We start from the raw sequence: 72,089 nt of genomic DNA, 5'->3' as shown, positions 1-72,089 counted from the left end.
TAAAATTTATGTATTTACCCTTGTGTATTAGCTAAAATTTCTTTTTCAATCAGGTATTGAAAATGTTAAAATGTCAAATTAGTCCTCCGAAAATAATTTTAAAAAAATCAATTAAGCTCCTCGTAAAAAAAGTGTACCTAATTAAGCTATTTGAGTTCATTTTTCCGCCAAAACTCTTGACGGATCGTTAAGTATTGACGCGGTATCCTACGTATAAAGAGTATTGATACTTATTTGTCAAAGAATGACACTTTTAAAGGTATCAATAAATATGTATTGTTTTCAAAATTCCAAATTGGCAAAACGCCAAAACGAATTCAATAAGTATTGATACCTATTTCTAAAGTTTTGAAAAAAATATATTTTGGTCCTTAATCATGCTCGAATCTATTCTATTGTATCTAAAAGCTCGATTTAGTTCTAGTTATATTCATAAATACTAATGTGCATGTGATTGTAATGGTTTAATGTTTTTATTTTTAAATCTAATTGAATGATATAATTTGTGTGTGATTGTTCTGGTGATTGTGGTAGCATTCTGTAGTTCGGGTTCGGCGACTGGATCGGGTTAGGGGTGTTACATAAGTCCTTGAAGAATTTCCTTGAATAAATATGATATTTATCTCTAAAAAGTAGTACTTCAATCACCAAAAGATAATAAGACTTTCATGTTTATCAAGCTTGTAACGACCCGAAAGTCAGTGGTGTCAAAAAGTGCAGTTTTAGAACCTCGTTTATGCAAATCAGACTCGCAAATATTGTTATTAAATATTTACGGAGTTACGTTAGAAGTGAATTGAATTTCAGACAAGTAATTTGGTCAAAATAGTGATTAATAAGGGTATAGGGACTAAATTGTAAAAGTGTCATATTACTATATATTTATAATAATTAGAAGTGAATTAAGGAATAAAATGATCATTATACCCACTTATAGGTTAGTGGACAGTAGCTTGGTTTATATTTATAAGAGAAATGTTATAAAATTTTAATAAAATAATAACAATTAATAAAATAAAAATAAAACACTTAATGGAAGAGAAAGCCAATGTTCTTTTCTTTTTTTTTTTCAACACTGAAATATAAAAGGACGAAGGAAGAACCCACGGCCTTAGGGTTCTCAAGTTTCAAGCTTAATTTGATTAGTTCAATTTAGTTATTTTTATTGTAATTTTTATGTTTCCTGTATCTCGATAGCTTAAGCTAGCTAATTCATAACTTATTTTTTTGGTGCTGTTAAAGATTGAGAATGTTTCCATGGATGACTAGTTGAAGCTTTATGTGTTAATTTGATAGATTTTAAGTTTAGAGTTGAAAAAGGATTAAATTGTAAAGTCAATTAATGGTTCTGTTCAATAAGGAGTAAAGTGCATAAATTTCTAAATTTGTGGTAGAAATGAAAAATAGGATGTTTAATTAGGACTATAGTGAAATTGGCATAAAAATTGGAGGCTAAATTTGAAAGTTATGCTAATATCCGTTTTAGGGGCTAAATTGAATAAAATACAAAATTTACATAAATTAGCAATTGAATGTGAAACTGGTTGTATATTGATAATTGTGTATGTTTTCTTTAATCTGTAGCTAACATTGACTCGAATCCCTCAAAAAAGAAAGGAAAAGATAGTCGTCTACGAATAGCTTGGAGTTTACAGTTTGTGTTTCTATAATCCGAACCATCTCAATTGTAGCTTTTTTATGTTAAATTGTATGGTAAGTTCATAAGGTGAGTGATAATTGATTCAGTGGGTTGAAATGATGTGATTGAATTGGCTATTTGTAATAAAGCCTGAATTGAATAGACTCATAAATATTGGATATTATTTAAAATGTGAAGTTGTGCTAAGTTGTGATGAACTATGTTGTTATAAATGAGAATTATGGATTTGTTATTGTGATTATGATATTGGAACGAAGAATTGATTATAAATGAATGTGAGAAATTGTTACCTTATTAACTATTCGGGCAAGGTCGGGTATAATTGACATGCCATAAGACAGGAAGAGTTCAGGGTTTTATGACTACATGTTAGGGAGTGCTAAGCACCCAATTTTTTGATTATACCGACTAATGCTGGGCAAATCTATTTGTTGTTTTTTACCGACCAGCGCAGGATGCCACTTATTATTGCGGATTTATCTAATAGACACTAGGTGCCAAATTGGTGTGTTGGTTGGATCCTTGTATCCATCTGAGTCCGAGTCATATTAATAGGGAAATAAAAATGGGAATCGAAATTATGATATGTGAAACAAATTGAAAGAAAGATGATTATGATTTTTGAATGCATATGATGGAAATTGAAATGGAATGGGATATTAATGCTTGATATCTCAATGAATATGAAATGGAATGTGATGTTTCATATTAGTATGTTTGTAAGGCTGGTTAATGAAGTTATGAACAAGTGAAAGTTACATGTTGGTTTGCATATCATCTATTATTTTAACTCATGCATTTGAATGTATTATATATTGTTTAAATGTTTAGATTATAGAAATACCACTGAGTTATATACCTAGCGTATGATTTTGTTTTTTGTGCGCAGGTTAGGTACTTTTTGATTGATCGTCAACTTCAACATCCAACGGTAATCCTAGACTCAGGGGTTGGTGATAATTTTGGTTTGGTCATGGCATGTACCTAAGAAAGTTATGTTGTGACACCTCTAACCCGTATCCGTCAGATTAGGTTTACGAAGCATTACCGTACAAACAAAAATTTAAACATACATTTCATATACTATCATAAACATATTATAAACCAATCATCACAAACATATTGTCCCTAAATCAAACCCTCGAGGCCCTAAAAACACCTTAGAAACAATTTGAGACTAATTTGAAATCATTTGGAAAGTTTATGAAAAAGTTACAATTTTTTGAATACAGGGGTCACACGGCTGAGACACCCGGCCATGTCTCAGGCTGTGTAACCTTGAATTAGGGACACATGGCTGTGTCCCAGCCTGTGTCCTTACTAGTGTAACTCTCTGCGTAGGATCACACGGTCATGTCACACGCTCGTGTGCCAGGTCGTGTAACCCTTAAAATTGCCCTACATGCCAGTATGCCAGGCGTGTGTTAGGCTGTATTACTCATTGACTTGCATACAAAGGAGCCTTCAGGAGACGCACGGCCATGTCGCCATGTCATGTGTCACACATGGTTGAGTCACACGCCCGTGTTTAAGGCTATGTAGACATAATTTTGCCTAAAATCAAGCCATTTCCTATACTAATTCATGCATAACCATTTGAACAAATTGTGCACACTTACAAGAAATCAAAGTATACCTAAACATGCATATATTTGCCATCCCAAAGGTCCAAATTCAACTAACTAATATGTCATTCAAAGGCACCTCAAAAGCAATCATCAAAACTTACGTAAACATATCATCTTTATTGAATTTCAAACACCCATATCTAGTTCAATACCTTCCAAAACATGCCATAACTTGACCATGATCTTACCAATCCAATACATACCATTTGAGCTATACAAAACATGTATCATAAAATAGCACAATGACACAAACTACCAAAGCATCAACGGTACCAAACCAAGATAAAATTCATAACTTATACAAGCCAATCCACCAACTAAACATTCATCATAATTAAACCTATACATGCCATTATAACCTTGGTTAAAACATTAAAAAAATATCGATATTTATGCTGGATAGTGTGATAGATGTTCGACGAGCTTCCAAACTGATTGAGCTTTCGATAATCTATAAAACATAGGAAAGAAACTACGCAAGCACATAATGCTCAGTAAGTTTGTAGAAAATGAAACATAACTTACCATTTTATTAAATAACATTAAACATAAGCACAATATAACCCAAACCACAAGCTTGGCTCAAGCCTATACATCATCATCAATACACAATTAGTGCATTTACACATAACTCATTTGGATTAACCACATGATACATCATTTTCATATGAAAATACATTATTTGATTCATACACCCTTTTCATGAGCATGTGCACAGTTTCACAAGAAAACTTACCATTTCAATCCCTTTTCTTGCCCATTGAACCATCTAGAATATCATCGGATGCTTGGGAAAGCTCACACGAAGTGTGCTTAAACATATAACTATAACTATAACTTTTCCTTTATATCATTACTCATACAAGTTGTGGGTCAAAATGCAAGCTACATGATGTTGCTCACTCGAGCTATGGAGTATTCGCAACAAATGTAGGACCTCAGCCATTGGTAGGACATTCAAGACCAACACTCGAAACATGAAATCTCTAATGACATGTCATTTGTATCCTACAAATTCCTAAGGTTCAACTAGGACTCAATAACCATCATATCATTGATTTATTTATATATCGATCAATTTGCAAGATAAATAACATATTAACATACTATGTCAAATAGCATTAAAACGATAACTATTCATATGAACTTACCTCGACAATTAGGGCGTAGAAGTTAAACGAACTATTTTGAAGCTTTTGATTTGCCTCGATCTAGGTCCATATGTGGTCTATCTTGATCTAAATAGAAAATTTCAATACATTTAATACTTCTAGTATTCAATTTAGTCCACATTTCATATTTATGCAAAATTACTATTTTGCCCTTAACATTTTAGTTCTTAAGCTCAATAATTGAAATCTAAGTATTTTAATCCTTCATTCAAGCTAACTAAATTCTCTAGCGACTTAAGCCAATCCATACTAATCATCATTTCATAAATTTAACATGAACTTTTATCATGTCTAAAAATCAACCCCTAAATGCAAATTTCATCAAAAATCACTTTACAAAATTTGTTTATTTATCAACAAGGATTCATAATCTACCATTTAAAATAAAAAATCATTCAAAAATATTCATAGCAAGTCCCTCAACCTTTAACAGTTTTGCAAATTAATCCCTGGGCTAGTTAGATTAAGCTAAAACGATCCCGAAAACATAAAAATAATTAAAAAGGGGACAAAACTACATACTATGCAAGTGAAAAAATGCTTGGTCGAACCCTAGCTATGTCTCTATTGATGAATCAGTTGGGAAGAAACAAATGGGAGGAAGATGATGATTTTTGACTATTTGTTTTTATCTTTATTTACCATTTTACTATTTTGCCCTTTAAAAACATTCAAAATTTCAACAAAACCTTGCTATGAATATCCACTAACTATAGAAATGATCTAATTACCATCTAAGTCCAATCACTTTAACGTTTCATATCCATATGATCCTTTTAACTAGTGGAACTCTACATTTACACTTTTTACGATTTAGTCTTTTCACATAATTAATCATGCAAACATTAAAATTTCTTAACGAAATTTTAATATGACCTTACTAACATCCCATAGAAATTAAAATAATAATAAAGTAATAATTTATTGGTTGAATTTGTGGTCCAGAAACCACTGTTTCGATGTCACTGGAAACAGGTTGTTACATATGTAGTTGTATATGTTATGTTTTGGATGAATTTGACATTTTAAATCTCCTGTGAATATGTATATAGTTATAAGTTGGTAATGATCCTTGTATTTGGTAATCTTTGTGGATTGTTAAGTATGTATGTTATAAATATTAAATGGTGATGAGGTAACATATTTTGAAATGAGCTTAGTGAATGAATAGTATGCATATGCTAGGGCTGAATGATTTTGGTAAGGAGTTGTGCCTGCTTGTATAGTTAATAGTGAATCATTGTAGGTTTTTATAAATAGTTAAATGTTGTATGTAATGTTAATGAAATTGTGGTGTCTTGGAAGGCATATTGGATTGGTTTAAATATGGTGTTATGTTTGAACTTAAATTGTTGGATTGATGTGCCAAATGTGGCATATTGGTTAGGCACTTAGGTTGATTTTTATAAGTAAATTAGGTTTTAAAAGTTTGTTTTGGAAGGTTTCTATAAGTAGACACGACCTAATACATGGCATGGCACACGATCGTGTGCCATACACGAACATATAGCACGGCTGTGTGGTCTACACGTGTAGGGTGATTTTGGGACACACGGCCACAGTCTTTTACACGGTCATGTGACATATTTTGAATATTTACACTTTTGACCCATATGGTGTCAGTGAGTTACATGGTTTGTTCGTACAATCATGTGACTCTAACTCCACATGGCATCAAGCTGTTACATGGCTTGCCCACACGGTCGTATATCCCATCTTACATGGTCTCAGCCTTTCACACGGTCAAGGGACACAGTTGTGTGACCCCTATTTATAGAAATTTCCTATCTTTTTGTTTTTGTTTCAGTTTGATCCCTAATTGATATCTAGTTAGTTTTAAGTTTTCGTAAGCTTGATATAGACTCAAATTTGGTTGTATTACATTTTGTTCTTGATCATATATGAATAAATTGTTATTGAATTGAAAATTTGGACTATGAAATGTAATCGAATGTTTTGTATTTATTTGTAACACAGTATTGCTCGAGTCCGGCGATCGGATTAGGTATGATGTGTTATAAAGCCACCTCAAAAAATTCGATTGGGAAACTTAGTACCAAAGTCGACCTATGCTTTTATTTTCAAATGTGCCATATTCAAATGGACCGAACTTAGAGCAACCGAAACATGTATAGGGCCCAAAATGATGGCCCAAGTAATGACCCAAGAAAACAAACAAAATAGGTTCATTATTACAGGACATGGAACGAACAACAACAACTTTCCTAACAAAAGATGATGTTGCGAGATGCATTAAAAGTTTTTTTTTGAATAGGAAACTTTTTAAGGGAAATGAATAAGTTTGATATTGTTTTTATTTAAAAGGTTAAAAGGCTTGAAGCATTCACCCAATTCAAATTAATTAGTCTTCGTATTTTTTCTTATAAAATAATTTCCAAGATCTTTATGATTAAATTGAGGCCTATTATTGGAGGAATTATAACTTGACAAGTGCTTTTATTGAAAGGAGGCGGATTTAGGATAATGTTATTATTGAGAATGAAATTTTTCGTTTCTAGGAACTAAGGAAGAAGAGGAAGAGATAAGTGGTGGGAATCAAATTAGATTTGAATAAGGCCTACAATAAGGTTGAATGTATGCTTTTAGAAGAGATTATGACTCAAATTGGGTTTGATAAAAAAATGGAGTGGTTGGATCAGAAGATGTGTCACTTTGGTGTCTTATTAGCTAGTCTTAAATGGTGAAAATTGTGGTAAATTAAACCCACTAGGGGTTTTAGATAATGAGACCCATTGTCTCTTTTTTTTTGGTTTTATTTATTGTTGATGTCCTTTAAAGAGTGGTTCCTAAGGCAATTGAGTTTAGATCTCTCCAGAGAATTAAAATAAGTCAGCTTGGTCTTTTTATTTCAAATTCTTTTTGCATATGGTTCTCTTTTTTTTCATAAGGGTGGAAGAAGGGAATTGCTTGGTGTTGGCAAGGATTATTGGGGAATATTGTAGTGCTTCTGACCAAAAAGTAAATTTAGGTAAGTCAAGTGCAATATTTGGAATTAATGTTCTTGCAGAAGTACAAAATCATTTAGTTTATGTATTGAAGAAAAATTGTGATGGTGGCTATAATAGTGAGGAAGGGATTGTTGGTATAAGTATCATTGTTAGAGATTTGAATGGGAAGATGATTGTTGTTGATTTAGCTCTCATGAGAATAGTAGAAGCAATAAGACATGACTTACATTTAACCGCTGAGAAAAGCTTTAAAAAAAGTAATTGTTGAGAGTGATTGTATGAGCCAGTGTTGACAAAGGTAAATCTAATGAAAAATAGAAACAATTTCCTATTTTGAGGGACACCTGGAGTTTGAAAGACACGTGGAGCATTGCATTTTTAAATGGATTAGGAGTGTAAATGAAGTATCTAATTGGGCTGCTACTCAAGCTAGAAGGATAATGTGTCCAAAAAATTAGATTCATGAACCTCATCATCTCTTGTGTTCATTTTGAACAAAGATGACCTTCTTGGACTACTTATTTAGTTTGTTGATAGGTGTAAAATGTATAAAATTTTGGACTATGGCCTTAGTCATCCCATCTTTGAATTTTGTATGTTGTTTGTGTTGCTATATCTTTATGAGGCAATGATAATCATTTATTTTTTTTTGGGAAAAAGAAAAATGATAAATTTTGCCCTTAACATTTAAGAAAAGTGATAAATTTTTCCCTTAACATTTATATCTTTTGTCAATTTAACTCTTATTCTTGTTTTGAGCAAATTTGATCGCCAACCTTTTAAAAGAGTCGATTTGTTATTTTTTTTAACGAAATACTAAGTAAAATGTTAAAATTTTAAACTATTTACATGGCAATCTAGGTCTACTTCATGCTAATTTTTTTAAATTTCATTAACTTTTTTACTTTTTATGTTTGAATATTTTTACAAGAAAAGTAATGTCATGACAACATGGAATACATGTGAACCTGTCACATGGGTTTCCATGCCAACATTATTAAAAAGTTTATTCTAGTAATCATTTATGTTAAAAATGCAATTTGACCCTTTTTGAAAGGTTAATAACCAAATTTAACTAAACAAAAAAGAATAAAGACCAAATTGACAAAAGTTGTAAGCATTAAGGGCTAAATTAACATTATAAAAAAAGTGTTTTATGTTCCAAATATATAAATGTTGATGTCCATATTTTAACCCCTTCATTTATGAGATAAAACCCCCTCATTCATTATGAAAGTAAGTATGCAAGTTGCTTAATGTATGTGTTAATGAAGCACTTAAGTAAGCTTCATCTATATGTGTTAATGAAAATGATATACGAGAAAATTCTCTATTGATTTGATCTATTATTTATTTTAAGTGTTTTGTTATTTGATTATTTTATAACGCGTTATCAACATGATTCTCTTTTAATTATTTTTCTCCATAAGTTTTATATAACAAGATCACACACACAAAAATATCCCCAATCACGTAGAGACTTATCCTCAACCGTTGGCCACTTGAGCAGAGGCCCTTAACCACTAATTTTCCCATTCCCCCCTTTCACCAGCCTTGCCCCTTTCAAGTAGCAACCAATGCAATAGCCAAATCACTCCAAATTTGTTGCTCAAGCTGTTTTTGATTGCCTTCTAGAGTTACTGCTATTTCAGTCTTCAATTGAGGCCTGTGCACTATGGGTAATCATTAGAGCCTTTAACCACTCAAGTATACAAAAATCTTCAAATTTTTTATGCCATTTTGTGCAAAGAAATGTATATAATTCTTACGTGGTATGTTTTTTCTTTTGTTGATTGATTTTTGGTAAAATTATTTTATGAAAAAAATTAATACTTTAATGTTTTTTCTAGAATAAGATTTTTTTATTAAATTATAGTGTGCATGATATTTGGATGATTAAAATTTTTTATGATTAAATTATTGTTATTAAATATTCTTGAAATTTGATTAAAATTACGAGAGAGAGAGAGAGAGTATTAGTAATTAATTGCCTTTGATTAAAGGAAAAAAAAGAAAATTCAATAGGATCTAATTAACTCATTAATTTATTATTGTTGAATGATTGGATTATACTTTTTAGATTGAATTATAAAGTATAAATAATTTATTAGAGCATTATAAGATTCTATAACATATATGTAGTATGTTCTTATAAAAATGTAGTTATTTTAATACTTGTAAAAGTGCTTCTGATAATAACCAATGTGTTGACGATGATGTTAGTAATCTATATGTATATTTTACTAATTTATTTCATTATAGCATGTTTATTATAACTGGAGATCAATCATGACAACATGGATATGTAAATTCTGGTGTGAAATCCATACATGTTTACGATGGTGATTATGAAATAAATAATTTATTGGGACGTTTATCAATGTGATATGAATGATCATCAATCACATTCCCGTCATCTATCCAAATCTTTTCACCAACTATATTAATATTCTTTAAGAATATATATACATATCTTGCTCACAATGTAACAATGAATACTATCCTCACAGGTAGAAAGTATTTATCCTTTTTGTTATTGAAATAAACCAATATTATTACAATATATGGTAGTACAAAATTAGTTGAAAGCTCCAAAAGAAAAAATATATTAATATTTGGTAATACAAAATTAGTTGAAAGCTCCAGAAGAGCTAACATATCAATTTATAAAAAGAACAAAATTTGTGATGGTTAATGCATTGGTTTTAAAAGATATTCATTGTAATGGATCTCATATTGAGATTGTGAGTGAGGAAAAGATTATATTTCATATGAATCACTATTACTATAAATATCTATTTTGAAAGGGTAAAAAAAAATGGGTTATCGATTTAAATTTATTACTCTTGTTTTTAAATTGAATTGATTATAACTATCTTTATGATTTTCTTTTGTCATTATCCCTTATTAAGGGTAGAAAGTAAAATATTCGACTGTGAAAGATCTATTTGAATTGTGAAATAATTTTAAAAAAGATGAGTAATAGAATATGATAATTCTATTTAAATTTTTTAAATCTGTAAGTGAATGTAACACTGCAATATTCAAGATGACTTCTAAATTATGTGAGGATAATATTACTAATGAAAACTTGTTAGAGAATTTTTTTTTAACTTTTCATGCTTCAAATGTGCACCTGCAATAGCAGTACCATGAAAAGGTTTCAATATATATATTATTAATTAATATCTGTAACACCCCAAACCCGACCTAGACATTATGGCCGAATCTTGGAGTGTTATGAAGAAAATTTAAAAAAAAACCAACTTCGTTATCATTCGCAAATCATCGTAATCGTTGTTGCTTAGTATGTCTGATTTGTTTGGAAAACTTATTAATATACTTATTTGATTTAAAATCGTGACTCATTTAGGCCTTACTATTAAATTGAATGTTTTGCAGCGGAGTTTCTTTAAAATGTTATATTTTGGCAAATTAGATTGTTTATTGGAAATCGTTATTTCAGAAAAGTTGTCGTTTTCAGAAAACTATTTTATCAGTTGTTACGCTTAGAAAACTAAAATAAAAGCAAAAAGCAAAAACAATCCAAAAAAGTCTGAAGAGTCCCAAATTACAAAACTCTAAAAAACTAGAAAAGGTTAAACTAATTTAAAAAGAATGAAATTTTATGGAAATATGGTCACCACTAAACTTCAATCGCACCGACCTGCCTAAATCTGATGGTTACCTAAACAGAACAAACAAACAAATAGTGAGTTTTGAAACTCAGTGTGTAACGTGTATATAAACAAAAATTCAGATCCAAACTCATGCAGAACAGATACAGAGGTAAACCTTTCACAGATTCAGAATTATACAGATGTAAATATGCAAAATCCTACCCCCATCCTCTACACACAAACTCCGACTATCCTATCACACCACATGGGGTATAAAACACCCACCCAGCCCCACACACTGCATAGTGTCTATATAACACTTTTCAGAAATATCGCAAAATGCTGTCAGTATATTGGCAAGATATCGCCTCATAAAAAATACTTCCTCGACATAAACATATCCTGCCCTATAGCTAGATACAGACAGAATCTCAGATAAAACAGATTAACAAATTTCAAAATTAAATAAAACAGATTAACAAATATCAAAATTAACATATCATGCAAGCTTGTATAACAGATACTACACATGCTTCTACATAACAGAACAGATCATACTTCAATTTCAATCTAGCAGAGTAGAAAATTTCACACACACATGCCCGTGTGGCCCACACGCCCAAAATGGACACATGGCCTCACACACACCCGTCACTCGGCTGTGTGGCATCGACGTGCCCAATTTTTGGCTTTCACCAATCGCCATTTTTTGAGTTTCTTGTTACACACCTAGCTCGATTTTGACGCAAAAGCTCTTGCGAGATAACCAGAACCTTAGACGAATCAATGCTTCCCAAAATCTAACTCATCGAAGGATTAAGAGCTTCCTATGATTCTTGAATTACTTTAACTATAGACCAATCACCCTCCAAAAATCCATTTGAAAAATGCAAGGTCAATGAACCGAAACCGAAAAAGAAAGAAAGGAACAAGAAGCAAAGGAAGAGACAAGACGAAGAGGAAAAACAAATGTACGTGAGAGTTAAGAGAGGAACGTGAAACTGGAAGGAAATTTTGGAAAAAGAGAGGAAAAAAACAAAATTAAAATAAAATTAAAATAAAATAAAAACACTATCCCAACTCCCCCACTAACCAACTACAATCTTACAGAATCTAACCCACTAACCTCATTCAACTACTACAGAGTATCAGTTCCATCCAACTTCTACTACACAACTGGCACACAATCACAGAAGCAAAAATTAATATCCTTCACTCACACGAGGGTTTCAAACACAAGACCTTAAGGCAAGCTAACACCTTACCACTTAAACCAGTAGGCTCATTTTGATGTGAGTTGACCGAATGTATAATATAAGCCCAACCACTAGGGATAAGGCTAGGAACAAAAAAATAGCATAATTTCTAAAAATGGGACTTGAACCCAAGGCCTCAAACACACACTCACATCACTTAAGCACTGAAACAGATACTCATTTATGACAAAATTCATAAAACAAAGTTAAATAAATCAGGGCGTTACAACTCTACCCTCTAAAAGAAATTTCAAACTCAAAATTTACCTGATTCAAACAGATGCAGATACTGTTGACGGATCGAGTCTTCAGGTTCCCACTTGGCTTCATCAGTGCCATGATTCTACCATAAACCTTGACTAAAGGAATAGATTTCCTTCTTAAAGCCTTCACATCTCGATCCAGAATCTAAACTGGCTCCTCCTCAAAAGTCAAATCTGGTTTAACCTCGATCTCTTCAACAAGAACAATATGATATGGGTCAAACTGATGCCGCCTCAACGTAGAGACGTGAAACACATCATGGATACGATCTAACTGCAAAGGTAATTCCAACTAATAAGTAACTGGTCCCACACGCTTCAGAATCCGATACGGCCCAATGAACCTAGATATCAACTTGCCATTATGTCAATATTGCAGAACCTTCTTCCATGACTATACCTTAAGGAATACATAATCACCCACGGAGTACTTAATATCTCTCATTTTTAAATTTGCATAGGAATTTTGTCAATCAGAAGCTACCTTAAGACGATTCCGAATCAATCTAGCTTTGTCTTTAGTCCCAAAAACCAACTTAGGACCCAAAACCCGTTGTTCACCCAACTCAGTCCAACAAAACGAAGTACGACACTTACGACCATGTAAAGCCTTACAAGGTGCTATCTCAATACTGGATTGGAAACTATTGTTGTAAGCAAATTCGGTTAATAGAAAAAAATCCTGCCAACTACCTCGAAAATCGATCACGCAACTCCGAAGCATATCTTCCAGTATCTGAATCACCCTCTCAGATTGACCATCTATCTGCGGATGGAACGCAGTACTGAAATCCAACCTTGAACCTAGAGCCTCATGAAGCTTCCTCCAAAATTGAGAAGTGAAGTGAAGAACTCTATTTGAAATTATCGAAACCAGAACCCTATGAAGTCTACAATATCAGAAATGTGTAGATTGGCCAACTTCTAAAGAGAATAGTCTGCCTGAATCGGAATGAAGTGGGCTGACTTGGTCAATTGGTCCATGATAACCCATACAAATTCCTTCTTAGTAGGTGTTAAGGGCAACTCACTAATGAAATCCATAGCCACATGTTCTCATTTCCATAAGGGAATCTTAACGGGTTGGAGCAAACCTGAAGGCAATTGATGCCTAACTTTAACTTACTGGTACGTCAGACACTAAGAAACAAAATCTGTTACGTCTCATTTCAAACCCGACCACCAATAAAATTCCCAAAGATCCTGATACATCTTTGCACCAGGATTTATAGCATATGGGCTACTATGCGCTTCCCTTAGAATAGAATGTCTCAAATCAGAATTATTCAGTACATAAACCCGTCCTTGGAAACATAGAACCCCATTAGTATTCAGCCAAAGTCAGTCATACTACCATCATCTACCTGACGGAAACGCAGAACTAGAGAGTCATCCCCTAACTGTTTATCCCAAATCTGATCAATCCAAGTCAGCTTAACTTGCAACTAGGCTAGCAGACTCCCATCATCAAACAAACTTAGGTGAGCAAACATCGCCTTCAAATCAGACACTATTCTACGACTGAGAGTGTCGGCCACAACGTTAGCCTTACCGGGATGGTACTCTATAGTGCAGTTGTAATCTTTGAGCAATTCAATTCATCTACGTTGCCTAAGGTTTAACTCCTTTTAGGTAAGGAGATACTTAAGGCTATTGTGATCGATGAAGATGATACACCTCTCACCATATAGATAGTGCCTCCAAATTTTTTAGGCAAAAACCATGACATCTAACTCGAGATCGTGCGTCGAATAATTTTCTTTGTGTGACTTAAGCTGTCGGGACGCATAAGCCACAACTTTACCATCTTGTATCAAAACACATCCCAAACCAACATGCGACGCATCATTATAAACCACAAACTTTTTACTAGATTCAGGATGTATTAAAATATGAGCCTAAGTCAAAATGGATTTGAACTTCTCAAAGCTCGACTGCTACTCATCATTCCAAACCAAAGGAGTGTTCTTATGCAATAACTTAATCAAAGCGGCTGCAATTAACTAGAACCCTCGACAAACCTCCAGTAATAGCCTGCAAGTTCTAAAAAAGTGTGGATCTCAAAGACATTCTTAGGCTATTTACAATCGAGTACAACCTCAATCTTTCTATGATCAACCTGGATCCCCTCTGCAGAATCCACATGCCCCAAAAACATTACTTCTCTTAACCAAAATTTTCACTTGCTTAACTTAGCGTAGAGCTATTTCTCTCGAAATATCTGAAAAACTACTTTAAGATGCTCATCATGGTTGTCTTCGGTCTTGGAGTATACCAAAATGTCGTTGATGAAGGCTACGACAAACTGATCCAACTATGGCTAGAAAACCCGATTCATCAGATCCATGAATGCAGCTAGAGTATTCGTCAAACCAAAAGGCATGACTAAGAACTCGTAATGCCATAATAAGTCCTAAAAGTCATCTTCTAAACATAAACTTCTTTAACCTTAAGCTAATGATACCCAAAACAGAGATCTATTTTGGAAAATATCGAAGCCCCACGAAACTAATCACACAGGTCGTCGATCTTCAAAAGTGGATACTTATTTTTTATAATTATCTTATTCAACTGTTAATAGTCGATGCACATTCTCATGGTACCATCCTTTTTCTTTACGAACAAAATTGGTGCCTTTCACTTTCACCCTAGGACAGATGAATTCACTATCCAAGAGTTTCTGAAGCTAAGCCTTTAGCTTTAATAGCTCCTTCAGTGCCATTCGATAAGGAGCGATAGACACTAGAGCTATACCTAGTTACTTAACTCAATTTTTCGATTCAGAGGTAAACCCAGTAATTCTTCAGGGAAAACATCTGAAAACTTCCTAACTATTTACGTTTCTAGCAGAAGAGTCCATAAAAGCTGAAACATTCACATAGGCCAGATACGCTTCACACCTTTTCTAAACCAGTTTTTCAGCCACAAGAGTGGATATCATATTGGATAAGTAACCCCGACGCTCGCCGATCACAACCACCTCTACATCATTTTCAAATATCAGAACTACTCTCTTAGCAGCACAATCTAAATTGACTCGATGTTCCACAAGTCAGTCCATACCTAGAATCAAATCAAATTCTCTGAACGATAGCTTTATCAGATTAGCCGAAAACATAACCCCTTGTACCTCTAACGGTATATTTCTATACAATCTATTTACCTAAACAAATTGACCCAACAAACTTAGTACAAAAATCTCACCAGAAGTACTCTCAATTGGAATCCCCAAGTTAATCGAAATAGAATGAGGTATATAGGAATATGTTGAACCAATGTCTATCAGTGTAAATTAAGGGATATCAAAATAAAGAACGTACCTGTAATCACATTAGTGGCGTCTCTATCCTCACGGTGTTGAGTAGCATATACCAGTGAAGGTGCCTCACCTCTGTCTGATTAGCACATTTTCCTGATGGTCTCTGTCCTCTACCCATTTTATTACTACCTCTTGCCGGACATGGCCCCTAGGCAGTTGCTGAACTACTCTTTGAGGCTGAACAAAACTGAGAACTGGAGCTTGCATTTGATCAAAATGCTCTGGGCAATCTTTAATACGATGATCTATTGACCCACATCGTAGACATGCTCCCAACCTCTTCCAACACTCGACCGGATGGCGTCTACCACAATCACTGCATGGCTGAGCCACAGTAGGAGTAACTGGAACTCCAAATCTAGAAGGCCTATCAGATCTGGCCCGTTTCTTAGGCCTCTAAATAGAACTAGAGGGCTTTGAATCCCTCTTATTCTTAGCTTTCTCATGATCTTTGTTCTGGCGCTCAATGTGTTTAACATTTTCGGCGATCTTTGCATTGTCCACCAAAATGGCGAACTCTCGTTCCCTCTACGGAGTTATCAAAACCCTCAAATTATCCCTTAAATCATCCTCAAAATGGTCACATTTCTCATACTCAGATGTCATCATCCTATGAACGTAATAGCTCAATCTCAAAAATTAGGCCTCATACTCGGCTACTGTCCTATCCCCTGAGTAAGGTTCATGAACTCACGTCTGAGAGCATCCACATAACCCGCCCTTACATATTTTGTAACATCTCGATTTTGGGCTTGGTCAGAATAGTGGTTTCGGGACCACAAATTCGATGAGAAAAAAAATTATTTTTATTTTATTTTTATAGTCTACAATTTCACGAAACGATTTCGTGAAAATTTCGTTCGAAAATTTTGACGTTTGGGCACTCAATTTAGTCAAAAGGACTAAATTGTAAAAAGTGCAAAGTTGAGTTTCACATGTTAGAAGGGCTAAATTGTTATGAGTTTTTAAATTAAATGTCCTTAAATGGTAATTAGACCATTAGTAAATGATGGAAAAAAATAGACTTGAAATGAGTGTAATAAAATATTTTTAAGTTAGGGACATTTTGGTAATCTAATAATTAAAAGAATTAAAAAGCTAAAATAGCCAAAACTAGCCCATCTTCTTCATGCTTCAGCCGAAACTTGCATGGAAACCATAGCTAGGGTTTGGTCAAGCTTTCCAAGCTCTATAGTAAGTGCGTACGAGCCCCGTTTTTAATATTTTTTACGTTTTTGAAATCCTTGTAACTCGATTTACCTATTTCTACCATTATTTTGAGCTAGAGTTTATGTTTAAAACTTTACTCATGAGTGACATGCTTGTATTTTGATGTCTAATGGTAGAAAATGAGTGTTGGGTGTTAAATAAACGTCTTTTACTAAGCGATTTTCGATGAAAACGTCTGAAAGGACCATTTTGTAAAAGTTGTAAAAATGGTATAAAAGTGTGTTTTTATGAGAATTGTGGTTTGCTATATTATGGAAATGGCTCGGCTAGGCTTAAACAGTGAGCAAATTGAATAAAAATTATTTTACGAGCCTAGGGGCAAAAGTGTAATTTTGACAAAGTTTAGGGGCAAAAACATAATTTTGTCAAAATATGATTTTTGGATCACATTAAATAATGCAACTAATAATTAGACTACATGTGATATTATAGATAAAGGAAAACGAGGATTGGACTCGGGTGAAAAAAAGAAAATTGATGGTTAGGTTCCTTTTTGCTATTTTGGTGTCGAAGTAAGTTCGTGCATCAACAATATTGCAATGCTATATTTGAATTGAGAATTCTATATTATTATTACACGAATGGCATGATTTAATATATTGAAAAGTGATGAAAGAATGCTATATAAAATTTGTGAAAACAATGATATATGACTAGTAGCACATGAAATGTTTGATGGTTCAATCATTTATAGCTTTCTATATAATAGCTGAATATATTGAGAATGTGATATAACATGATGTTTTATTAAGTTGGGTAACTTGTGAAAGAGTGAAAAGGAAGCTAAGTCTGTTTGCAAGTAAATACAATGTGTGAGGTATGTTAATTACTTAAATGACTATTATATGATAAATGTATGCTCTTGATAAGAATATGATTTGAATGCTCAATGTATGAAAATTTATGAAACATTGACACGATTGATAATAAGAGGAAGAAAAATATCGGTTGAATGAAATAGGATATTCGATGGATTCATTAAAAGGAATTGATGATAAAAATGATCTAGCGCGGATGGGTGATCCATTCCCTATATAGCCCTCCCGAAGAATATGTGTAAATGGATTTAGCCCGGACGGGTAATTCGAATTAGGTTTTAAATTTAGCCTGGATTGGTAATTTAGACCCGATCTCATTTGAGTATATGTCGTTACAAGGGATTTAGCCTGGACTGGTAGTCCCGATGATACTCTATGAGTTTATATTACAGGGGATTTAGTCTGGACTGGTAATCCCGCTGTAAGAAAGGAGGTTCACGGGAGTGTGCTCTTTAAAAAGGGAAAATATGAATTGATAGACATGAACTTGTATAGTGTACCCTCCCGAAGAATATGTGTGCTGAAATGGATTTATCTCATACGGGTAATCCAATTAGGATCTGAATTTAGCCTGGACTGGTAATTCAGATCCGAGCTCATTAGAGTATATGTTGTTGCAGGGGATTTAGCCTAGATTGGTAATCTCGGCGATACTTTATGAGTTTATATTACGGGGGATTTAGCCTGGACTGGTAATCCCGCTGTAAGAGCGAGGTTTGAGGAAGTGCATACTTGAAATGATCACTTGTATAAATTGACGGTGAATGGGATATCCATCGAGACTCCGAGAAATTCAACGAGATTAATATGAGAAATGACATAAAAGGTTCTTGCCATGATAAACTCATTTATGTTATATGATACTATTATGATAGATATGAATTGTCATGTTTGGACGAGTGTTGTGCTAAGTGACAGCATAGGTAAGTACTCAAAACCCATGGACTTCTGATAAGAATGAAAATGAATGAGTGATACTTATGAGAGTAATTTCATGAAAATCTTGTGATAGTTATCATTTTATTGTACTAAAACAGTTTGGATAGCAATAGTTGTCCTATTTTGAAAATCCACCAATAATTATGAAAGTCGAATCAAAGACTAAATTAAATATGAAATGAAAGCTTATTTAGTCTAGTTTCACATAGAAGAAACGATATAAGCAAAAGAATTTAATATTCTGAAATATTTGGATTCTTGTGAGATAGAGTCAAAATGTGTTTGGAATCCCCTATTCTGATTTAGGAAAATCACTAGAAATTGTAAAAAAAATAATTTTGGGTTAGAATTCATATGAATAAAACCTTAATGAGTCTATTTTCAAGAGAATTAGACGAGAACATTATCCGAATCTCGTAATAAAAGATAAATAAATTTTAGTGAAGAAAGGTTGAAGCTGTTGAGAAGCAAAATAGGGGGACTTTAAGGAATAAACTGTACTTATTGGCTAGACAAAAAATTCTAAAAATTTTATGGTAAGAAGATATATGAGTCTAGTTTCAGAGAAAATTTGTAGATCTTAATTTGGAGTTTCATAGCTCCTGATATAAATAAATTTGTGACTATGACTTGAGAAAATAGCTTAACTGGACTTTGAATAATTATAAAGAAATTGAAAAATAGCATGTTAATACATTGCTTATTATTTTTTATGCAAACTTATTAAGTGTAAAGTTTACTCCCTCCTTTCCATTTCTTTTAGTGCTGTCAGGTCTACTCGGGGTTGGAGATTGTCGGAGGCAATATCACACTATCAAGCCAATACCTTTGGAGTATTGATACATATGTTAAATATATCAAGTGAGTGACATGTATAAGGACCTAGTTCTATGACATGTGTTATTATGATTTGGCTAAATGTATTGGCCTATATCGAACTATTGTATATAGCCATGAGATGTGGCTCATATTGATTATGGTTTGTAATGTCTAGCTAATCATGTTACGTTTTAATGCATATGATGTGATGATATGGATATGTTTGTTTGCCATGCATGGTTGGTAATATGTCATGTGTGTTGAATGCATGTTTTATGACCAATCGAGGTGGTCATGACCATGATTAAATGTGGAATATGGAAATAAGATGATAGTGCCTTGAACATGGATGTTTGATGTATAAGTTAGTAACCATAGTATAATGGTATAGGTGATTAATAAGATGACAAGGTCAAAGGAATGTGTAATAATGTGGCTAGACTAGCTTATCGTGAGTAGGTGGGACATATGTATAATGACGAGCTAATGTTAAATGTGTCTTAATAAAGGGTGTTTAATTACTAAAATGAAGCCATGATTTGTGAGTTTGATGTGTATAAGGTTGCAAGGGTTTATGGGAAACATAAAGGCTTGGAAAATAGACTAAGTGTTAGCCATACGGGCAGAGACACGACCATGTGTCTTAGCCGTGTAGAGGACACGGCCTAGCACACGGGTGTGTGGCCTGGCCGTGTGGTTCAAATTATTTTACTGACGTCACAAACAGAGAGTTACACGGGCTGAGGACACGGGCATGTCCCAGGCCACACGGGTGTGTGACTCTCCAAAGCAAGAAATTTGCTAAGTTATCCAAAGTTTATCAAAAGTTCTCGGTTTAGTCTTGAACCACCCCGATATATGTTTTGGGCTTCGTAAACCCAAATAAAGGGCTATGTGCATGTGATAGAATGTTTTAAAATATGAATGAAATTTTATGGCCTGGTTTGCATGATTGTTTATGTTTAAATTTGGTAACGCCTTGAACCCTGTCCTGGCGTTGGATACAGGTAAGGGGTGTTACATATTTCCTTTGAAAAGTGGTATTAAAATACTCCTAGTTAATCTGATCTAGAAGAGTACCCTCCTCAACTGATAACCACCATTGGTACGCCTCATCGCAAAGCAGAGATACTACAGCCTTTGATTTCTACTCAAGGGTGCAGTCAATGTTATTCATTACCCTCTTGGAGGCCTCTAACCAGTATTCGACCACAGTCAGGGCGACTCTAGTGACACCCCTAAATGGCTCAGCTCCATTAGACCAAAGTCGTTCAGTTATCGACTCATAGCTCCCAGAACTAGAATGGGGACTAGCGACCCTCTCTAACACTATTAGCGTGGCTTGAGACAATGCGTTGTTCCCAACCGAGCTGCTTTGAGGCCTGGTCTCAGCAGTAGGTGTAGTCGATGTCTCACTTGTATCCAAATTAAGCATATTTCCCATCGATGATGACTCAAATCGAGTCCCTTTACGGTGCCTGTAACACCCCAACCCCGGCCTGGACGCTATGGCCAAATCTGGTGATGTCATAGAGAAGTGTGTATGGAATCAGACTCATTTGCTAAAAAAATTCATTTTTCCATTTAGAAGTCGCCATTATCTTTCATTATTTCTAAAATCGTGATTTTATTTTAGTCGTTAGTTTGCAAAACATTATACGTTGCGAAAGCTTTTAAAAACAGTTCGCTTCCTCTTGGGTATTTTGTTCAAACATGCATTTCTTTCGAAAACCCAAATTTTTACCTACTACTAGCAGCCATAATCATAAATAGTATAAAACCCATATTTAATCCAAAATCCGTAGAGGCCATATTACATAAAATTTACCCAAAATAAAATTTAAAGCCATAGATAAGTACGAGACAAAGCCAAATGGGTTGTGTGGCCACCATCGAGTCCTCCGCTGCACCAAACCACCTATGCCTGTGGATTACCTGTATGGATAAAATAGTAGGGTGAGTTTACGAAAACTCAGTGTGATCCCCAAAATACAAACAGATAAACACAGTCTAGGCTTAAGCACTTTTCAGTACAAAATCGGTCATGCAGTAGGGCCTTGGCCCATTACAGTATCAATAATCAGTATAGTCACAGATATGCAATATCAGATCCTACCCAGCCAGCCTCTACACTCCATCTTCATCTAACCCAACACTTTATGTGGGGATATAATCAACCCACCTAACCCTACACTCCTAAAAGTACCAAATACGGCACTAACAGTGGTTTGCAGCTAGACTGCCAGTATTAGGCTCGAAGCCATCAGGAAGTCGCAGCTGTGCTGCCAGTATATTAGACTTAAAGCCTTTTAGTACACTTCCTCCACATATATATCATCCCATCCCCATGCAATGCAACATACAGTCATGGCATGCTATCACAGTGTCATGCATATAATCAGTACGGTATTACAATCATGTTCAGTAAACAGTTATGCATACGTCATTCAGTCAATTAGGGATCAAAACATTGCTTACCGCCCTTACATAAGGTTCACAGTCGACTAAAGAGACCCGTACAACCTTAGCAAACAAATCAGTAAATTGGGCACTCACGCCCCAGTAATCTGTCCGTGTGGGCCCATATGCCCGTGTGGCCCATACAGACCAACTTGTCCTTGGTCGTGTGGATCACATAGCCTGACCCAGAATTCGACATGCCCGTGTAGTGCATTCGTGTGGGCCCACAGGCTTGTATAGCCCACATGGCCCAAATTGGTCGACCCCGTGTGTCACACAATGCCCACCTGGCCATTACACGGTCGTGTTTGGTGCTCACGGCTTGACCTTATCAACCATACGCCCGTGTTCTGTCACACGGCCTACCACACGGCGACTTCACGCTAATGTGGCATCGATAGTGAGCTTTTTTGGCTTTTCACACGAGCCCTATTTTCTACGTTTCGGGTACACACTTAGTATCGATTGATGCAAATACAGTCTCCGAGCACTCTAAAACCTAAGAGTGACCAAGAAGCACGGATTAATAGCCTAAAGAATCCAATAAAAACGAACCCCAATTGAGATACTTATCAATTGATCGCACTTACCCTCGTTCGAACAACCGAAGTCTTACCCTCTTAAACCATTGAGGAACGGTCACAAGCCCCTTGGTTAATACCTACAAACCGACCGGAACCCTTTTTTAAATAATATATAAACGAATAGTCTAAACCAATCGAATACCGAAACTTACTGAATGCACAAAATAGTCGTTGACCCAGACAGAAGCAGAATAGAATCGAAATAAGAAAGAAATTGAAGAGAACAAATGTGGACAAGATGGAAATTCGACAAGGAGAAAGGAGAATCAAAAGTCAGAATTTTGAAAGAAAGGAGAGAAGGTGCCGAATTTTTCCAGAAAGAAATCAATCAGAAAAATATTCTGATAACTCCCATTAACCCAATCCCTTAATTTTCTCTACGAACTCCCCACTACCCAGAATTCTAATGCCACTCAAACTCCTCTCCATAACCGCTCAAAAATAAAGCCAAAGCAGGGAATCAAACACAGGATCTCCAATACACTTGACACTCCACTTAGCCACTAGACCAGTAGGCCCATTCTGATATTAACTTACTAACATTTAAACTTAAGCCTACTAAACAAGAGTAAGGCTTTATTCATTTTAAAAACAAAAAATTTACTCAAGTCAAGGCTTGAACTTAGGACCTCACACACACCGCTAGAACACTTAACCACTAAAGCAAATACACACTTGTGTCACATTTTTAACAGAATCAAAAGATATAAATTTTGGGGCGTTATAAATCTACCTCCTAAAGAAAATTGAGGCCTCGAATTTTTACCTAATCAGAATAGCTGAGGATACTGCTGACGAATCAAATTCTCAGGCCACATAGCCTCATCGATGTTGTGCTTACTCCATAGGACCTTTACCAGTGAAATAGACTTCCTCCGCAGAACCTTAACATCGTGATCCAGAATCTAGACCGACTTCTCCTCAAAAGTCAGGTCTGGCCTAACCTTATCTCCTCCATAAGACCAATATGTATGGGAACAGAGCGGTAGCGCCTCAACATTGAGACGTAAAATACATCATGAATCCGATCTAGCTCTGGAGGTAACTCCAGCTGCTAAGTGACCGGCCCCACTCGTTTTAGTATCCAGTACGACCTAATAAACCTAGGGCTCAACTTGCCATTTCTACTGAACCTCAGAACCTTCTTCCATGGCAAGACCTTTAGAAACACAAAGTCCCCCACAAAATACTCGATCTCACTTCTTTTCAAATTGGCATAAGACTTCTATCTGTCAAAAGCTGCTTTCAGATGATCTAGAATCAAACAGACCTTGTCCTCAGTCTCAGAAACCAACTCTAGACCTAGAATACTCACTCACCCAATTCAGTCCAGCATGAGGGAGTGACACTTACGGCCATATAAGGCCTCGTAGGGTGCCATCTGTATATTAGACTGGTAGCTGTTATTATAGGCGAACTTGGCTAACGGTAGATAGTCCTCCCAGCTACTTCGAAAATCAATCACACAGCTTCTCAACATGTCCTCTAGTATCTAAATCACCTTTTCCCGACTGACTATTTGTCTGAGGATGGGAAACAATACTAAAGTCCAATCTGGAACCTAGAGCCTTATGAAGCTTCTTCTAGAACCGAGACGTAAAACGTGGATCCCTATTAGATATGATCGAAATCGGTACTTCATGCAGTCTCACTATCTCAGACACATACAATTTAGCCAGCTTCTGCAGCAAGTAGTCAGTACGAACCGATATGAAATTGGCAGACTTGGTCAATTGGTCCACGATGACCTATACAGAATCTTTCTTAGTGGGTGTTAGGGGCAGCCCACTAACAAAGTTCATAGCCATTCGCTCCCACTTCCCAAGTGGAATCTTAACTGGCTGAAGCAACCTCGAAGGTAACTGATGCTCAGCCTCAACCTGCTGGAATGTTAGACATTTACCCACGAAATCGATAACCTCCCGTTTAAGTCCTGGCCTCCAGTATAATTCATGAAGGTCACGGTACATCTTTTTCCCGCCATGATGCATATCATAAGGGCTACTCGGTATCCCTCGGTACACAGACTCTTCCATGGAAATAGAGTACTCCTTCGCTATTCAATTCAAAATCTGAAGTGTTACCACTCTTAATCTATAGGAATCGAAGACCCAGTGGCTCATCCTCCAACTGTTTACCCTTAATCTGCTCAATCTACGTGGGTTGAACTTAGAGCTCGGCCAGCAGACTACCATCATTAAATAAAGTAAGGCGAGCAAACATCACCCTAAGATCAGTCACAGCTCTACAGCTCAATGCATCGGCCACTATATTAGCCTTACTAGGGTGGTATTCAATCATACAGTCGTAGTCCTTAATGCAACTCAATCCATCTACGCTGCCTAAGATTTAGCTCTTTTTGAGTGAGGAGATACTTGAGGCTCTTATGATCAGTGTAGATAATACATTTCTCACCGTACCAGTAATGCTTTTAGATCTTCAGTGCGAACACTATCGTGGCCAACTCTAGGTCATGCGTCAGAGAATTCATCTCATGAGTCTTAAGTTGACGAGATGCATATGCTACCACCTTACCCTCTTTCATCAGCAAATATCCCAAACCGACATGTGATGCATCATTGTAGACAGTGAACTCTTTTCCAGATTCTGGCTGTATCAAAATAGGGGCCTCATTTTGTATAGTCTTAAGCTTCTCAAGCTCTCTTGCTACACATCAGTCCAGTTAAACAGCACACCCTTGCGTAGTAGCTTAGTCAAAGGTGCCACAATCAGTGAAAAGCCCTCTACAAATCACCTATAATACCCTATCAGTCCCAGAAAACTGCGAATCTTTGATACAGTCTTAGGTTGCTTCCATTCCAATACCACCTCAATCTTTCGAGGATCGAGTCTAATCCCTTCAGGAGAAACTACATGGCCCAGAAACATTACTTCCCGTAACTAGAACTCACATTTACTGAACTTGGCGTACAGTTGTTTCTCTCACAAAATTTGTAGCACCACTCTGAGATGTTCATCGTGCTCATCCTCAATCCTCGAGTACACCAGCATGTCATCAATAAATACCACCCCGAACCAATCCAAATAGGGTTAGAACACTCGGTTCATCAAATCCATAAAAGCTGCTGGTGCATTCGTCAGTCCAAATGACATTACTAGAAACTCGTAATGCCCATATCGAGTCCTAAATGTTGCCTTATGTACATCAGCCTTCTTAACTCTCAACTGGTGATACCATTATCAGAGATCAACCTTAGAGAAAACTGAAGCACCTAGGAACTGGTCAAATAGATCATCTATCCTCAGTAGGGGGTACTTATTCTTGATGGTTAGCTTATTCAGTTGCCGATAGTCGATACACATACGCATGGATCCATCCTTCTTTTTCAGAAATAGAACTGGTGCTCCCCATGGAGACACACTAGAACGAATGAATCTACGATCCAGTAATTCTTGAATTTGAGCTTTAAGCTCAACAAGCTCTTTTAGTGCCATTCTTTAGGGAGTGATGGACACCGGAGCTGTACTAGGAAGAAACTCAATCTCAAACTCCACTTCTCTATTAGGAGGTAACCCCAGTAACTCTTTAGGAAACACGTCTAGAAAGTCTTTAACCGTTCTGATATCCTTAACCGAAGAATCCCTAGAATCTGAAATACTGATGTAGGCCAAATACGCTTTACATCCTTTACGAACTAACCTTGCAGCCCTTAATGCAGAAATCACATTCAACAAATAATTCCAATGTTTCCCAATTACAATTACCTAGTTGTCCTCCTCAGTTCTCAGTACCACTTGTTTAGTAGAATAATCCAAGCTCACTTGGTGTTTAACCAGCCAGTCCATTCCCAGTATTGAATCAATCCAAGCTCACTCGGTGTTTAACCAGCCAGTTCATTCCCAGTATTGAATCAAACTATCCAAGAGGAAGTTTTATTAGATCAACCAGAAAGATAGTCCCTTGAACCTCTAGAGTGACATCCCTAAACAGTTTGTCAACCCTTATCGACTGCCACAGCGGACTCAGTACAGTAACCTCACTCGTAGTGTTCTCAGCCAAGATACCCAAGTTTTCAGATATGGTACAAGCTATTTCAGATTGAGTGGATCCTATATCTATCAGTGCAGTATAAAGTACATTATAAATAAAGAATGTACCCATAATGACGTCCGGAGCATCTCTATCCTCTCGGTGACGTGCAACATAAACTAGAGTCGGTTGTCTGGCCTCAATATGACCATCATCTCTGCCTGGTACTCTCTGACTATGGCCCAATCCATTACCACCTCTGGCCTGACCACAGCCTCTTGATGGGTGTTGAACTACTCTCGGCGGTGGTGCAGTACCAGTACTCCGAGTTTGTATCTGATTGGCCCTCCGTGGACACTTTCTAATACGTTGCTCTAATGAATCGCACCTCAAACAAACCCTAGTTCTTTTCCAACACTGGCCTTGATACTGTCTACCACATCCAGTACACGACGGCTATCCAGTAGCAGTAATAGGAGCCCCAACTCTAATGGCCCATCAACCCTGGCCTTTTTCTTAGGCCTTTTAATGGAACTCGAGGGCTCCGAATCCCTCTTCTTCTTACCTCTGCCTTGGTTCTGGCACTCAGTGCGCTTTACTTCCTTAGCTATCTTCGCCTTATCAACCAAAATAGAAAAGTCTCGCTCCCTCTATGGGGCTATCAGTACCCTCAGATTATCCCTGAGGCCATCCTCGAATCAAATACATCTCTTATACTCAGCCGCCACCATATCTAACACATAGCGACTTAGTCGTAAAAATTCAACCTTATACTCAGCCACTGATCTATCCCCCTAATTCATATTCAGAAACTCTTTCCTACGGCCATCCACAAAACTAGCCCCCACATACTTCCCCTAGAAAGCAGTCTTAAAGAACTCTCAGGTCAGTCAATCAGGCTAAGTGCCCTCCTTAACATTGAGCCACCACTGATAAGCCTCATCACGTAGCAGCGATACAACACCCTTTAATTTCTACCCGGGGGTGTAGTCCTGATCGTCATAATCCTTTCTGTGGCCTCAATCCAGTATTCAGCCACGTTAGGGGCAACTTCAGCAATACCCCTATAAAGCTTAGTTCCGTTAGACTAGAGTCGTTCCGTAACCGACCCACGGCCTCTAGCTCCAGTATTGGGCTCAGCGACCCTCTCCAGATTCTGTAACATGGCTTGGGACAGTGCATCGACCCCAGCCGAACGATCATGAGATCCAGGTCCAGTCTCCGTCACCGGTGAAACAGGCATCTCACTAGTATCCAGGTTAGGCAGGGCAGGAACAGTGGTTTCGGAACCACTAACCCGAGTTCAGAGAAATTATTTTTAATATTATTTTATGTGTGATGGCATGTTTATAAAGATGCATGAAAATTTTGGTGAATTAATTTTAGCGTTTGTGAGCTTAATCGCGAAAAAGGATTAAATCGCATAAAGGTCAAAAGTTTTAATTTGATAGCTAAGAGAGTGAAATTTCCATGTATCATGAATTGGGGGTCTTTAAAGGGAAAATATACCCTTAAAATAAAGGTGGCCGACCATAGGGGGCAAAATGAGGCATGTTGACTAGGTTAGGTAGGTTTTGGTGACAAAATTGGTTAAAATAAAATATAATAAAGAGAGAATGATATTTTATTTTCTCTCATATTCTTCCCACCGTTCATACCAGCAAAAGAGGGGTTTTTAAGCTTCAAAAATTTTAGCAACTCACAAGTGATTTTGATTATTTTCTTTGATAATTTTTGCACTTTTAGAACCCTTGTAACATAAGCTTTCAAATGAGGGGACTATTTTACAAAATGGTTGAAAGTATAGGGTTTTACCATGTGTGTGTGCATGTCCTTTTTTGAAATTTTATGGAAGAAAATGAGTTATGGTAGTGTAATAAACAACTTTTGTGAAGTAATTTCCATGAAAACGCTAATTAAGGACCATTTTGCATAAGTTGTAAAATAGGTGATAAATGTGTGAAATAATGAGGATTGTAGGCTACTTTTAGTATAAAAAGTGATCGTCTAGGTTTGGTTAGTGAGAAAATGTGATAAAAATCGATTTTCGAACCTAGGGCTAAAATGGTAATTTTACAAAAGTCTAGGGGCAAAATGGTCACTTTGCTCAATTTTAAATTGTTAAGTATTTAGATTAATAAAATGATTAAAGTCATAAATTTTTATCATTCTAGATCAAGAATTACAAAATCTGAACCTAGATTGGGGAAAAACAAAGCAAGTGGACTAGGCCGAACAAGTCACCACATTTTGAGTACCGAGGTAAGTTTTATGTAAATAATACAACTACATTGTTATTATATGTGTTTGAATTGATATAGCATAAATTTCTTAATTGTGGTATTGAAGATACATGATGATAATTGAGATAATAGAACTCCTGGGTGAACCTTAGGAACAAATTAGATATTCGTGCCATGATATTTGGGTCATTTGTGCGCTAGTGTAAGACATGTTTGGGACATGCTTTGGCCACATTATGAGAGCCAGTGTAAGACCATGTCTGGGACATGGCATCGACATTACACCCTATGTTTGAGGCTTAATAAATATCCGATAGCATTCCAAATGGTTCAACGGTGAGAGTCACCGTTTAAGTTAAACAAGGAAAGTATAACCATGTTGTGAGTGGTACAGGTACCTATTAGAAATGTATGAGATGTGAGCTCAATATTTTCTATGTGAAATGTATTGGCTAGTGATGAGTATGTTGTGCTTATGCCTACTTAAGTACTATGAGCATGATGATGAATGGTAAAGTTGTTATATTTATTGCATACAACTTACTAAGCTTTATGCTTACCTTAATTCTTTCCATTTTCTTATAATGCTACCTAATTAGCTCGTGGATCAACAGACGTCGGAGGCATCGATCACGTTATCAATCGAAGCACTTGGTATAGTTAGATCTATTTATTTTGATTATGCAATGTATAGGACCCTGACTTTATGATTTTGTGTCATTGTTAATTGGCCAAATGTGTTGGCTTACTTTAGCATTTTGATTCATTTTGTATAAGGCCATGGAAATGGCTAAAGTTAAAAGTTGTTATATGAATACAAGAAGTTATTTCATGAATGGGTAATTTGTTGGTTGTTTTAGTAAGTATGAAATGTGTAAACGCCTTAGATGTCGTTGTTGGATTAAAGAATCATATTATAATGATCTTTCGCATGATAGATGTTGTTATTTTGTGTTTCAGGGTGGCAAAGGGCTTGATAAATAGCCCTATGTTGTCCACAACACACGGGCGTGTGTGACACACGGCCAGCCCCATAGGCGTGTTGTCCGACCGTGTGTCCCCTACACATAAATATTTCAAGTTAGTATACATGGTAGTAAACACACGGGCAGAGACACGGCCGTGTGGAGGACACGGCCTCTGGCCATGGGCGTGTGCCTTGGCCGTGTACCCCTTATTGGATGCTGATGTCAGAAACAAAATGTCAAGGTTTTTAGACACTGGCTAGGACACGGGGGTGTCATGGCCGTGTGAGGGACACGGGCATGCGTCAGGCCGCGTGAAAACCCCTGTATGTTTAAATTTGGAATTAAATTCACACGGGTATGGGACACGGGCGTGTCCCTAGATGCTTAGGCCGTGTGTGTCACACGGGCCATCAGCATGGCCATGTTATAACGACCACATGGGCGTGTGCCTTGTTTCAAAAATCATTTTTATTTAGTAGGTTTAAGGACCTAAGTTGGTTCCAAACGGTTTTCAAGAAAAGTTTGAGGCCTTTTAGGCCCACTTTAAGGAGTTTAAACAGAGTTCGAAAGAGTTTTAAATTTGATCAAGTCTTGGTGACTCGGAAATGATTGTACGCATGTGGTTAAGTATGGTAATGCCTAGTGCCCAGTCGCGGCCTTGGACTCAGGTAAAGGGTGTTACAACCTCTACCATAGCCTCTTGTACCCCATCCGTGAGTACCTCTTGTGCTCATTGTCTAAGCGTGTTTATCTAGTATTAGCAGTTTTATGTATCAGTTTGCAGTTCCAGTGTTTATTAACAGATATTTTATGAAATCAGTATCAGAAGTATAAAGTTTGTTTCGTGCATCGCAGTATCAATCCATGTCTATCAGTTTTACTACAGTCTCAGTATATACTAACTATAACAGTTTTAGTGAAAAACATTTAACAATTATAGAGAACTTACAGAATCGGCACCAGAGACTTGATGTACCACACGTTCAGTAAAACATTTCAAAATATTTCAAATCATTTGAAAGTAGTTCATTAGAAATTCAAGTTTTAAAAGCCCAAATCCACAGCCGAGTTTTGCAACCTGACTCTGATACCACTAAATGTAATAACCCAAACTCGGCCTGGACACTATGGCTGAATCTGGCGATGTCACATAAAAGTGTGTACGGAATTAGTCTCGTTTGCTAAAAAAATTCATTTATCCGTTTAGAATTCGCCAGTATCTTCTATTAATTCTAAAATCATGATTTTATTTTAGTTGTTAGTTTGCAAAACATTATACGTTGCGAAAGCTTTTAAAAACAGTTCGCTTCCTCTTGGGTATTTTGTTCAAACATGCATTTCTTTCGAAAACCCAAATTTTTACCTACTACTAGCAGCCATAATCATAAATAGTATAAAACCCATATTTAATCCAAAATCCGTAGAGGCCATATTACATAAAATTTACCCAAAATAAAATTTAAAGCCATAGATAAGTACGAGACAAAGCCAAATGGGTTGTGTGGCCACCATCGAGTCCTCCGCTGCACCAAACCACCTATGCCTGTGGATTACCTGTATGGATAAAATAGTAGGGTGAGTTTACGAAAACTCAGTGTGATCCCCAAAATACAAACAGATAAACACAGTCTAGGCTTAAGCCCTTTTCAGTACAAAATCGGTCATGCAGTAGGGCCTTGGCCCATTACAGTATCAATAATCAGTATAGTCACAGATATGCAATATCAGATCCTACCCAGCCAGCCTCTACACTCCATCTTCATCTAACCCAACACTTTATGTGGGGATATAATCAACCCACCTAACCCTACACTCCTAAAAGTACCAAATACGGCACTAATAGTGGTTTGCAACTAGACTGCCAGTATTAGGCTCGAAGCCATCAGTAAGTCGCAGCTGTGCTGCCAGTATATTAGACTTAAAGCCTTTTAGTACACTTCCTCCACATATATATCATCCCATCCCCATGCAATGCAACATACAGTCATGGCATGCTATCACAGTGTCATGCATATAATCAGTACGGTATTACAATCATGTTCAGTAAACAGTTATGCATACGTCATTCAGTCAATTAGGGATCAAAGCATTGCTTACCGACCCCACGTAAGGTTTACAGTTGTCTCGGGCGACCCGTGCAACCTTAGCAAACAAATCAGTAAATTGGGCTCACACGCCCCAATGATCTGCCCGTGTGGGCCCATACTCCAGTGTGGCCCAAACGGCTCAATTTGGCCTTGGCCGTGTAGATCACATGGCCCGGCCCAGAATCCTACACGCCATTGTAGTGCACCCATGTGGCCCACACGGCCACCTAACCGTCACATGGCCATGTCTGGTGTGCACGGCCTGGCCTTGTCGACCACGCACCTGTGTTCTGTCACACGGCCTACCACACGAGCCACCACATGCTCGTGTGGCATCGATAGTAAGCTTTTTAGGCTTTTTACTGAGCCCATTTTCTATGTTTCGGGTATACACCTAGTATCGATTGATGTAAATACATTCTTCGAGCACTCTGAAACCTAAAAGTGATCAAGAAGCACGGATTAATAGCCTAAAAAATCCAATTAAAACAAACCCCAATCGAGATACTTATAATTGATCGACAATCACTTACCCTCGTTCGAACAATCGAAGTCCTACTGTCTTAAACCGTTGAGGAACGATCACCAGCCCATTGGTTAATACCTACAAACTAGCTGGAACCCTTTTTTAAACAATATATAAAAGAATAGTCTAAACCAATCAAATACTGAAACTTATCGAATGCGCAAAATAGCCGTTAACCCAGAAAGAAGCAGAACAAAATTGAAATAGGAAAGAAATTGAAGAGAATAGATGTGGACAAGATGGAAATTCGGCAAGGAGAAAGGAAAATCAAAAGTCAGAATTTTGAAAGAAAGGAGAGAATGTGCCAAATTTTGCCAAAAAGAAATCAATAAGAAAAATATTCTGATAACTCCCATTAACCCTAATTCCTTAATTTTCTCTACAAACTCCCCACTACCCAGAATTCTAACGCCACTCAAACTCCTCTCTATAACCGCTTAAAAATAAAGCTGAGGGAATTGAAAACAAAATCTCCAACACACTTGATACTCCACTTAGCCACCAGACCAACAGGCCCATTCTGATATTAACTTACTAACATTTAAACTTAAGCCTACTGGACAAGAGTAAGGCTTTATTCATTTTAAAAATAAAAATTTTGCTCAAGTCAAGGCTTGAACTTGGGACCTCACACACACTGCCAGAACACTTAACCACTAAAGCAGATACACACTTGTGTCACATTTTTAACAGAATCAAAAGATATAAATTTTGGGGCGTTACAGCGCCTGCCATGCCCACGAGTACCATAGCTACGAGTTCCATGAGCACTCATCGTATTCAAAATTTATCTACATTACGAAGTTTTATAAATCAGTTTTAGTATTTATTAGCAATATTTGATGCTTCAAATAATTATCAGAACTAGTTTCAAAAATTTCAATCTCTAACTAACTATATGCAGTTTTAGACAGTTCAATGTTTTCTAACTACAATATTTCTAAGTTAGAAGTACTTATAAGATCGACGCCAGAGACTCGATACACCACATACTTACTTTTCAGATTGCAAAAAAATTAAACTTTGCTCGTAAACCAGTTTTTACAAATAAATTTTGAACTCAAAATTTCATAGCCCGAGTTTGACAACTTGGCTCTGAAACTATTAAATGTAACAGCCCAAATCTGACCTATACATTATGGTCAAATCTAGAAGTTTTATGAAGAAAATTTTTAAAAAACCCAACTTTTTTATCATTCGCAAATCATCGTAACCGTTGTTGTTTAGTATGTCCGATTTGTTTGGAAAACTTATTGATATACTTATTTGATTTAAAATCGTGACTAGTTTATGCCTTTTTACTAAACCGAATTTTTGAAGCAGAGTTTCTTTAAAATGTTATATTTTGGCAAATCAAATTGTTTATTGGAAATCGTTATTTCAGAAAAATTGTCGTTTTCAGAAAAAACCATTTTATCAGTTGTTACGCCTAGAAAACCAAAATAAAACCCAAAACCAAAAGCAATCCCAAAAAGTCCAGAAAGTCCCAAAATTACAAAACTCTCAAAAACCAAAAAAGGTTAAACTAATTTAAAAAGAATTAAATTTTACAGAAATGTGGTCACCATTGAGCTTCCATCGCATCGACCTGCCTAAATCTAAAGGTTACCTAAACCAAAAAAAAACAGAGAGTGAGTTTTAAAACTCTGTGTGTAATGTGTATATAAACAAAAATTCATATTCAAACTTATGCAGAACAGATACAAAGGTAAACCTTTCACATATTAAAAATTATACAGATGTAAATATGCAAAATCCTACCCCGTTCCTCTACACACCAACTCCGACCATCGCATCACACCACGTGGTGTATAAAACACCCACCTAATCCTACACATCGCATAGTGTCTATATGACACTTTTCAAAATATCACAACAGTGCTGCCAGTATATTGGCGAGATATCGCCTCATAAAAAAATACTATATCCACATAAACATATCCTACCCCATAGCCAAATATAAACAGAATATCAGATAAAATAGATTAACAGATATCAAAATTAACATATCAGGCAAACTCGTATAACAGATACTACACATGCTTATACATAAGAAAACAGATCATACATACCGTATTTCATAATACTAATGTTATTGTTATTTACTTCAATTTCAATCTAACAGAGTAGCATATTTCATGCTTTAAGGCTTATACCATACATATGAACCTTACAGAAGGCCCACAATCGATCGAGTCAACATGTACGACCCTAGAGAAAATTTTTGAAATTTGGGCCCACATGCTCATATGGCTTGCCCATGTGGGTCTACACGCCCAAAATAGACATATGGCCTCACACACAGCAGTCACACACGGCTTACCACACGGCCAGACACATGGTCGCGTGGCGTCAACATGCCCAATTTTTGGCTTTCACCAATCGTCTTTTTCGAGTTTCTCATTACACACCTGGCTCGATTTTGACGCAAAAGCTCCTGCGAGATAACCAGAACCTTAGACGAATCAACGCTTCTAAAAATCTAACTCGTCGAAGGATTAAACACTTACTATGATTCTCAAATTACCCCAACTACAGACCAATCACCCTCCAAAAATCTGTTCGAAGAACGTAAGGTCAATCAACCCAAACCGAAAAGAAAGAAAGGAAAAAGAAATAAAGGAAATGGACAAGAAAAAGAGGAAAAAGAAATGTACGTGGAAGTTGATAGAGGAACGTGAAACTGGAAGGAAATTTTTGAAAAAGAGAGAGAAAAAATCAAAATAAAATAAAACACTATCCCAACTCCTGGACTAACCAACCACAATCTAACAAAATCTGACCCAGTAACCTTATTCAACTACTTCAAATATCAGTTCCATCCAACTTCTACTACACATCTGGAACATACTCACAGAAGCAAAAATTAACATCCTTCGCTCACACGGGGGTTCAAACACAAGACCCTAAGGTAAGCTAACCACCTTACCACTTGAACCAATAGGTTCATTCTGGTATGAGTTGACCGAAAGTATAATATAAAGCCCAACCTGTGACATCCCTAATTTGACCCTAGTCGGAAAGTAGTTTCAGGACCACAAAACCGAGTCATAAAAATAATTAACCGACATATTTGATGATTATTATATATGAATATGCATGTGTGAAAATTTCATGCTTAAATTTTGTTAATAGTATGTGAAATTTATTAAATAGGACTTGTGTGAGAAAAATTAGAAATGTGCTAGGTAAATGTTAAAGTGGCCTATTAATGCATGTTATAAAATGCTTGTACTTGCATGTCAAATATTCCTTTTTGTTTATAGTGGCCGGCCATGATGAGGAATTTATATTAAAAATAGACATAAATAATTACTTATGATGGTTGTATAATTTTATATTGTTAAGGAATAAAAAAAAGGGGTGATAAAAATAAAGCTCCATTCTTGTTCATCTTGGCCGAAGGAAAGAAAGAAAGGGAGGGAAGAATTTTTGTCACTTGAGTCATTAAGGAGGTTAGTATATTATGTTAAATTGTGAAATTTTAACTTGTTTTAGGTAAATAATCATGGTTCTTACTTAGCCCATGCTAAAATTTGTAATTTTGATGGATGATTGGAGCATTCGGCTAGGGTATAAAGGAAGGAATTTTGGTTGTTTCATCTAAGTATTGATGATGAATGTGTTGTGGAAAGAAATTGGTCTTCCTAAGAATATGATTTGTGAATGTTTATATTAGTAATAGTCGAAATTAAAGAGGTTTGATGTCTTGAACAAATGTTGTTTATATGTTTTGAATTAAGTAAAAATTTATGTTTGAACACTTAAGGATTTGGCATTGTTCATGACTATTTTATTTAGAATGTGATTTTGAATATTTCGAATATTGGAATGTAAGTATATGTGTGATCGGTCATAGGAATTTGATATGAAGTTTTGTTAGGTGAGTGATGAATGGCCGAATGAATTATATACATTGTAAGGATGAAATTTGTATATAAATTGTGTATGTGTGATTTTATTAGTTAATGGCGTTTTGGCATTATATTTTGTTATGTGTGCATTCGGACTTTAGGGGTAATAAGATGAAGTTAAAAGGTTAAAGAAGTTTCTAAGGCTTGTTAAGTTATTGTAGCCATTGCCGATTGTATAATTGGTTAAAGGAAATTTCAAATCGTCCATGTATGAGTATATGAGTTGATTATTAAATGAGTATTCGGCAATATTTATAATAATGAATATGAGAGTGTATATATATACATGTTGTGCATAACTTGAGTAATCGACTAAAATATATTTATATGTATGTTAATGCCTTATGTATACGCCTTGTGTCAGTGAGACATTCGAATATAAATATGTATTAAAGTTACATATATAATTGTTTAATGTGACTTATCAAGTACACAAATTTGAAAATGAATGATAATAGACTTAAGTGGTCAATTGATTCAAATGAATTGGTTTTAAAATGTATATGGATGCCGTATGACTATGTTTGATTGGGAAGTAAATTTGTTTGATTTAGCTCAAGAGCTTAGAGGATCAAAGTTGGATAGGGGAAAGGAAAAAGTAATCGAATAGCCGTTGAAATTGTTCGACAACATCCGAGGTAAGTTTCTAGCATATAAGTTTAGTTATAATGAAGAATGATATGGAATACGGGTAAAGATGGGACTATGAATTGGTGTAATTACCTATAGTAAAATGATAAGGAATAAGTTACTTCTATGAGCCTTAGCCGATTTGTTATTAGAAAAGTGATATTTAAATTATGATTTGTATGTGATAATAAGAAGTACTTATATATGATGGTATGTTTGAAACTCAAATGCTAAGTTCTTAAGTGTTTGGACTTGGAAATTTAAGAGCAAATTGTAATAATCTGCTTAGGACAGCAGCAGTAGCGTGATTCTGAAAATCACCATAAATTGTTGGAGTGGAATTAGAGACTGAATAAAATATGTAATCAAATCTAAATGAGTCTAGTTTCTTATAAAATAAACAATGTAAGCAAAGGAATTTTCTATAGAGAGATATTTAAAGTTGTGTGTGACAGTGTCAGAATGAATCTGAAATCCCCTGTTCTGTTTTTAGAAAATCATTATAAATAGTACAAAAATTGTTATAAGATAAAATTTATATTCTTAGACTCCTTAATGAGTCTAGTTTCAAATGAAATAAACAAGAACATATTTTGAAATCTGTACAATAAGAAATTTGATTCGTAGTGAAGAGTGGTCAGTATAGTCGATCAGTGAAATAGGGGAAACTTTATGAAAATTCTAGTTTTGATTGGCCAAACCAAAAATCATGAAAATTTTATGGATAGAATATATATGAGTCTATTTTTGGGGAAAATTTACGGAACTTCATTTGGAGTTCCGTAGCTCCAGTTACAAATAATCTAATGATTGTTGCTCAAGAAAACAGCTTGTAGTGAATCTGTGATTTTGTTGTAAACATTGATGAAACTAATTGAGTTGCTTATAAGCTATTGCTGAATTGATGCACAAGATAAATATATAGGTGGTGAGGCCAAAATGGCTAAAATTTAAATGTGTGCAAGTTATCCGAATGGCTATTTTATAAACTTAAGCAATGTATATGTAATATGTGTTGATAGTTTTATAAATTGAAGGTGTAGTGACTTATATGTTGTTTAGCCGAATGGTTGTCATGAGAAGAATGTAAGTCATGTGTGTATTTTCTTATTTAGTTGGAAGTTTATTGAAAGGGATATATATATAGATATATATATAAATATGTATTAAAGTCAAATGATATTAGGACATGAAGTTAAGGTATACGCTATATGCTTATATTCGAATGAGGTTAATGAATTACAATGGTGATAGTTTGTGTGAAATGTGGTAACATGTGATTATAGTGTTATGTTTTATTTGAAATATTAATGTGAATATGAACTAAAGAACTAAGCTCCTAAATACATATATACATTTAGGTATGTGCACGAAATGAGTGCATATGATTAAGTGGTTAGAGGTATTGAAAGATTGAATTGGTAATTGGTAACTATGGAAACGGTAAGTGTACAAAGGTTAAGTATATGGTAAGTGATACTTACTTGCTATGTGAATTCGATTTCGTTTGTATTACAAATGTACTTGGGGAATCACTTATGAGATGGTTATAAGTTGTATTCAACGAGTATTGACTCTATCAAATTGTTTATGTAATATGAAAACATGAATATGTGTTTCCAAATATGGAAACCGAATGTGATTATAGTGTTATGTTTTAGTTCGACTAATTAAACTAAACAAAAATACCATTGATGTTTTTTTAAATGCGAAGGGGTATATACTCTTAAATTTGGATGAAATAGATGAATTACATGTGCATACATAGGGTTTAATCTATTTGACCGAATGGTGATATATCTTGACATTTCAAAACGTGATTTGTGTAAGGCTTAATCTTAAGCGACTTAGTAATAAATCAACAATTACGGATGTTCAGCACATTAAGTTGGCCAGGTATGTATTATGTACTTGTGTAGGCTTATTAAGCCCATCGAGACTTCACTTAGATTTTGTGTAAGTTATAAATGTATTTAATCCAGCAAAGTTAATTGTTTTACTTAAGACTTACTAAGCTTTGAAAGCTTACTCTGTTGTTACGTTTCTCTGTTTTATAGATTGTCAAATTTGGCCTTTGCTCGGGAATCGTCAACAACTCGTCACACTATCACTATCCACTGTTTGGTACTGCTATGTTTTGGATTATTTTATGGCATGTATAGACTAGACTAGTAGCAGAATAATATTCTGGTTAATGTATATAAGCCATGCGAAAATGGCATCCTTTAAATGTGTACTTATAGAAGTCTAATTTTATCCCTGGCTGTATTTAGCATTTATCTAAATGAATGATCTTTATTTCAAGAAAAAGTTTAAAATTTTACTGTTCTGACATGAGTTACAAGTCTGGTAATACCCCTTTCCTATTCCGACAACGGTTACGGGATAGGGGTGTTACACAACCACTTAGGGATAAGGCTAGGAACAAAAAAATAACAGAATTTACAAAAGTAGGACTTGAATCTAAGGCCTCAAACACACACTCATATCACTTAACCACTGAAACAGATACTCATTTATGACAAAATTCATAAAACAGAGTTAAATAAATTAGGGTGTTACAATGTCATATTTGGTTATGGGTGAATTAAATAACAAGTTTTGAATGAAAAACCACAAAGCCCGTTGTATTAGATTTGTTCCATTCATTGAAGTGAATTTAGCAATATAGAAAGACATAAACTTGGATGTGGACACGGTAAGTTGCTCTACAATAATATTAGTAAAAAAGGGTAGTCATAATAATTTTTCTCATCACCAGAAGTGAAAAATGAAGATATTATGGACATAGATAATAAGGCTAATATTGAAATTTAAATTAATAATTTCATCGTATATTTCGGCTTTTAATTATCCAACACATTTAGAAAATGAAAATTGAATTCACTTTCTAAATGAGAAAAATGAAGACGTAAGATATAAAGCACGACTTGTAGCACAAGAATTTTTGCAAAGGCCCGGCATTGATTACAAAGAGACCTTGACATGCGTCTAATGGATGTTGATAGAGCCTTTTTGTTTGGGTCACTTCATAGTGAAATTTCTATAAAAATCCCTAAAGGATTTAAAATCTCAAAAGGATACAGAGTTCCATAAAAAAATTGCTAGATAAAAATGATTCAATTTGTCCATGTGTCTTTACAAAAAGGTCTTGATCAAATTTTGAGATTATTTTTGTTTATTTTGATGATCTAAATATTATTGGAACTCTTGAAGAGCTTTAAAATGCAATAAATTGTTCAAAGAAAGAATTTGAGATGAAATATTTTAGGAAATATTTTTTTTTCTTGGCCAGCAGATCGAGTATTTAAATGATTGAGTTCATGTCCATCAGTCAAGTTATATGGCAAATATATTAAAGAAATTTTACATGATTAAAGCATATCCATTGAGTATCCCGATGGTTGTATGATCATTAGATGTGAATAAAGATCAATTTTGTCCTTGCAAAAAATGATGAAAAGTTTCTTGGTCTTGAAGTATCATATCTAAGTGCCATAGGGGCATTAATAGATCTTGCAAACAACACAAGCCTAATATAGCTTTCGCTATAAACTTGCTAGCAAGATTTAGTTCTTCTCCAACAAGTAGAAATTGGAATGGAATTAAACATGTATTTAGATATCTCAAAAGGACCATTGATATGGGGTTATTTTATTCAAATAATTCAAAATCCCTCTTAATTAGCTATGCTAATGCTAGATATTTACCGGATCCACATAAAAGTCAATCTCAAACAAGATATTTATTTACATGTGGAGGCACTGTCATATCATGACGTTCAACAAAGCAAACATTACCTGTCGCATCTTCAAATCATGCAAAAATATTTGCAATGCATGAGGCAATTTAGGAGTGTGTTTGGCTAAGATTATTGACCCAACATATCCAGAAAATATGTAATTTGCCTTTACAGGAAAAGATATCAACTATCTTATACGAAGATAATGCAACATGTATAGCTCAATTGAAGGGTGGTTATATTAAAGGTGAAAAAATGAAACATATTTCACCAAAATTATTCTTCACCCATGATCTTTAGAAGAAAGGTGATATAGAAGTTCAAAAATTCGTTTTAGTGATAATTTAGCAGATATTTTTACCAATGCATTGTCAACTTCAACATTTGAAAGCCTACTAGACAAGATTGGAATGGGTTGACTCAAAGATATAATGTGGTATTGCTATTAAGGGGAGTTTAAAACAAGTTGCTTAATGTATGTGTTAATGAAACACTTAAGTAAACTTCATTTATATGTGTTGTATTGAATGACAATGACTTATAAATAAAACCATTGTATGAGTGAAAATGATAAACGAGAAAATTCTCTATTGATTTGATCTATTGTTTACCTTAAGTATTCTTTTATTTGATTATTTTATAACACTTTAATTAATGTCACGTTCATATTTGGATAAACCATAACTAAGACCACTAAACTATTAGTAAGTTTATGTTTTGATTAGTCAACTTAAAAAAGTTACAAAAAGTCACTGAACTATTATGATAGTTTTCATTTAAGTTATTAAAACTATTCAAAAGTTTTTTATTTAAGTCATTGGAATGCTAAGGTTTTTTTTTTTAAAGTTCAGCTAGTAAACTCCAATCGACAATTTGACGATCATTATGCTAGATTAATACTCATCGGCGAGTAGAAGAACATACATTAGCTCCAAATCAATCTAACAGTCAGTGTTAGAAATTGGAGAAGAAAATTGTTTGAATTTTAGTTCATAGAATCATAATATTCAAAGTTGTTTAATGAAAAAAAATTAAATTGTAAAAGAAAAAGGAGATGAGAGCATTTAATTTGTGTAGGTAAGAGGTGTGAACAAAAATCATTAAAATTTTTTAAATAATTGAATAATTATTTTACAACTGATTAAAACCGACTAACCAGAATATAAGTTTATTAATAATTTATTAATATTAATAACATCTTTCTTTTCTAGTAATTGCTTGGGGGTTGATGAATCCATTAATTAATACAGGATCATATTTCATTGCCCTTCAAAACACAGGCTTGCTTTTTACCCGTAATAAGTAGAGGTGAGTAAAATTCGATTCAATTCGAAAAATTCGATAAAAAATTAAATTTTGAATTAAATAGTTCAAGTTATTTGAGTTAACCAAGTTATTAGGGACAACTCGAATAAAAAATTAAGTTTTTAGTTTAACTCGAATATGAATTACGTAATTCGAGTTATCCGAAAATTCGAATAAAAAAATGTAAAACTACGTTATTTTGATAAATGTTTACCTTTTCTAAAGTTAAAAATCAAAATTATTAAGTTAAAAAATAAAATAATTATATTGTTTATATAATTAAATAATCTTGTACTTCATCTACTGGTTAAATATTTGGTTCATGTAAACGTAACATTGAGTATAAATATTATGATTCATTAACTTAACTTAACTCAAATTTTTTTCACTTGATTTGATTCAAAAAATAATTCAAATTGAGTTCGATTGTTAAAATATAATTCATCAACTCAACTAATTCAAATTTTTTTAATTTAATTTGAGAATATTCACCCTAATAACAACCTCGTTCTAATTATATTGTGATTCTTACAAAAAAAATAAAAATTCATGTTCGTAATTGTCTTGCAAAAAAATCCAGTTTCCTCCATCACCTCTAGGGTTTTCTTCTTACTTTCTTAATTTATCTATTTACTAGTTTTTTTTTTTCTAATCATAAATTACAAATGAAAGAAGTTGATACAAGAGACTCAACCAATGCTACTTTATATTAATTTAATTTATAATAAATATTGTAATTTATAATACTTTAATTTAATTTCTAAATTCATTATAATTTGAGTTCTTTTATTGTTTTTAAAAATTTTTATATCTATTTTCAAAATCAATAAAACGTTAAAAATCTAAATTTGTTATTGCCTTTCATTGAGGATCATGATTATTAGCCTTGATGATCAATAGTAATTAATAAGGATATTAAAAAGCCTTAATTTTTTTTTGTAATAGGATATTAAAAAAAACATTTATCTAAAAGAATGAATGAATAATTTAAAATGAGATGATATTTACAATTTCTTTTTTTTTAAAATTACAGGAAAATAACATTTTATATGACTTATTTTTCTAAATATATTTATATAAAGCTTTAAAAAAAACAAAAAACAAACATCTAATGTATCAAATATTCAACAATTTAAATCCCAGAGAGTAGAAACAGGGAGTGAAATCCAAAGCCCAAGCTTGGATTTGCTTACAGTTCCCACTTCCATATTAAAAACTAAACTCAGAAAAAAAAAAGGGAGTGGAGAGCTCAGATTCTATGGGTGTAATAAGAAGTCTATCATGCCCAAATTGAGCAAAATCAGAACGAGGAATTATGTTTATAATCATCGCCATCTCCATATTCTCCAGCCACAAATCAATGATACCAAAAACAAAAAATAGGCTCAGACACGCACAAACGCTGTCATCACAGAGCTGTTTGGTCCTTAAATTCATACAAATTCAAGAAATTGAAAATTCGAATCAGAATCGAGAAACGTAAATCTGTCATCACTGCCATAATTTCCACACAACTTTAACTAAATTTCCATTAAATATAAAGAAAAAGAAAATATTTTTAAAAAAATGAAAAAGAGAACAAAACCGAGACCGAGAGAGTCGAGATGTGGCTGAGGGAAGAGTTTCTTTGCATTTTATAGCCGTGAAACCCTAAATCTAAGTGTTTTTAGGGTTTGGGGGTAAATGACGATGTTGTCCTTCTTCTTTAAGGATGGGATGGTTCTGAGCAAAGGCCCAATAAATACTCTAGTCCATCCAGCTTTATGAAAATAAAATACATTGCACCCACTTATAAAAATAATAATTTTTTTTAAATATTTTTTTGGTAAACTATACCCTTAATCACTTTAAATAAGTTGTTTTTATTCTGATCATCTCAATTTTTTTATTAATTGGGTCACTCAATTTTTTTATCAAAATGATCTTCATTGTTAAATAGTAATAGAAAACTAATGATGCATTTGTATGAAAAAAAATTTAGGTTACTATAATAAGAATGGCTCTTATTTAGAATAATTGACGGGTATTTTATCTTAATTTTTGAGTGACTAATATAAAAATACACGGTTAGTCTTCCATTACCATTTAATTGTAGAATGACCAGTTTCTTTAGATAACCAAATTAACCAAATAATAATAATAATAATAAAGAACTACTCATATTTAAAACAACTAAATAGTAATTTACCTTTTAAAAAAAGTAGATTTTTAAAAAGCATTTTTTTATAAAAAAAATTATAATTCTTGATAAATATCGATAGTGTTTTAAACAAGTGTTTAAACTCTCTCTGGCCAAAAGAAAAACAAGTGTTTAAATTTAGCATATATAATTGAAGTATATTGTTAGAATTAAGTGACCTGAATCTTTATTTAAATAAAATACAGTGGTAAAATAAAATAAAAGAAGAATCCATATAATTACACTTCTTTTATTTTATTTTAGAATAAAGTTTTTTAAACCTTATTAAATTCTATCTATTTGATATTGATTAGAACAAGGTGTTTCAGTCTTACTAGAATATGGCTTTACAAGCCTATAAATAGACATAGTTTATTCCTCTTGTAACAATTTTTGAATTCGAAATAGTGAATTTTCTTCTCCTCTGCCCGTGGTTTTTTCCCGAAAGGGTTTCCACGTAAAATTTGTGTGTTCTTTACTTTATTTTCACAAATTGGTATCCGAGCTTCCGGATTGTTCATCTCGATCACAGTAATGGCGTCTTTGAAGTATGAAATTTCGTTGTTGGATTGTAACACTAGATTTGTGTTGTGGCAGATCAAGATGCAAGCAGTTCTTGCACAGATGGATCTGGAGGATGCCTTGCTAGGGATAGATAAGATGCCTTCGACTTTAACAGATGAAGAGAAGAAGCGTAAGGATCGAAAGGCGTTAAAACAATTACATCTGCATTTGTCCAACAAAATTTTTCAGGATATGATGAAAGAGAAGACCGCCTCTGCATTATGGAAGATGCTAGAACAAATATGTATGTCGAAAACTCTAACAAGTTGCATATGAAGCAGCGTCTTTATGCTCATCGTTTGGAGGAAGGTGCATCTGTACACGAACGCTTAACAGTGTTTAAAGAAATTCTCTCAAACTTGGAGGCCATGGAGGTTCAGTATGATAAGGAAGATCTAGGGTTGATTCTACTTTGTTCGTTGCCTCCGTCTTATTCAACCTTTAGAGACACGATTTTATATAGCCGTGAGTCTCTCATAGTTGATGAGGTTTATGATTCTTTAACCTCCTATGATAAGATGAAGCATCTTGTGGTTAAACCCGACTCTCAGGGAGAGAGTCTCATTGCTCGTGGGAGACAAGATCGGAATGTTGATAATGATCGTGGAAGGACACAGGAACAGAATCCTTACAGTAAATGTAAGGGTAGATCGAAGTCTTCAAACAGAAGTAAAACTTGTAACTTTTGCAAGAAGAAAGGGCACATTAAATCTGAGTGCTATAAGCTATAGAGCAAGATTAAAAGGGAGGCTGCGAATCAAAAGGGAAAACAACCAGAAAATTTCGGTGAAGCTGATGTTGTAGAAGACTACAGTGATAGTGAACTTCTAGTCACTTCTGTCAATGATTCTAAAGTAAGCGAAGAGTGGATACTTGATTCAGGCTGCACCTTCCACATGAGTCCCAATCTGGATTGGTTTACAACTTACGAAACAGTGTCTGAAGGTGTTGTTTTGATGGGAAATAATGCTTCGTGTAAAATTGCAGGTGTTGGAACAATTAAAGTTAAGATGTTTGATGGAATTGTCAGAACACTTAGTGATGTGCGACATGTTCCAGAATTGAAGAGAAATTTTGTAACAGCCTAATTTTCAGTGGTATCGGGAATAGAAATTTGAGATCACTAAATCCGACGGGTGAGTTGAAAATTTAATAAATTATACCTATGAGTCAAATGTGAATATAAAAGCATTTTTGAATTAGTGAATTTGGTGATTTAAAAGAATTAATTAGATAAATTGGGTCGAGAGTGAGGTATCGAGACCTCGACTTCATAAATCGAGCCATAAATATTTTTAGAAATATTTATGGAGTGTTGGTGAGATAGTAATAAAATTTAGTCAAAAAATTTTAACGTTTGGGTAGTTAATTAAATAAAAAGGACTAATTTGAAAAGGGTGTAAAAGTTGCTAAAAGGATTAACTAGCTCAATTGTCAAATGAGTAAGGACCTAAAGTGCAAATAAGCCCAAAGGAGATATTTTGGGCGGCAATAGCTGAGAAAAATCAGGAAATGGGTGAAATAAGGGCAAAATTGGAAAATTGACTAAATTGGCTAAATAAAAATGGGACTAAATTGGAATATCTAGAATTCTCTTCATTTCTCTTCATATTCATCAGCTGAAAAATAGCCATGGAGGAGGGTTCAAGCTGGTTTTCATACTCTAGCTTCATGTAAGTTTAATTCTTGCTTTCTCCTTGAAATTTTTATGTTTTTGGACTTTTACAATTGGGTCCAACTACTATTTCATTAGTTTTTGATTCCATGTCTAATTTTTGAAGTTGTTATGGATGAGTGCTGGAAGTATATGATGATTTGGCATGGAATTAGGGCTTTAAATTGCTTATATTATGATTTTATTGAAAGAATTGAATAGAAAGTGAATGTTTGGGACCTAATTGTAAAAGAGTTTGAAGTTAGAGTTTTGTGTGGAAATTTTAAATTTCAATAGTTATGAAATAACTTATAATGTCTATAAAAAGTATTAATTGAGAAAATTATCCTAATTGAGGGGTTAATTGAGCAAGGAGTGAATTGTATGAATTGTGAAATTTGGGGCAAAATGGAAATCAACATTTTGCACTAAAACTGTTTTGGGCAGCAGCAGTAGTTTAACTTTGAAAAATCACCAAAAATTTTAGAAATCGAATTAGAGAATGAATAAAATATGAAATTAAATCTTATTAAGTCTAGTTTCTTATAAAAGAAATTATATAAGCAATAGAATTGTAAATCATGAGATATAATAACTTTTGTGAGACAAGGTCAGAATGATTTAGGGTTCCCCTGTTCTAAATTTGGAAAATCATAAAAAATTGGATAAAATTAATTAGAGGCTTAAATTTATATGTTTAGAATTATGAATGAGTCTATTTTCAAGAGAAACAAACTAGGACATCATTCGAATCTTGTACGAGAAGATAATTATTTTTTAGTGAAGAAGGGTTGGAACTGTCAGACAGCAGAACAAGGGAGACTTCAATGAATAAAATGTATTAATTGGCCCAACCAAAAATTATGAAATTTTTATGGTAAGAATAAATATGAGTCTAGTTTCTGGAAAAATTTATGGATATTAATTTTGAGTTCTGTAGCTCAAGATAAAAATAATTTAGTGACTATGACACAGATGGATAGCTTGAATATTAACATAAGTAGATAGTGAAAATTATGGATAATGTTACCTACAAGTGTGTTGTTTATACTAAGGATGTGGATGGAGAGGAGGAGGAGGAGGAAAATATACAAAAATATATGAATGACTCATGTATAAATTGATCACATGCCCGATTATAATCGATAAGTGTTGGATTAGAAATGATATAATGTTTTATTTGGTATATTTATTATGAAATTATGATTATCGTTATAATACAAAAATTGAACTTGTGAGTTTATATGGCTAAATTTTAGTGATTATTTGTTAATTTTATGAATTTCATGATGTATTATTTCATATGTATTGATGATAAAATCGTGAATAATGTAAAAGCATGAAAATTGAATAAATGATCAAATTGAGCGTTTCAGTTCAGTGACAAGATGAATTGAAGGAAAAGACTATGGTTGGACCATGGCAACAAGTGATAAGTGATAGCTTCGGCTACACTTATCTGATCAAGGAAAAGTGAAAGTGATAAGTTATAGCTTCGGCTACACTTATCTGATCAATGACAAATGACAAGTGAAAAGTGGTAGCTTCAGTTACCTAATCAGTGAAAAGTGGTAGTTCCAGCTACTTGATCAGTGAAAAGTGGTAGCTCCGGCTACCTGATCAGTGAAAAATGGTAGCTCCGGCTACCTGATTAGTGAATAGTGGTAGCTTCGGCTACAAGTGACAAGTGACAAGTGATTTCCGTATAAGACCATATCTGGGATATGGCATTGGTGTGATATATGCTACTGTATAAGACCATATCTGGGATATGGCATCAGTGAGATATGTGATTCGTGTAAGACCATAGCTAGGCTATGGCATCGATATATGAATATGTGTAAGACCATAGCTGGGCTATGGCATCATTATGTGAAGATGTGTAAGACCATAGTTGAACTATGGCATCGAGAAAACAAAGTACTCAATTCCGTAAGACGTTCACTAATTTGATAAAGTTTGGTAAGTGTTACATGGAATTATGTGATACAAGGAAGTACAAGTTGATAAGATACGAGTATAGAACTTGGTTGATAAATGAATTCATTTGTGATTATATAATTGTTCATCTTGAATGTACTGTCCATATGATAATTCAAATGTTTTAATGAATAAAATTCCGATATGGAAAAAATTGAACACGAGACAAATAATTATGAAATTGAACTCGGAATTCATGAAAATGACGGTTATTGATATATGGAGACATGAGACATTGATATATGAATATGGAAAATGTTTGATAAATGTGTTTATTCATAATTATAGAATTATATACCTCATGTGTACTATTTGCATAAAGATGACATTTCAAATACTTTGGTTATTTAAGCTTAAATATGAAATAGTCTGAAATCAAGATAAGTTGTTATGAAAATATATTTAGATTACAGAGATATGGCTGATATATGTTATATGATTACATAATGTGAAATTATGTATATATATATGAGAAATTGAATGAGAATTAAGCCCATACACGTTTCTTGTTATTTATATGAAGTGTACGACTGACAAGGGTGATGAAGTTATAAACAGAGAGTTACACGGGTTGAAAACAAGAGCATGTGACTCTCCAAAGTGTGAAAATTTTCTAAGAGTTGCAAAAGTTTCATATGTTTACGGTTTGGTCCCGAACCACCCTGAATGTATGTTTTGGGCCCTGTAGGCCCATATAAGGGACGTTAAACATATGTATGAAAGTTTTTAATTTAGAAAAAATTTTGTCGCTGATTTTTTTACATGATTGATCATATTAAGTTTGGTAATGCCTCGTACCCTATTCTAGGCTCGGAATACGGGTAGGGGGTGTTACAAATTTAATTTCGTTGAGTACTTTTAATTCAAAAGTGTATAGATACACAGCTAAAAGTGGGGTTTTAAAGATTTCCAAAGGTTCTCTTGTTGTGATGAAAAGGCAAAGAAAGATTGCCAAGTTATATGTTTTGCAGGGTTTTACTGTTACTGGTGATGCAGCTGTCGCTTCCTCTTCCTTGTCAGATGATGATATTACAAAACTTTGGCATATGCGCCTAGGGCATATGAGTGAGAATGGTATGGTAGAATTGAGCAAAAGAGGACTTCCTGATGGGCAAGGAATTTGCAAACTAAATTTCTATGGGCACTGTGTTTTTGGGAAGCAAAAGAGAGTTCGATTCTGTAACGCCCCCACGCCAGAGACCGTCGCCGGAGTCGAGTATGAGGTGTTACTAAGCTTAATTTAACATATTTAGAACTTTGGATTATTTATTTCTACATTCACAGCTTTTAAGCTACTTGCATCACAGTCACAAGAAAAATCATATCTCGAGTTACGAAACTCGAAATCAAGATCCGTAAATTTTCCCTAAATCTAGACTCATATACCTATCTACTAATTTTTTCTAGAATTTTTGGTTGGGCCAATTAGTACAGTTTATTAGTTAAAGTTACCCTTGTTTCAGGACTTGACTGGTCTGACCTCTGTTTACTACGAACCCCATTTCTCTCTGTACAAAATCCATATGACTATGAGGTTTATTTCTCCTGAAAGTAAACTCAATAAGGTTTCTGAGAATATAAAATAAACTACCTAATTATATCTTTAAAATTTATGGTGAATTTCTAAAGTTGGAACAGGGGATTCAGAAACTGCTATGACCCTGTTTCACTAAAATTCAAATATCTTGTAACATATAATTTCTTTACCTGTTTCATTTGTTTCATGTGAAACTAGACATAATAAGCTTCAATTTGATATGTAGTCCATCACTAAGTTCAATTTCTATGATTTTTAGTAAATTTTTAAACTCGCGCCAGTGTTGCTGCAGTATTCTGTTTATGGCAAATTTCATCCCTTTTATGAGTTTTTATGCACTAAGTATCTTAATAATTTTCCTTAACATCAAATATAATCTAAACTAAATATTTTCATAATTTATCATTATCAAGCATTTCCTCAATCATTCCATCACCATACCATAAGATCATTTACACAAAAAAGGTATATTGCTATACATGCCATACTTAAATTTACAAGCCATTACCAAAAGTCTTCCGGATAGTGTGACTGAGCCTTCGGCCTATCCCGACTCCTGAGCTGGCTTGTCCAAAACTACAATGAGTAAGAAGGAGGGAGTAAGCATAAATGCTTAGTAAGTTCATATGCAAATAATAAGTAACATAACAAACAGTCATACCAATCAACATTAGCATGTATCACTAAAACACATATCACATTTTTAATCATTTTTCATCATCTTATTACCTTATCGTGGTTGTATCAATACTCAACCCGAGGGTTAAATACATACCTATCCAAAATATCCATTTCACATCACTTACCAATACGTCTCTTTACATCTCGAATATTCCTCCATTTGAGTAGAACTTTACCCGTTGAACACATCGGAATATAATTCGGATACATGGATAACTTGCACATAAGTGCCATATATGCAATCAAGCAATCATGTAACCCGCCCATAAGCGAACTCAGACTCAACTCAACGAGCTCGGGCGTTCGCATCCATAAGTGAACTCGGACTCAACTCAACGAGTTCGGATGCCTAGTTACATCTCACGAACTCGGACTCAACTCAACGAGTTCGGACATTCGCATCCATAAGTGAACTCGGACTCAACTCAACGAGTTCGGATGCTCAACCATCCTAGTGACATGTCACTTGTATCCTAATCTATTCCTAAGGTTCAAACGGGCTTTTTCCTTGAACACTTATCCTTGCCGTCTTCCGTAGAATGCCGAAATCAATACTCGGTAACAATTATATTTAACAAGTAGCTCGCATAATTTACATATTATTTGAAATTAACCACAAAGCATACATTTCATAATTAAATTCAGCATAGCATATAATTAACATCAATAACTTAAAAATAACAATTATGCTACTTTATTTACACATGAACTTACCTTGGTACCAAAATACAAAGATTTTGCAATTTAGTCCACAATCTTTTCTTTTCCTCGATTGAGGTCGATTCCACGTCTTTCTTGATCTAAAATAACACATTTAGCTTATTTAATACTCACATTATCAAATTAATCCTTAACTCAAATTTTGGCAAAATTACAATTTTACCCCTAAACTTTTGCATATTTACATTTTTGCCCCTAGGCTCGGGATTAAATTTTATTCCTTATTCTTATGTTTTACAACATGTTGATCACTTTTCTCTTCTATAGCAACATCAAATTCTCACTCTAACATGTACTTGTGACTATTAGGTATTTTTACCGATTAAGCCCTTTTACTCGTTTTTGCTTAAAATCGAGTAGTACAAGTTGTCTAACATAATTTAAAACTTCATATTCTATCATAAAACATCAAAATACACAAATTTCACCTATGGGTATTTTTCCAAATATAAACCCTAGGTTAAATTATTGCTAACATAAGCTTTATCGAGTTACCGGGATCTCAAAAACGTAAAAATCATTAAAAACGGGGCTTGGAATCACTTACTATGGAGCTTGGAAGCTTGAAACAAACCCTAGCTATGGAGAAACCTTGAAATTTCGGCCTAATGAAGAAGATGGACAAAAATTGGCTTTTAATTTTGTTTTTAATTCATTTTAATAACTAAATGACCAAAATACCCTTACTACTAAACTTTCTAAAAATTCCTTCCATGTCCTAATTTTGTCCATGAACTTAAAATTGGTCAAATTGCTATTTAAGACCTCCTCATTAATATTCCAAAACAATTTCATACTAAAAACTTCTAGAATGCAAGTTTTGCAACTTATTCGATTTAGTTCCTACTTTCAATTTAAGCACTTTAGGCATAGAATTTCATCACGAAATTTTCACACAATCATGCAATCATATCATAAACCTCAAAATAATTATAAAATAATTATTTCTATCTCGGATTTATGGTCACGAAACCACTATTCCGATTAGGCCCTAATTCGGGATATTACAACTCTGCCCCCCTTTAAGGATTTTGGTCCTCGAAAATCTTACCGGTAAACAGATGTGGGTATTGATTTCTCATAGTTTCTTCGGATTCCCATGTAGCTTCTTCTACTCCATGCCTTTGCCACAACACCTTCACAAGTGTAACATTTTTATTCCTTAGTTGTTTGACCTCTCGAGCTAAAATCTTAATCGGTTCTTCTTCGTAGGTCATATCTGGTTGTAGTTCAATTTCTGTCGGTGAAACTACATATGAAGGATCCGAACGATACCGACGTAACATAGATACGTGGAATACATCATGAATCTTCTCTAATTCAGGTGGTAATGCTAGCCGATATGCTACCGGTCCAACTTTTTCAATTACTTCATACGGCCCAACAAAACGCGGACTTAATTTGCCCTTCCGTCCAAATCTAAGGACTTTCTTCCACGGAGTCACCTTTAAAAATACTTTATCACCAACTTGAAATTCAATGTCCTTTCGCTCTAGGTCTGTATAAGATTTCTGTCTATCTGAAGCAGCTTTCAAACAATCTCGAATTATCTTCACTTTTTCTTCAGTTTCTTTTATTAGATCAACTCCATAAATCTGATTTTCCTTGAGTTCAGTCCAATACAATGGCGTTCGACACTTACGACCATATAATGCTTCATAAGGTGCCATTTTCAAGCTCGTCTGATAACTATTATTGTAAGCAAATTCCACCAACGGTAAGTATCTTTCCTAACTTCCTTGAAATTCCAATACACAACATCTAAGCATATCTTCAAGAATCTGAATTATTCTTTCTGATTGTCCATCAGTTTGTGGATGAAAAGCAGTACTGGAATTTAACTTCGTACCTAACGCGTCTTGCAACTTTTGCCAAAACCGCGAGGTAAACCTTGGATCTCTATCTGAAATAATCGATAATGGTATTCCGTGTAATCTAACAATTTCTCTAATATACAGTTCAGCCAACTTGTTAAGAGAATAGTCCGTACATACCAGGATAAAATGAGCCGACTTAGTTAATCTGTCAACTATTACCCAGATGGCATCTTTCTTTCCCGGAGTCAATGGCAATCCTGAAACAAAATCCATAGTAATCCGATCCCATTTCCATTCAGGAACCATAATAGGCTGGAGTAATCCTGAAGGTACTTGGTGTTCAGCTTTCACCTGTTGACAAATTAAGCATTTGGACACAAACTCTGATATATCTCTTTTCATTCCATTCCACCAATACATTTTCTTCAAGTCATTATACATTTTCGTACTACCCGGATGAATCGAGAAATAACCACTATGTGCTTCCTGTAGGATCTTTTGAATCAATTCCTCATTCTTCGGTACACAAATCCGATCTTTAAACATTAAGCACCCATCAGAACCAATTCTGAAATCTGATCCCGTATCAGCTTCACACTGTTTTCTTTTGGCTAGCAAATCTTGATCATTTTTCTGAGTTTCAAAAATCTCTTGTAAAAACATCGATCTTGCTCTTAACTCTGCTAGAATCGAACCGTCATCTGACATTTTCAACTGAGTGTTCATAACTCTCAAAGAAAACAACAACTTTCTACTTAAAGCATCGGCAACCACATTCCCTTTTCCCGGATGATAATCAATAACAAGCTCATAATCTTTCAATAACTCCAACCATCTTCGCTGTCTCAAATTCAAGTCTTTTTGTGACATCAAGTATTTAAGACTTTTGTGATCGGTATATACTCGGCACTTTTCACCATACAAATAATGTCACCAAATCTTCAAAGCAAACACCACTGCAGCCAATTCCAAATCGTGAGTAGGATAATTCCTCTCATGAGGTTTTAACTGCCTCGAAGCATAAGCCACCACTTTTCCTTCTTGCATGAGTACACACCCCAAACCATTTAGAGAAGCATCACTATACACCACAAATTCTTTACCTAATTCGGGTTGTACCAACACTGGTGCTTCAGTTAATAACTTTTTCAATTCTTCAAAACTCTGTTGACATTCTTCCGTCCATTCAAATTTAACATCCTTTCGGAGTAGTCTAGTCATAGGAGCAGCAATTATAGAAAATCCATTTACAAACCACCGATAATACCCAGCTAGCCCCAAGAAACTTCTAACTTCAGTTACGTTTTTCGGTGGTTTCCAATCAACAATGGCTGAAATTTTACTAGGATCAACCCATATACCATCACCTGAAACAATATGACCCAAAAATCCAACTTCCCGGAGCCAAAATTCACTTTTACTAAACTTAGCATACAGCTGCTTATCTCTCAAAGTTTGCAAAACTATCCTCAAATGCTCAGCATGCTCTGTCTCATCTTTTGAATAAATTAAAATATCATCTATAAACACCACAACAAATCTGTCCAAGTATGGCCGAAATATGCGATTCATTAAATCCATAAACACAGCAGGAGCATTTGTCAACCCGAATGGCATAACTAAAAATTCATAATGACCGTACCTTGTTCTAAAAGCAGTTTTAGGCACATCCGACTCCTTTACCCGCAGTTGGTAATACCCAGATCTCAAGTCAATCTTTGAAAACCATGTCGCTCTTTTTAGCTGATCAAACAAATCATCAATTCTTGGCAACGGATACTTGTTTTTTATTGTCACCTTGTTTAACTGCCGATAATCAACACACAACCTCATAGAACCATCCTTCTTTTTCACAAATAACACGGGAGCACCCCAAGGTGAAAAACTCGGTCTCACAAAACCTTTATCAGTCAACTCTTGCAACTACGACTTTAATTCCTTCAACTCTGCTGGTGCCATTCTATACGGAGCAATCAAAATCGGAGCTGTTCCCGGTATCAAATCAATACCAAATTCTACTTCCCTGACTGGAGACAAACCCGGCAATTCTTCTGGAAATACGTCCGCAAATTCACACACAACCGGCACTGATTCAACTTTCTTTTCAACTTTTTTTGTATTAATTACATACGCCAAATAAGCTTCATAACCCTTTCTCAGATATCTTTGAGCCGACATTGAAGAAATCACACTAGGCAATGCCTCTGATTTATCTGATTCAACCCGCAGAGTTTCACCATTTTCACACTTTAATTCTATAACCTTTTCTTTGCAATTTATTTTAGCATCATGCAATGTCAACCAATCCATACCCAAAATAACATCAAACTCATCAAACGGCAACAACATCAAGTCGGCCGGAAAGTAATGATCCCAAATCATTAAAGGACATTTCTTACATACTTTATCAACAGTCACACATTTGCCTAACGGATTCGACACTCTAATCATAAATTCTGTGTTCTCAACAGGTATATTCATACTAGACACCAATTTCATGCACACATATGAATGAGTAGAACCGGGATCAATCAAAGCAATAACATTGACATTATAGAGAGAAAATGTACCGGTAATCACATCAGGTGAGGAAGCATCTTCACGCGCTTTAATAGCATAAGTTCTAGCCGGAGCCCTTCCTTCAGGTCTAACCGGTGCATCCCTGGCTACATTCTTACTGCTTGTTTCACTTCCAGCTTTTCTCGGATACCTTCCCCTCGAGTCTGCACCACTAGCTTTTACATTCTGAAATTTTTCTTTCTCAGCTCTCTCTAGGCAGTCTCTAATAAAATGATCCGGAGAACCACATCGAAAACATTCATTTGCTCTGCACGGACCAAAATGATTTCTACCACACCGCTGGCACTCGGGTTTAACAAATCTCGAGTTCCCTACACTGGCTGCAGAAGTATTCTGAGATTTAGGACCCACATTTTGCTTCTTATAATTCCCATATGATTGTCCAGCTGAAGCTTGGGAACGAGGATTCATATTCCTTGACTTTCTAGGTTGCTGTGAAAATGAACTACTCATCGGTCTTTTCTTCCAATTTCTAGTCTCAGCCTCTACCTTTTTCTTTTCTTTAAGTAGTTCTTCAGCCTTACAAGCTCGATCAACCAGTACTACCATTTCTTTTAGTTCAAGGATCCCGACAAATACTTTAATGTCTTCGTTGAGCCCGTCTTCAAATTGTCGGCACATCTTGGCTTCTGTAGGAACATATTCCTTGGCATACTTACTCAATCGAACAAACTCTCTTTCATATTCTGAGACTGTCATATTACCTTGCTTCAGCTCAAGAAACTCTTTACATTTCTGATCAATAAACCTTTCACTAATATATTTCTTCCGAAACTCTTCTTGAAAGAATTCCCAGGTTACCCTCTCTTTCGGTACCACCGAAATCAAAGTCTTCCACCAATTATAGGCTGAATCTCTCAACAAAGATGTAGCACATTTCAAACATTCTTCAGGTGTACAAGATAATTCATCAAATACCCGGATAGAATTTTCAAGCCAGAACTCTGCTTTCTCTGCATCATCATCAATATTTGCTCTAAATTCTTTAGCCCCTTGTTTACGAATTCTGTCAACGGGGGTTCTGTGAAATTTTATCATATCCATACCTTGAGGCATCGGGGGTACAGGTTGAGGAATTGGGGGAGGTGGGGGAGGTCGTACATTTGGGTTCGTACGAACGAACTCAGTGTACCATGCACTCATCATTTGGAGAAAGGCTTCCCGATCCCTTTCTCCTCCTCCCTGACCAACAGTAGGGGGTGGGTTTTCAGTCGGCGCTGCTCCTTCAGCCGGAGCTGGTGCATTACTCTCTACTTCATCTGCCACAGCTGGATCGGGATCCATTTACTATATAAAAAAATTCATTTAAAAAGGTCAGAAGTCGTCACACTATCACAATTCATACATATGGCATGTATAGCAAAATCCGTACATACAACACGTAGTCTGAGAACTGACTAAACCTGCTCTGATACCACTAAATGTAATGCCCCCACGCCCGAGACCGTCGCCGGAGTCGAGTATGAGGTGTTACTAAGCTTAATTTAACATATTTAGAACTTTGGATTATTTATTTCTACATTCATAGCTTTTAAGCTACTTGCATTACAGTCACAAGAAAAATCATATCTCGAGTTACAAAACTCGAAATCAATATCCGTAAATTTTCCCTAAATCTAGACTCATATACCTATCTACTAATTGTTTTCTAGAATATTTTGTTGGGCCAATTAGTACATTTTATTTGTTAAAGTTACCCCTGTTTCAGGACTTGACTGGTCTGACCTCTGTTTACTACGAACCCCATTTCTCTCTGTAAAAAATCCATATGACTATGAGGTTTATTTCTCCTGAAACTAGACTCAATAAGGATTCTGATAATATAAAATACACTACCTAATTATATCTTTAAAATTTATGGTGAATTTATAAAGTTGGAATAGGGGATTCAGAAACTGCTATGACCCTGTTTCACTAAAATTCAAATATCTTGTAACATATAATTCCTTTACCTGTTTCATTTGTTTCATGTGAAACTAGACATAATAAGCTTCAATTTTATATGTAGTCCATCACCAAGTTCAATTTCTATGATTTTTAGTAAATTTTTAAACTCGCGTCAGTGTTGCTGCAGTATTCTGTTTATGGCAAATTTCATCCCTTTTATGAGTTTTTATGCACTAAGTATCTTAATAATTTTCCTTAACATCAAATATAATCTAAACTAACTATTTTCATAATTTATCATTATCAAGCATTTCCTCAACCATTCCATCACCATACCATAAGATCATTTACACAAAAAGGTATATTGCTATACATGCCATACTTAAATTTACAAGCCATTACCAAAAGTCTTCCGGATAGTGTGACTGAGCCTTCGACCTATCCCGACTCCTGAGCTGGCTTGTCCAAAACTACAATGAGTAAGAAGGAGGGAGTAAGCATAAATGCTTAGTAAGTTCATATGCAAATAATAAGTAACATAACAAACAGTCATACCAATCAACATTAGCATGTATCACTAAAACACATATCACATTTTTAATCATTTTTCATCATCTTATTACCTTATCGTGGTTGTATCAATACTCAACCAGAGGATTAAATACATACCTGTCCAAAATATCCATTTCACATCACTTACCAATACGTCTCTTTACATCTCGAATATTCCTCCATTTGAGTAGAACTTTACCCGTTGAACACATCGGAATATAATTCGGATACATGGATAACTTGCACATAAGTGCCATATATGCAATCAAGCAATCATGTAACCCGCCCATAAGGGAACTCGGACTCAACTCAACGAGCTTGGGCGTTCGCATCCATAAGTGAACTCGGACTCAACTCAACGAGTTCGGATGCCTAGTTACATCTCACGAACTCAGACTCAACTCAACGAGTTCGGACATTCGCATCCATAAGTGAACTCGGACTCAACTCAACGAGTTCGCATGCTCAACCATCCTAGTGACATGTCACTTGTATCCTAATCTATTCCTAAGGTTCAAACGGGCTTTTTCCTTGAACACTTATCCTTGCCGTCTTCCGTAGAATGCCGAAATCAATACTCGGTAACAATTATATTTAACAAGTAGCTCGCATAATTTACATATTATTTGAAATTAACCACAAAGCATACATTTCATAATTAAATTCAGCATAGCATATAATTAACATCAATAACTTAAAAATAACAATTATGCTACTTTATTTACACATGAACTTACCTTGGTACCAAAATACAAAGATTTTGCAATTTAGTCCACAATCTTTTCTTTTCCTCGATTGAGGTCGATTCCACGTCTTTCTTGATCTAAAATAACACATTTAGCTTATTTAATACTCACATTATCAAATTAATCCTTAACTCAAATTTTGGCAAAATTACAATTTTACCCCTAAACTTTTGCATATTTACATTTTTGCCCCTAGGCTCGGGATTAAATTTTATTCCTTATTCTTATGTTTTACAACATGCTGATCACTTTTCTCTTCTATGGCAACATCAAATTCTCACTCTAACATGTACTTGTGACTATTAGGTATTTTTACCGATTAAGCCCTTTTACTCGTTTTTGCTTAAAATCGAGTAGTACAAGTTGTCTAACATAATTTAAAACTTCATATTCTATCATAAAACATCAAAATACACAAATTTCACCTATGGGTATTTTTCCAAATATAAACCCTAGGTTAAATTATTGCTAACATAAGCTTTATCGAGTTACCGGGATCTCAAAAACGTAAAAATCATTAAAAACGGGGCTCGGAATCACTTACTATGGAGCTTGGAAGCTTGAAACAAACCCTAGCTATGGAGAACCCTTGAAATTTCGGCCTAATGAAGAAGATGGACAAAAATTGGCTTTTAATTTTGTTTTTAATTCATTTTAATAACTAAATGACCAAAATACCCTTACTACTAAACTTTCCAAAAATTCCTTCCATGTCCTAATTTTGTCCATGAACTTAAAATTGGTCAAATTGCTATTTAAGACCTCCTCATTAATATTCCAAAACAATTTCATACTAAAAACTTCTAGAATGCAAGTTTTGCAACTTATTCGATTTAGTCCCTACTTTCAATTTAAGCACTTTAGGCATAGAATTTCATCACGAAATTTTCACACAATCATGCAATCATATCATAAACCTCAAAATAATTATAAAATAATTATTTCTATCTCAGATTTATGGTCACGAAACCACTATTCCGATTAGGCCCTAATTCGGGATATTACAGATTCACCAGAGGAATCCATAACGCAAAGGGAACGTTGGAGTATATTCATTCTGATCTGTGAGGGCCATCCAGAGTGCATTCGAGAGGTGAAGCTAATTATATGCTAACCTTTATTGATGATTTTTCCTGAAAAGTTTGGGCGTTCTTCCTGAAGCAGAAAAGTGATGTGTTTTCCGCATTTAAGTCTTGAAAAATTATGATTGAAAAATAGACGGGAAAACAAATAAAATACCTCCGTACAGACAATGGCTTAGAGTTCTGTTTTGATGATTTTAATAGATTGTGAAAGTCAGAAGGGATCGTGAGACACTTGGCAGTTCGTCATACTCCACAGCAAAACGGCATTGCAGAACGAATGAACAGAATGATCATAGAGAAGGTTCGATGTATGTTTTCGAATGCCAACTTACCGAAGTCGTTTTGGGCAGAAGCAGCCTCTACTGCATATTTTTTGATCAATTGATCTCCATCCGTTGCTATTGAGAAAAAGACTCCACAAGAGATATGGTCTGGTAATCCTGCTAATTATTCTGATTTAAAGATCTTTGAGTGTCCTGCGTATGCTCATGTTGATAATGGAAAATTGGAACCGAGATCCATTAAATGTGTTTTTCTTGGTTATAAAACTGGTGTAAAAGGGTATAAGTTATAGTGTCCTGAAAATAGAAAAGTTGTGATTAGCAGAGATGTTGTTTTTAATGAAACTGCTATGCTACCTAACTTATCTCTTAAAGACTTTTCCAATAAAGAAAATCAAAAGCAGGTGGAGTATCAGATTAATACAGAGTCGACTACTCAAGCCAGTACAAAAATTGAGAATAGAGTTACTTCTTCACCGCAATACGCTATTGCCAAAAACAGAACTAGAAGAGAAATTAAACCTCCAAAGAAGTATGCCGATGCTGATCTAGTTGCTTATGCTTTAAATGTGGCTGAAGATATAGATGCGAATCAAGAACCATCTAATTATTCTGAGGCAGTTAGCTGTGAAGACTTAGAAAAGTGGATGTTTGCTATGCAAGAGGAGATGGAATCACTTCACAAAAACAGAACATGGGATCTTGTGAAACTTCTTAAAGGTAAAAAGGCTGTTCGTTGGAAATTTGTTTGAAAAGAAAGAAGGGACTACAGGAGTTGAAGAACCCAGATATAAAGCAAGGCTTATTGCAAAGGGTTACAGTCAAATTCTAGGAGTGGTGTAACACCCCTATCCCGTAACCATCGCCGGAATAAGTAAGGGGCATCACCGGACTTGTAACTCATGACAGAACGATAAAACTTTTTTTTTATTTTAGATCATTCATTTGGATAAACACTAAACATAGCCAGGGATAAAATGTAAACTTCTATAAGTAAACATTCAAAAGATGTCATTTTCGCATGGCTTATATACAATAACCAAATTATTCTTTCGCTACTAGTCTGTTCTATACATGCCATAAGATAATCCAATCTCATGGCTACCGTAATGGTAGATAGTGTGATGAAGTGCTGACGATCCCCGAGCTAGTAGTCAGAATCCACAACCTACAGACCAAAAACATGAACGAACAGAGTAAGCTTTCGTAAGCTTAGTAAGTTTTAAGCAAAACGATAATTTTGTTGAATCAATGATGTTTTTCACATATACTTAATCTAGATAAAATCTCATTTGACCCAATATACCTAACCAAAATTTCACATAATTTAATTCGCCTTTCTTTAGCCCTGAGCTTTAAGTCGCAAAGTGTTTTCATTCAATATCTTTGGTCATTCATTTCAACTGTTCGATGAAGTTAATCAAGAGCTTCATCTCAAACTATAATATCAATAAACGCATCACTTAACTCTCACATATATATACTTTCGTACAATAGTGATCTAGATGGTCGAATATTTCCAAAGCACATTCTTCATCAACTGAAGATGGATTCACATGGCAAGCACATTCTTCACCAATTTACAACTTTCAATAATCCTTCCCACTTGTTCATAATCACATCCATATTTTCAAGTATTTCAACATGACAAGTACTAAATTTCTGTAGGCACCTAAAGAACCAAACATATTCCTTATTACATATACGTAAGTTTACAGAATATAATCCTTACCTTGTACTGGCACATCTAGCTGAACCCAACCCGTACTCAAATCATAAGGCCTTTGGGCAGAATATGCACTAATACATAAGAATATTTCATCCCATACTTCATTATACAAGCATACCATTACCAATTAGATCATTCTCATATTTGAAGTTATAATATTGATCACATTTACATACCTTTTTGATACTAATAATTCACTTTGAAATCAATCCACCGACGAGTAAGTAATACGTACCTGAACATCTTTAAATACGTAATAATTATTTGATGGTAACTTACTGCGGATACTCAATATCAAAGTCTTACTTGAATCTTCAGGTCTTCAAAACCCGGATATAGTACGAGCACGAAGCATACGGACATTAATTCAGAATAATATTCCCGCATAAAGCCTGCGGGATCTTAACCCGGATACAGTACTGGCACAAATGCCCTTCGGGACTTATCACATTTATATACTTTCACATCCATCACATTGGCCATTCGGCCTTATCACATATATACACCTTCACATCCATCACATCGGCCATTAGGTCTTATCTCATATATACACTTTCACATTCATCACATTGGCCATTCGGCCTTATCACATATATACACTTTCACATTCACCACATCGGCCATTAGGCCTTGTCACATATATACACTTTCACATTCATCACATTGGCCATTCGGCCTTATCACATATATACACTTTCACATTCATCACATCGGCCATTAGGCCTTGTCACATATATACACTTTCACATTCATCACATTGGCCATTCGGCCTTATCACATATACATATCTTGTACATCAATTTCATCATAACAAAATTGACTAGGTATACTAGTCATTTACAGCTTATAGCTTCACTTTAATACGGATTTGGTACTTTGATTACCAATATTTAATCGATAGCTTATAAGCAACTCAAATAGTTTTATTAAGGTTTACAACATAATCACAAATTCAGCACAAGCTGTTTTTCCTGAGCAACAGTCATTAAATTGTTCGTAAATGGAGCTACGAAACTCCAAATGAAGTGCCGTTAATTTTCCCTGAAAATAGACTCATACATATTTTATCCAAAAAATTTTCAGAATTTTTGGTTTGGCCAATAAATACCAGATTTTTCTTAAAGTTTCCCCTATTTCACTATTTGACTATTCTGACCACTCTTCACTACGAATCAAAATTCTCATTGTAAAAAATTCAAAATATGTTCTAGTTTATTTCATTTGAAACTAGACTCGCTAAGTCATCTAGCATATAAATTTTGTATTTTAAATTTTTTTTTACAATTTATAATGATTTTCTAAAAACAGAATAGAGGATTACAGTGTCATTCTGCACTGTCTCACACAACTTTAAATATCTCATTATCGGAAATTCCTTTGCTTACACGGTTTCTTTTATAAGAAACTAGACTCATTAAGCTTTAATTTCATGTTTTATTCAGCCTCTAATTCAAGTCCATAAATTTATGGTGATTTTCTAAAGTCACGTTACTGCTGCTGTCCTAAGCAGATTATTTCAAATTACACTTAAATTTCCAAGCTCAAACACTTAAGAACTTACCATTTGAGCTTAGAACATATCATGGCCCATCATATCTTATTAAATCAACTCAATATGTTCTATTATGATTGAATTTACTCAACGTTTAATCACTTAAAACTTACCTCGGAAGTGGTCGACGACTAGATATCCACGGCTATTCGTTTACTTTCTCTTTTCCTTTATCCGACTTTGATCCTCTTTGCTCTTAAGCTTAAGTGAAACAATAGATTGGCTTAGGTACTTAACTAATATTATTCACTTGACAATCACATTTGGCAATCACATATCATTTTCAATATGTATTAATTAATAAAACATGCCATGACTCGATTTCATGCTTATTTAATCTATATCTAATTCACATTCACAAGCAAAGAGTCACTTAATTTATCATTCTTTCTTATACAAGAATTTAATCATATTGCCAAATGTCCTTATGTGTACATGGTACATACATAAGGCATACATATACATAATTCATATTCATTCCATTTAAGTACTTAAAACTTACAAAGGAATCAAACTCAAATACTTAAGAACCTACTTTTCAAACACACCTATAGCCGAAACATATGTATATGAATATAAGATTTTCCCTCATTTGAAGAAAGCACAAATACATAATTCACTCTCTCACATACCCTTTTTGCACTTCACATTATCATATCCATTCAACACTTTCACTAAGTGTAGCCCAATATCTTATTAACAACTAATTCGGATAACACATAAAGAACATCTCAATTTATATTCATTCAAAATCAAGCTAAAACTAAATTTAATTACTCAACTTAATATGCGGCATTTATCTACCAATTCAAATGACAAGTTGAATTCATGGTCGAATGCAACAATCAACCCAATTACATAATCAATTTATCACTTAGGTGCTAATTTGAATAATTCTCATACAACTATTATCAATACACATTAATTTTTGTATAAGCCCCCACATTGTCGATTTTCACAATCAACATAGTCACAAGGGCTCACCCTATCCACTCAAAGTTCAATTCACCAATTAAGCAAATGCTATTAATGCTAAGAATTTTTTTTTACAATTTATCCTAGTTTGCCGAAAGAAATTATGCCCTAATTCATGAACTTAAACAACATTGGCCAACTTTCCAAGCTCATTTGAGCCATCAAGCACATTTAGTTTGTTCATACTCAACTAGAATCAATTATCCTCCCAAAATCATCAAACATACAAAATATACCCCATTAAGCTCATGACCGATTGCTACATGCTTCATGAACACAAAAATTTTCACATGGGTCTTGTTGCAAGCTTCAAAACCAACCAAAATTCACAAATTTTCAAAGAAAATAACATGAACCTTACCTTATTTGAAGCCTTCTTTTGCCGAATGCCCTAAGCTCAAAGGTTTCTATTTTCTTTCTCAACTCACGGCAAGAAGAAGAAGAAATGGCCTTGTTATTTTCACCTCAAACAAATTTTATTCATTTATTTTATTAACTTTTATTATTTCTATTTTATGAAACCATTTTATTTAATATAAACAAATATATTATTAACATTATTTACTAACATACAAAGCACAAAATGCCAAAACAAAGTCATCATTACCTTCCACTAACATTAAAAGGGGAAATTTGACATGCAACTCCACTATTTTGCATGCATGAATCAACTAGTCATCACACATTTCCCCATCATACTTTCAAAGTTTACTACTAAGCCCTTTTTAGTGAAATTCACATTTATAACTCTAAGTTAAAACATCAAAAATGTCACACATGAATTAACACATATTATAGGCATCAAAATGAGTATTAAATTATTTTTATGTCTCGGTTTTGTGGTCCCGAAACTACTTTCTGACTAGGGTCAAATTAGGGATGTCACAAGTGGACTTCACAGATGTGTTCTCCCCAGTTTTAAGCATAGTTCGATTCGAGCTTTGCTTGGATTGTGGCCATGCATGATTTGGAGCTTGAGCAGTTAGATGAAAAAACTACATTTTTTCATGGAAAACTTGAGGAGGATATTTACATCAACAACCAGATGGTTTTACAGTCTCAAAAAAAGAAGACTATGTTTGCTTGCTGAAAAAGTCCCTTTACGGTTTGAAACAGTTACCAAGACAGTGGTACAAGAGATTTGATTCCTTTATGACTTCTCATGATTTCAAAAGAAGTAGTTTTGACAGTTGTGTTTACTTTAAGAAAAATAGTGATGGTTCTTTTGTGTATCTACTTCTTTATGTTGATGACATGTTGATAGCAGCAAAAGATAAAAGAGAGTTAAGAAAGGTCAAAACCCAACTAAGTGAAGAATTTGAGATGAAAGATTTGGGACCAGCAAAGAAGATATTTGGTATGGAGATTCTCAGAGATAGAAAAGCAAGTAAATTGTACCTAAGTTAGAAGGGGTACATTGAGAAAGTTCTTTGCAGGTCCAATATGCAGAGTGCTAAGCCTGTTAGTACTCCTTTAGCAGCCTATTTCAGACTTTTATCGACTTTGTCTCCACAATCAGATGATGAGATTAAGTACATGTCACATGTTCCATACTCTAGTGTAGTGGGATCTCTCATGTATGTTATGGTTTGTTCACGTTCAGATTTATCATATGCAGTTAGTGCAGTTAGCAGATATATGGAGAATCCCGGTAAAGAACATTGGAAAGTAGTTCAGTGGATTTAAAGATACTTACGAGGTACTACTGATGTTTGCTTACAGTTTGGAAGAACTAGAGATGGAGTCATTGGTTATGTTGATGCTGATTTTGCTGGAGACCTTGATAGAAGAAGATCTCTCACAGGTTATGTCTTTACAATCGGAGGTTGTGCAATCAGTTGGAAAGCCAATTTGCAAACTACAGTCGCTTTGTCTACCACTGAAGCTGAGTACATGGCGATTACTAAGGCTTGTAAAGAAGCTATTTGGTTGAAGGGGCTCTTTAGTGAACTCAATGAAGACCTTCAAATCAGTACAGTATTTTGTGACAGTCAGAGTGCCATCTTTCTTACAAAAGATCAAATGTTTCATGAGAGAACAAAACACATTGATGTTCAGTATCATTTTGTTCATGATATTATTGCTCGTGGTGATATTGTTGTGAGCAAAATTAGTACTCATGAAAATCTTGCAGATATGATGACTAAGTCACTTCCTATAACCAAGTTTGAGCATTGCTTAGACTTGGTTGGTGTTCATTGTTGAAGTTAAACCCATAAGGGGTTTTATGGAAGATGTGGAGAACTTGTTCGTTGAGAGTTCGCGATGAAGAACTTGTTCATTGAGAATTCGTGTCAAGGTGGAGATTGTTAGAATTAAGTGACCTGAATCCTTATTTAAATAAAATACAGTGGTAAAATAAAATAAAAGAAGAATCTATATAGAATTACACTTCTTTTATTTTATTTTAGAATAAGGTTTTTTAAACCTTATTAAATTCTATCTATTTGATATTGATTAGAATAAGGTGTCTCAGTCTTACTAGAATATGGCTTTACAAGCCTATAAATAGACATAGTCTATTCCTCTTGTAACAATTTTTGAATTCAACATAGTGAATTTTCTTCTCCTCTGTCCGTGGTTTTTCCCCGAAAGGGTTTCCATGTAAAATTTGTGTTCTTTATTTTATTTTATTTTCACATATATAAATAGCTTTATTATAGCTTATAATTTGTTGATTTGATTGTTGTTTTCCTTAATTGAATTACTATGGTGATCATATCTCGTTATAAATTTTCTTTTCATTTCATTTAAAAAAATTCCAGTGACCAAACTTGCACAAAAATTTCATTTCTTTAGTTTTAGTATTTTCTCACTTTAGTTTTAGCTCTGGGAAAAGAATTCTTTTTTATAAGTATGTACAAAAACAGAGCTGAGTTTAATACTTTCTCCATTTTGTACATTTGTAAATGAAGTTTTAAAATTTCAACTTAAAAATTGATAATTTTTAAAATGAAATTATTTATATTTTTGTAGTTTTTAGAATTTAGCCTGTTGATTTTTTTTTTAATTTTTAAAATGCAAGTTCACTTGTTGATTTGGTTAAAATACTTTTTTCCAGATTCAGGTTCATTACTATTGATGCAAGATTTCAACAAGATGGAGAAGGTGGCAGAGGTTTGGAGCAGTTTACCTGTATATGGCGGGAGAGGCATCAATGATTAAGGTGAGGAGGAGTAGTAGTGGAGAGCTACCATGGAGGTGAAAGAAGGGCCCCAAAGATGGTGTATGGTGTATGGTGGTTGGACAAAATGGAGAGTGGGAGAGAGGAAGAGTCTCATTGCCCTAATCCTAAGAAGTGTATACAAAGGGGTCCTTGGTAGAACCTAGGTTGTGATAAAAATATTTATGTATAACAATTGTCCCCCTAATCAAAGGAAATGTTATAAAGTGACTTTGTTTGAGACAAAAAGCAGTAGTAAAGTCTCTGTGTTGTGGGAGAGGTCAATTTGATTTAGAAAAATTTGTTTATGTTTCTTCTCACAAAAAAAATTGTGATAATTTGTAGGCATTTGGAATTACACCAACATCCAGGCATTACAACTATTTGTAAGTATTTAGAATTATGCTACCCTTGAAGGTAAAGCATCCGTTCAGAATTAGGCTTGCCTTGGAGGTAGAGCAACTGTTCGAGGTTACGTTGATGTAATATAGAGAGCCATTGTTCAATGAGACTGTTCGGGATTGCACTAAGTATGTGAGGTGAAACTTTTCATTGAGACCTTTCAAGATTACACTAAGTATGTGAGGATTGATTAACATTAATAATTAATTGAAAAAGGGTAATGAAGATATGACATTTAAGAGGGTGTGACAGTTGGACATTTAGGAGCCGAACCCTTAAGCGTAATAAAGATATTACCTTTAGGAGTCATACCCTTAGGGAGTAATCCCTTAGAAGAGTGTGGGAGTTGTAAAGTTGAGTAATACATAATAAGCCGTCATTTAGGATTATGCTCATGGGCATCCATTTGGAATTACGTTTGAGAATGGTTCACCCTTAGAAGGCGGAGAGATGTAAGATTAAGCAATAAGTAATGAGCCACCTTTTAGGATTACGCTCGTAGGCAACCATTTAGAATTACGCTCGAGGATGGTTCACCTTTAGAGAGAAAAGATCTTTAAAATTGAGGAGTAAGCAATGAAAGACTGTGGTATATATCAACAAAAAGTAATATACATCATTGAAGGTGGGATTTTATACCTTTCTTGGTAGAATTTGTGTCAATTTTCCCTACAACACTCACACTATGTTTGGATTAATACTGGTAAAGGAAAAGAAAATAAAGGAAAGTAATAGAAAAGAAAAGAAAGATAAGGAAAGGATTATATATTATTTTGTTTGATTATTTAACTTAATAAAGGAAAGTAAAGTAAATTTAACCAATTTTGTTTGGTTAAACTGTGGAAAGAAAATGAAATAATTAAATATAATGATTTTTTACAATTGTAACCTTTTTTATATATAATAATGTAAAAATAAAGAGGGTAAAATTGATGTTTTATTATTTTGAAAATCTATTTACTTTCTTGTCCCTTAAATTTGAGGTAATTAAAAATTTGGCATTTTGAGGGAAAGTAAGGGATAGTTAACTCCCTTAGTGTGTGTTTGAGTGAGGAATTTGTAGGAAGGATTTTATTTGTATCAATGGTTTTAAAATTTTAAAAATAAATTTACTTTTTTGGATAAATATATGGGAGAATTTCAAATTTTGTGAGTAATTTTTATAGGGGATTTTAATAGCTCAATTTTTTTTAACACATAAAATCTAAATAGGTGGTTTTTCAAAACTCCTCATAATTTTATTTGACTTGATACACATGATCCCATAATAAAATAAAAAATTTCAACTTTTTTTAACATATACTTTTGAAATTTTAAAAATAATGAGATACTAATCTAAAAATATAATATAATGTTATGGTACAAATATTGAGATCTAATAATTTAAAAAAATATATATCAAACAAATTTAAAATTAAATACTCTTAATACTCTAAAAATAAAAAATAAAAATAAGATTGTTTTCTCAAAAAAATGTTACAATTTTTTTTAACAATAAAGAGATAGTAATTTAAAATATAAAATGTAATGATATGGTAAAAAAATAAAGGTTGATAATTTTTTTAACCTTAGAGTTTAAATATTTAACAACTTAAAGTAATAAAGAGTTAATAATTTTTTGTTGAAAATAAATTGAAAAAATAAAGAGTTAATTGTAAAATACTTGAAGGATAAAAATAGTATTTTGAATGTTGTAAAGTTGTTTACATTTCCTTTCCTCTCATTTCCCTCTCTTTATAAAAATAACTTATCCAAACAAAGGAAAAGAATCCATATAATAATCTTGGCAAGCTATGCCCGTGTCATGATACTTGATTGGATTACTTTGACTTCAAATCTAAAATTACTATTATGGGCTTTTGGGATGGCTTTCATTGGAATGAACCACTTTGATTGGTTTTGGAGATCGGGTGTAGATCAATGTTCACTGCACCAATTGTTGACATAGACTTTAACAAGGAGGAAAAGATAGTGGATGAGAGTGTTTGTTCACCTAAGTTAGGCGGAGAGCTAACGCAAGGAGAAGGAGAAGGAGAATGGTCTTAAGGAGGACAATAAGAGCCAGTAGGGTTGATCATGGACAAGAGAGGGAAGATCCTTGGACCCTCGCCCACCCAAGCTTATATAGTGGGTCACCATTAATCCCATAGTGCCACGCAGTTGACAGTATGTTGGCCTACATAGTTGTGTAAGTTGGCCATGTATTAGTGCCATTACAGGTTAGTTGTCGCCATGGGGTGTACTATATGGTTCTACCATGAACGTGGGTTGTTCTACTCTGATATTCTTGTCCTTGAGGTCATATGTGATGGTTATGCCAATGTGACCCCAATCGAGGGGTGTGTCATGAAGGGTGAGTTGTGAACAGTTTGTAGACAAAATCTTTAAAGGTTTACAAATGGTTGCTTCTTGAGGGTAGCATAAGCTGTCACATGCTTGGCTGTATTGTAGAGGTGTTCATGGGTTGGGCCGAGCTTAAGCATGATAGTAACATTCTTTATGCTTTCCCAAGCTTAGTTCGGTTCGGAATATGGGCCTAAAATTTTGCTCAAGCCCATTCATATTTGTAAATGACTAACCCAAATCTATTTTAAGTCGCTTTTTATTTTTTAAAATATTTAATTATATTATTTTTAATTTAATATTTAATAAATATATATTTTATTTATTAAAATTTTATATATAGTTATCTTAATATGTTTAATGTTTACATTATAGTAGTATTATATATTACTATAGATTTAAATTTTATGTGATATAATTTACATAAAACATTACAGACTTAGAAATGGGAAAGGTCGGAGTTGGACCTTGAATGTTCAAGCCCGAGCCCAGTCTATATTTTAAAAGGACTTAAGTCCATTTTTCGAGCCTGATATTTTTTTGTCCAAACCCTCTCAAATTTCAAGTAAGCCTTCGGGCTTCAATGGGTAATTCAGCCAATGAATAAGTCTAGCTCTATTAGGGGTGTAACCATTACAATGCTATTTTTTTTTTTTAGTTTCATTGTTACTAAGTGAGGTTTTTTTTTTAGTTTCATGGTTACTAAGTAAGGATGTTAACAATTAAATTTAAATTTTAAAATTTAAAAAATAAAAAAAATTAATTCTTAAAAATAAAAGTAGAAAAACTAAATTTCAAATTTATAACATTCCAAAAATATAAGTTAAATTGATTTAAATTTTTTATTTGACTGGATCATGATAGATTCAAGCAGCAACAATATTAAAAGCATGCAAAATATGTAGTTATTTGAAATAAATAAAACCAACCATTTAGAAGCAGGTTCATAGAGATCCTCTTGGTATATACACAAATGATGCTTTTCAGTATTGTCTTACAAGTAAGGAATAAAGAGGTTATAATTAGAATTTTGTTTTTAGTACATTCATTAATTTGCTTTGGTTCATGAATATTGTTAAAAGGTAAATGAGTTGGGTTGTCAGCAATCAAATTCAGTTCTTTTAACTAAAAACATTTATCCTACCTAAACATTGAACCACTGGAAGGGATGGTGAAACAAGTCCTGATCATTTTCAACGAATCTGCCCATTTTTTTCTTTAATTTCATCATTCCTTTATTTTAATTCATTTGAAAGCAAAATGCTGCTTAACCTTCACGTTTGATTCGCTTCCACTTCATATATGTATATACACATCTATCATGTGTAGTTTGACTGAATGGATTGTGTGACAAACAATTAATTCTAAAGTTGCTCCCTCCTCCAATATATAAGCAATGCAGCAAATGATTGATATTCAGTGGGGAAAAAAAATGAGTCACACAAAGGTTCATTCACTGGGAAATATACCCTTTTCTTGGGAGGAGAAGCCAGGTGTTTCCAAGTCGTCCAAGCTCACC

General features: G+C 34.3%; 2 non-coding genes across 2 annotated transcripts; both read right to left on the bottom strand.

The window, feature by feature from the left end:
- Positions 1-43,386: 43,386 nt before the first annotated feature.
- Positions 43,387-43,481, bottom strand: LOC121211613 (small nucleolar RNA snoR8a). Its single transcript, XR_005906832.1, has one exon. It is a non-coding gene; the product is annotated as a small nucleolar RNA snoR8a (small nucleolar RNA).
- Positions 43,482-43,523: 42 nt separating this feature from the next.
- Positions 43,524-43,643, bottom strand: LOC121211615 (small nucleolar RNA snoR126). The gene has a single exon (XR_005906834.1). It is a non-coding gene; the product is annotated as a small nucleolar RNA snoR126 (small nucleolar RNA).
- Between the last annotated feature and the right edge of the window lie 28,446 nt (positions 43,644-72,089).

Source organism: Gossypium hirsutum, chromosome A12 (assembly GCF_007990345.1).
Source record: "Gossypium hirsutum isolate 1008001.06 chromosome A12, Gossypium_hirsutum_v2.1, whole genome shotgun sequence".
Taxonomy (NCBI): domain Eukaryota; kingdom Viridiplantae; phylum Streptophyta; class Magnoliopsida; order Malvales; family Malvaceae; genus Gossypium; species Gossypium hirsutum.
The sequence above is the reverse complement of the archived record's forward strand: the minus strand, read 5'-3'. Positions and strand labels throughout refer to the sequence as shown.